This window comes from Phoenix dactylifera, unplaced genomic scaffold, assembly GCF_009389715.1.
Source record: "Phoenix dactylifera cultivar Barhee BC4 unplaced genomic scaffold, palm_55x_up_171113_PBpolish2nd_filt_p 000957F, whole genome shotgun sequence".
NCBI lineage: Eukaryota > Viridiplantae > Streptophyta > Magnoliopsida > Arecales > Arecaceae > Phoenix > Phoenix dactylifera.
Genome location: NW_024068315.1, coordinates 46,344 through 118,192, shown reverse-complemented (window position 1 = coordinate 118,192; position 71,849 = coordinate 46,344). Strand labels below are relative to the sequence as shown.

General features: G+C 39.7%; 3 protein-coding genes and 1 long non-coding RNA gene across 6 annotated transcripts; 2 read left to right on the top strand and 2 right to left on the bottom strand.

Moving 5' to 3' along the window:
- Positions 1-16,571: 16,571 nt before the first annotated feature.
- LOC120107681 (nucleolar protein 56-like) lies at positions 16,572-26,449 on the bottom strand. 3 transcript variants are annotated; one of them, XM_039121052.1, is made up of 6 exons: positions 26,018-26,449; positions 25,818-25,930; positions 17,452-17,547; positions 17,261-17,346; positions 16,923-17,031; positions 16,572-16,833 (listed from the first exon to the last, which is right to left on the bottom strand). In XM_039121052.1, exons 1-4 carry the CDS (start codon positions 26,220-26,222, stop codon positions 17,269-17,271), a joined length of 492 nt encoding a protein of 163 aa, XP_038976980.1. In that variant the 5' UTR covers positions 26,223-26,449; the 3' UTR covers positions 16,572-16,833; positions 16,923-17,031; positions 17,261-17,268. The 3 variants fall into 3 exon arrangements, with proteins under 3 accessions (XP_038976980.1, XP_038976979.1, XP_038976981.1); XM_039121051.1 differs by having other exon boundaries at positions 16,927-17,031; XM_039121053.1 differs by having other exon boundaries at positions 16,927-16,994.
- Positions 26,450-43,030: 16,581 nt separating this feature from the next.
- Positions 43,031-44,128, top strand: LOC103722584 (non-specific lipid-transfer protein-like 1). The gene is made up of 4 exons (XM_008813188.3): positions 43,031-43,350; positions 43,434-43,494; positions 43,595-43,694; positions 43,818-44,128. The coding sequence occupies exons 1-4, from the start codon at positions 43,219-43,221 to the stop codon at positions 43,897-43,899; spliced, it is 375 nt and encodes a 124-aa protein (XP_008811410.1). The 5' UTR covers positions 43,031-43,218; the 3' UTR covers positions 43,900-44,128.
- An 8,099-nt stretch (positions 44,129-52,227) lies between these two features.
- Positions 52,228-57,424, bottom strand: LOC120107682. Its single transcript, XR_005509363.1, has 2 exons — positions 57,108-57,424; positions 52,228-56,992 (listed from the first exon to the last, which is right to left on the bottom strand). It is a non-coding gene; the product is annotated as an uncharacterized LOC120107682 (long non-coding RNA).
- A 105-nt stretch (positions 57,425-57,529) lies between these two features.
- LOC103722583 (alpha-amylase isozyme 3D-like) lies at positions 57,530-60,437 on the top strand. Its single transcript, XM_008813186.4, has 4 exons — positions 57,530-57,641; positions 57,722-57,854; positions 58,914-59,719; positions 59,996-60,437. Exons 1-4 carry the CDS (start codon positions 57,552-57,554, stop codon positions 60,245-60,247), a joined length of 1,281 nt encoding a protein of 426 aa, XP_008811408.2. The 5' UTR covers positions 57,530-57,551; the 3' UTR covers positions 60,248-60,437.
- The last annotated feature ends 11,412 nt before the right edge of the window (positions 60,438-71,849 follow it).

Sequence of the window (71,849 nt, the reverse complement as noted above, 5' to 3'; positions counted from 1 at the left end):
AAGTCTGTGTATGAGTCAAGATGGGATTGACCACTCCAGATTATAGGAGTTAATGTCTCACTGTATTTCAATTCAGTAAAATCTTGGCCAGGGTAAACCAAGTGATCTATCATTTGATTTGATTAATTGAAATACACTATGGATGACCGGATCCAGAGTTCGACAGTCCACTCTGAGGTCATCTTGAGCATCGATGGTCATAGGAATGAATTATGCAATAATCATACGTCTAGGTTCTTGAATGTTGCTTAGCATATTCGACCCATCCGGATGTTGGGTATCATTGCTAGATGGTCACCTCGATTAGTGCTTGGAGTAGTCCATGTACTACCGGTTTAGTGTTCAAACCTATTGGAGTCACAAACATCAGTCAAGCTAAGTAGAAAGGTCTTGACCCAATTTAATTAAGAATTAAATTGTGGGTCATTTGGAATTTGGTTCTGTCTATGTTCAGCTAGCACTGAACATGAGGTATATGCTAAATTGCATGGATGAACAACTAATTAAGTCTGTATTTTGAGTCAATCAAGTTTCAATTAATGTAATTGAACTTGATCAAGACTCAATTGTTGAGATTGGGTTTGATTGGGTCTCAATTAGTGTAATTGGGCTCGATCATGATTTAATTGAAATTTAATTTCATATTTGTTCTGATCTAAGTCGGACTTGGATCGAGCCGAAACTGGACCCACTTGAATCTCCTATGAGTCGGATTCATGTGAAATTTTTTCAGGCCAAAAATCATTCAAATGGGCTGTCAATTTGGTTTAGAACCAAATAGGCTTGCTTTATTACAAAATGGGCTAACCCATTTCCTATTTGGCTAATCCTCATATCCCACTTAAATGGTTGACGGCTAACCTGTTTTAAAATCTTGTGGACCATCCATGGACCGTTAACAACCGCGGACTCTTAAGAGTTTTTCTCATGAACCGCGATGGGAGAAACACCTGGGAGCCAAATAGAGCCTTCTCCACTGATGCTTCAAAGCCACGTCGCGCCACCGTCCGGCCTCCGTCCGCTCTGCCGTTTAGACCGAAAAGTTCGGTTTTGAACCGGCTACATTTCGGTTAATTTTGATTTTTGAAATCTGGCTATTATCAGATGAATTGGATGATTTTCTCCACATTTATTTTTTTTTAAAACAAACGTTACGAATCTTACATTTAACTCGATAATGGCAGCTCATAACTCCTCTTAAATCCTCACTGTATTGGCCTATAGATGGACCCACGTTTTCCTCTTGAAATAGAGAACGAATCAGAGAGGAAAAATTAAAGTGAATCTGTTTGTGAAATCTTTGGAAGAAACTTCACAGACAGAGACTTCGGTGGGAGTTTTCTAAAGGAGAAAAGGAAGAGAGAAGAAGTGGTCATTCTCTCTCAATCTTCTCTCCAGTGGCAAGCATCTAGATCTGGCTTTCTGGTCTCCTCTCTTCTCCTCTGCGATCGGTCCAGAATCAAAGCTCTCGGGTTGGAAACGGGAGAGAAGGAAGAAGAAGAAGGAGAAGAAAAGAAAAGTATTTTCTTCTAGGGTCCTTTTTCTAAAAAGTATTTTTTGCAAAATACAGACATCGTCCAACCTTCCTGCGCGACGTGCACGCGAAGTAGAGGGCCTGCAGATCCAAGTCTCGTGAAGCAACGTTCAAAGATCTAGATCTGGTCTACCTCGACCATCTTCCGCTGCGGGATCGAGGTATGGTTTATATATTATTATGTTTAAGATTTATAATTATTTTACAAATAAAAAAAATTTAAAACTAATTTTCATGCCTGGCATCCAATTTTATTGGACAATTCGAGAAATTTTCCTTCAACTGGTATCAGAGCCAAGTTGGCCGATGGAATTGGCCTATAACATTTAGAATTATACATGATTTAATTTTTTAAATTTAGATTAGATCTAGATTTAATGATAAAATATCAATCTTGTGCTGAATTATAAGGTTGTCCTGCTATAAGGTTAACTCCTTACAGTGAAAAGGTTGTCCTAGCACAAGATTGAGAATAATTTGTATCATAAAATAAATAGTTTATTTTTGTGAAATTATGCATAATTGATGTTTATGAAATTTCAATTTTAAATTTATTATGACCATAAAATTTAAATATAAATTATTTATATTTGGAATAAATTGACATCTTAAATCCATGATCATAATACATTTAATTAAGAATTAAATGTTGAATTTAAAACTTAAAATTTGAATTTCAAATAAAGATTTAAAATTCAAAATTTGAAATTCGAATAAAATTTAAATTTTGAACATGGGATTTGGGGCATGGGTTAGCACAATCAGATTAGTTGACTAGGTTAGACCTAATCATGAAATCAAATTGAACTGGACTAACTTAAGAAACATGATTTAATCTAATCAATAGTTGAACTAGACTAAATCAAGATTTCTAAAATGATCAAACTCAATAGTTGTAGTTTATCATATCCAAACATTTCAATTAGATCTGATTGTGGCTCAGTGGTCGAGCCCGAGTTCCCAAGTGAGGATGATAGTGTTATTTTGATGATTAACAAGCAATAATCAAGAGTATGTTACAAGTTAATTCGATACTTCATTTATAAGTCTGTTACTCTCAGTATATTTGTATAAATGCATTTCATTGTTTATTTGGATGAATCTAATCTTGAGTTGCAGCAAAGTGTGGATTGAGTCGACCCCAAGGATGATTGGGTCGACCCCGGCACATCAAGAAAGCATCTGGCACACTTCTGCAAAAATGGCACGGATGAACAGTAGTTGGGTCGACCCAAGGAAAGCATGAGTCGACCCAAACTTCAAGCCTCTCAAAGACTCAAGAAAACAGTTCTCTGGAAATACTGAGAGGGTCGACCCAAGAGAAAGTTGAGTCGACCCAAGCTTGAGTCGACCCAAACACTGAGAGGGTCGACCCAAAGGCAATGACAGAATACATGACAGAAAAGGTTCTCTGGAAACCCTGAGAGGGTCGACCCAAGTGGAAGTTGAGTCGACCCAAAGAAATGTTGAGTCGACCCAAGTGAAGGAAGGCTGAATTGCAAGTTTCTGTGGTTCTGAGAGGGTCGACCCAAGGAAAGGTTGAGTCGACGCAAGTGAAAGTTGGGTCGACCCAAGGACAGGTTGAGCCGACCCAAACACGGGCAGAAGCATAACAGCTAGTTCTGCAGAAGTACTTTTTGTCCTTCCAACAGTGAGTAACAGCTAGTTTTTGAATTCTAACCATTGGGGCTTGTCCAACGGATGAAGGAAACTATTTAAAGTGGCACTATTCATCGGAGAGAACATCCTTTTGCAAAATATCAAAGAGTACACAAGAAAGACAAAGTGCCCTAATCTTCTTCATCCAAGTGCTTCATTCAAGAGTCAAAAGAAAGTGGTTGAGCAGATTCAAAGAGTCATTAAGAGCTCCATCCACCCTTGAAGAGTGAAGCATCCTTGACAAAGAAGGGAGAAGTCACATCAAGCGATAACTATTCTCTAAACTCTTCTTTGTAGATTATATTGTTATATTTGCTCATCTAGGAGCTTAAATCTTCTTACTTTGGTTATTAAACTCCTTGTAAAGGTTAGTTGGTTAGCCCGCAAAACCAACGGTATAGGTTGATTGGTAAACCCGTAAAACCAATTGTAAAGGTTCGTTGGTGAGCCCGGAAAACCAACATAGGTTCGTTGGTGAGCCCGAAAAACCAACATAGGTTCGTTGGTGAGCTCGTAAAACCAACATAGGTTTTTGGTGAAAGATAAGTTTCCTTATCAAAGATAAGTTAAAACTATCTCATAACTATGAAACATTAAGTAGGAAACTCACAAATGAAACCAAGAATCTAATTGCTGAAAATGTCAAATTAAAAGAATATGCTGAAAAATATAAATCCTTAGTAGATAAGTTTACACTTAGTTCTACCAAATTAAATATGATTCTTGATAATCAAAAAGCTGTATATAATAAGGCTGGATTAGGATATAAAACAAATAGGAAACAAAAATACTTAAAGAACGTTTTTGTAAAAGCTAAAAATAAAAATATTACTTGTCATTGCTGCAATAAATTAGGACATAAAACATATGAATGTAACTATAGAAAGTTCAGTCAAAACAAATTGAGTAATAATCATAAGCTTAAATTCAAGAAAGTTTGGGTTCCAAAAGGAACATCAAGTACTAACCCTAAAGGACCCAACATAGTTTGGGTACCTAAAGCTCTTTCTTGATCTTTATTGCAAGGGTGTCTTGCAGCTAATAAAGTGGAAAAACGATGGTATCTAGATAGCGGCTGTTCAAGACACATGACCGGTGACGTAGATCAATTTGTCACCTTGGAATCTAAGAAGGGTGGAGTAGTAACCTATGGAGACAATGGAAAAGGGTATATCATTGGAAAGGGTAAAATTTTCATTACTCCATCTTCTTTCATTGAAAATGTCTTATTAGTTAAGGGTTTGAAACATAACCTACTTAGCATAAGTCAATTTTGTGATAAAGGGTTTAAAGTCACATTTGAAGCATCAGTATGCATAATCACAAATCCTAAAGATAATAGCATTGTACTTGTAGGACAAAGGCAAAGAAATATTTACATGGTAGATCTTCATGATTTAGGCAAGAAAAATGGAATATGCTTAATTACTAATGAAGAAAAGAAAAATGAAACAAGTTGGCTTTGGCATCGTAGACTAGGACATGCTAGTATGGAATTAATATCAAAACTTGTCAAGAAGGAATTAATAAAAGATGTGCCAAAATTGATTTTTGAAAAGGACAAAATCTGTGGACCATGCTCATTAGGAAAACAAACTAAATCATCCTTCAAATCGAAGAATATAGTATCAACAACTAGGCCTTTTGAACTCATACACATGGATCTATTTGGACCCACTAGAACTGCGAGTCTAGGAGGAAAGAAGTATGGACTAGTTATTGTAGATGATCTTTCAAGATATACATGGGTTTCATTTTTGGCACATAAGAATGAAGCATTTTCAGAATTCTTGAAACTTTATAATAATATCATAAATGAAAAGAAGCTCACCTTAGTAGCAATTCGAAGTGATCATGGTACTGAATTTGAAAATCAACACTTTGAAGAATTTTGTAATAAAAATGGTATCTCACATCAATTTTCAGCACCTAGAACGCCTCAACAAAATGGGATTGTTGAAAGGAAAAACAGGACATTGGCAGAAATGGCACGCACGATGTTGTGCGAGTCAAATCTTCCAAAGTACTTTTGGGCTGAAGCTATAAGCACTGCTTGCCATATTCTAAATCAGGTTTTAATACGATCAATAACTAAGAAAACTCCTTATAAACTTTGAAAGAATAAGAAACCAACTGCTAAATATCTTAGAGTATTTGGATGTAGATGTTTCATTTTAAACAATGGCAAGGAGGATCTAAGTAAATTTGATGCCAAGTCAGATGAAGGTATCTTCTTAGGATACTCCACATCTAGCAGGGCATACAGAGTATTCAATAAAAGAACTCTTGTAGTCGAAGAGTCAGTTAATATCATATTTGATGAGTCTGATAGTGAGTCTGCTAGGAAAGAAAATATTCTTGATGATGATACAGGAATTATTAACTTTGAAAAATTGAATATTGATGACGTGCCAATTCAAGATAAGGGAGATGATTGCGTGCCACCACAATCTCAAAACTTGCCAAAGGAATGGAGGTATGCATATGGACACCCTAAAGACTTAATCATTGGTGATCCCTCTCAAAGGGTAAGAACTCGATCCTCTCTTAGAAATTTAAATGATTATCTTGCTTTTGTTTCACAGTTAGAACCTAAGACTTATGAAGAAGCTGAAAAAGATACCAATTGGATAAATGCCATGCAAGAAGAATTAAATCAATTCAAAAGAAGTAATGTATGGACATTAACTGAAAGACCAAAGCATAACTCTGTAATTGGAACAAAATGGATCTTTAGAAATAAATTAGATGAAAATGGGTTAGTTATAAGAAATAAAGCTAGACTTGTAGCTAAGGGATACAATCAAGAAGAAGGGATAGATTTTGATGAAACATTTGCTCCTGTAGCTAGATTAGAGGCTATTAGATTACTTCTAGCTTCTGCATGTTTCATGGATTTCAAATTGTATCAAATGGATGTAAAAAGTGCATTCTTAAACAGTTTTATAGAGGAAGAAGTATATGTAGAGCAACATCCTGGTTTTGAGAATCATGAATTGCCAAATCATGTGTTTAGACTACATAAGGCATTATATGGATTGAAGCAAGCACCTAGGGCTTGGTATGATCGATTAAGCAAATTTCTACTAAATAATGACTTTAGTAGAGGAAATGTAGATAAAACACTGTTTCTCAAAAGAAAGGATGAAAATCTATTAGTAGTACAAATATATGTAGATGACATAATCTTTGGTGCCACAAATGATACTCTTTGCAAAGAATTTGCTGATTTAATGCACGGAGAATTCGAAATGAGTTTGATGGGAGAACTAAGTTTCTTTATAGGATTACAAATCAAACAAACTAAAGAAGGTATCTTCATTCATCAAACTAAGTATACAAAGAAAATACTAAAGAAGTTTGGGAATGAAAATCATAAGGGAGTAGGCACTCCAATGAATCCTACTAGTAAGCTTGACAAAGATGAGAAAGAAAAGAGTATTAATATTAAGCTTTATAGAGGACTAATTGGATCCTTGCTCTATCTTACTGCTAGTAGACCAGACATCGTGTTTAGTGTAGGAATATGTGGTAGATACCAATCATATCCTAAGGAGTCACATTTAAGTGCTGTTAAAAGAATCCTTAGATATTTAAGAGGAACTACGAACATAGGATTATGGTACTCAAGAGACTCCTGTCTAGATTTGTTTGCATACTCAGATACTGATTTTGCTGGATGCAAATTAGATAGCAAGAGCATTAGTGGAATATGTCAATTCTTAGGAAACAACTTAGTATCCTGGTTTAGCAAAAAGCAGAATTCAGTGGCACTGTCAACAGCTGAAGCTGAATATATAGCTGTTGGCAGTTGTTGTGCTCAAGTACTATGGCTTAAGCAACAACTAGAGGACTATGGAGTTAAGCTAGATAACATTCCTATTAAGTGTGATAATACTAGTACCATCAACCTCACTAAAAATCCGGTTCAGCATTCTAAAGCCAAACACATAGAAATAAGATATCATTTTATTAGGGATCATGTGCAAAATGGAAACATATGTATTGAGCATATATGCACTGAAAAACAATAGCTGACATATTCACAAAACCCTTGAGTGAAGATAGATTCTGCACGCTAAGGAGGGAATTAGGCATATGTGATCCTTTTTATTGAAGAGATATAAAAGGGGGCAAGCAGTCTCATGATACATTCCTCCTATTTCTAAAAACCCATGAAACATGAGTCAAACTTGTCATCTATAGATTTCTTACTCATGTATCATTGTCCTAGAAAGAATTTGTAAGGATTGGAAGCGAGAAAAATTTTTAGAAGCGAAAAGAAAGAGAAAGGAAAAATTTCTGAACTTGGGTCGACCCAACCCAAAATAGGGTCGACCCAACGTTGAGTCGACCCAAGAAAATTCTTGAGTCGACCCAACGTCGGGACCCCACTATTAAAAGGAAGACCCGTGAGCCATCTAGGGCACTGTTTACCCTTTGTCCTCTTCCGAAAACCCTATTCTTCACTCTCCAATCATCTCCAAATAGTAGATTACTTCAAAATCTTGGAGAAATGGGACCCAAAAGAGCCGTAGCCAAGCGATCCGGGAGAGTCTCATGGATCCAACGTGCGGAAAGAAAAGCTACGGAGCCATCTACAGTGTCTCCACAAGGTGAGACACGTGTAGAGCCACCTCCTCCTCCCTCCCCTTCAGTACAGCTTGCAAAGTTTGCGGGGAGACCGGTTACAATGGGGAGAAGGATCCATTCCGAGTTTCTTGATCAAGAAGGGTTACGTTTGGGGGAATGGATCCGAAGGCAAGGTTGGGAGTATCTTTGCTCCCTAGATGTGGTGATATACCCGGGACTAGTTCGGGAGTTCTATGCCTTCCTCAAAACTGGGATGGGAGGGCTCATATCGAAAGTTCGAGGAGTTAGGGTTCGAGTTTCCGAAGAGAGTCTGAGTGAGTTGCTTCATCTCCCCTGCGAAGGAGCAACTCCAGAAAAGCCAGAAAACAAGTTAAGAGCCCTGCAGTTAATTCTTGAGAATGAAGACTTCGACTTCTCGGAGCAGGTTATAGCGAGCTCTCTTTCTGCAGTGATGAGGTTGTTGCACAACATCATTGATAGGATTCTATTTTCGAAGAGCGGGAGATTTGATCTCATTACAGAGCGAGATCTAGTAGTGATGGAGCATATTATTCAGGGTATTCCCCTGAATCTCCCGGCCATGATACTTAGGCAGATGAGGAAGGTGATCTGCAACTCTAGATTATCTCTGCCTTATGGTATGATACTCACCTTGATCTTCCGACAGCACGACATATCTGTCGAGGGGGAGATCTGCAGGTATCTGCTTCATACTGATACATACACTGCACGATCACTTATTCGCATGGGCTATGAGAAAGTGAACGGGCAGTGGGTTCGTACTGGAGCAGGGATTCAGGGTGATGCACTAGATATTGGAGACCCTATCCCTGAGGATGAGGAGCATATGGATCATCCTACTGCACCTTCAGAGGCTGGACCATCGTCATCTGTTCCTGCGGGAGACACAGATGCGTTCTGGAGTAGGATGACTGAGCTTATGTCAGCTCAGGCGAGGACTATCACTGATGGGCTGACGAGCCGATTAGATATCATGTCTGCTGAGATCAGTGATCTGAGAGAGCAGATAGGAGCTCTACGGAGAGAGAGAGAGGTTCATGGACCATCTGTGCCACAGACAGCTGAGTCAGAGATTTCGGCACAGAGTCATCCAGCTTACCGAGCTCCACGCCAGACTCAGTCTCATCAGGCTCGACCTCCCCTCGCCACTTATACTAGGAGGATGAGGACTAGATCACAGCCATTAGATACTCCCTAGGCTGATATTAGTATTTCTGTTTAGAGCCTAGGATATGTATCTAGTTCTCATATGTATCTTGTGTTGATCATGTATTTTGAACCTTGATTAAAGAACATTGTATTTGCTTTTGTTTTTGGCATTATTGTACTAAAATGTTCCTATTTTGATCAATGAAGTTTAAATGTTTGTTATTTATTGTATCTATTCTCATGCACCTATTTGATGATAACAAAAAGGGGGAGAAGTAAAGAAAGAGAAATAAGTTGTGTAAGAAAAGAGAAATAAGTTGTAAAACAAATTGAAAATTATAATGGGAAAGCATATACATTTAAGGGGGAGCAATTTGTAACAATGAAAATGATCAAATCTAAAATTACTATTGAATTTCAGAATTTGGCACATAGAATTTCAGAATTTGGCACATACCTTTCACACCTCGATACATAATCTGAAACTCATGCTTTATCTCAAATTGAAGTTTCATCTTTAATGAAATATAAATGAAAGGGGGAGCAATTCAAAAAGTCAAATTGGAAACATTTGGATAAAATAGGGGGAGACTTCACTCTCATATTTGAAAAGCTGAAATTCAGCAACTTGAGCCCTTTTAAAACTGATTTTAAAATAAGTATCAATAGGCTCATATTCTATAATTTGTAATCATCAAAAAGGAGGAGATTGAGGATGATAGTGTTATTTTGATGATTAACAAGCAATAATCAAGAGTATGTTACAAGTTAATTCGATACTTCATTTATAAGTCTGTTACTCTCAGTATATTTGTATAAATGCATTTCATTGTTTATTTGGATGAATCTAACCTTGAGTTGCAGCAAAGTGTGGATTGAGTCGACCCCAAGGATGATTGGGTCGACCCCGGCACATCAAGAAAGCATCTGGCACACTTCTGCAAAAATGGCACGGATGAACAGTAGTTGGGTCGACCCAAGGAAAGCATGAGTCGACCCAAACTTCAAGCCTCTCAAAGACTCAAAAAAACAGTTCTCTGGAAACACTGAGAGGGTCGACTCAAAGGCAATGACAGAATACATGACAGAAAAGGTTCTCTGGAAACCCTGAGAGGGTCGACCCAAGTGGAAGTTGAGTCGACCCAACTGAACCTTGAGTCGACCCAAAGAAATGTTGAGTCGACCCAAGTGAAGGAAGGCTGAATTGCAAGTTTCTGTGGTTCTGAGAGGGTCGACCCAAGAAAAGGTTGAGTCGACCCAAGTGAAAGTTGGGTCGACCCAAGGACAGGTTGAGTCGACCCAAACACGGGCAGAAGCATAACGGCTAGTTCTACAGAAGTACTCTTTGTCCTTCCAACAGTGAGTAACGGCTAGTTTTTGAATTCTAACCATTGGGGCTTGTCCAATGGATGAAGGAAACTATTTAAAGTGGCACTATTCATCAGAGAGAACATCCTTTTGCAAAATATCAAAGAGTACACAAGAAAGACAAAGTGCCCTAATCTTCTTCATCCAAGTGCTTCATTCAAGAGTCAAAAGAAAGTGGTTGAGCAGATTCAAAAAGTCATTAAGAGCTCCATCCACCCTTGAAGAGTGAAGCATTCTTGACAAAGAAGAGAGAAGTCACATCAAGCGATAACTATTCTCTAAACTCTTCTTTGTAGATTATATTATTATATTTGCTCGTCTAGGAGCTTAAATCTTCTTACTTTGGTTATTAAACTCCTTGTAAAGGTTAGTTGGTTAGCCCGTAAAACCAACGGTATAGGTTGATTGGTGAACCCGTAAAACCAATTGTAAAGGTTCGTTGGTGAGCCCGGAAAACCAACATAGGTTCGTTGGTGAGCTCGTAAAACCAACATAGATTTTTGGTGAACCCGAAAAACCAAAGTGTAAAGGTTTTTGGATTGTGAGCCCGAAAAACAATCCAACTGTAATCCGCGGAATTATAGTGAATTCCCAAGGGGTCGCTTGGGGAGTGGACGTAGGTGCTTAGGAGAGCACCGAACCACTATACTTCTTGTTGTTTGTATTGTGATTTGTTTTGATTCCACTAACTCATCTATTAACATAAGTAAGATAGTCAAAATCACGAGAAACCAATTCACCCCCCCCCCTCCTGGCTTGTCACCTTGGGCAACACCAAGGATAATCTAAATCAACTTAATAAACTAATTGGTGTCTAAGGTAAGTCGGCATTTGATCATGGTTTTTATTTGGGGCTACCTCTTACCTAGCCAATATAGTTGGTGTCTAGGAAAGAGGTTAATGGCATAACCCTCCCATGATCTCTCTTACCTAGCCAATTTGGTCAATCAAGTTTTGATTAAGGTACCTTAAGACTTGGCACTCACCCATGCCATTAAGGGAAATCAGTGTGACTGATTTAGGTGTCTAATAGACCAATAAGAGCTAGTCCTCTGTATGACTTGGTGAAGTCAGTGGAAGAATTTTGAATTATCGGTCAGTGTCACATGTCAATTAAAATCCTCTAAATTATTAGATCCTTAAAATGATAAGTTGTATAGATAACTAGATCATAGCCTCCCATTAAGGTGAATGATAATGGGTCCAATATTACAGTTGAACATGCATGTTGCCCAGATAGACAACCCAAGAGAGGGGGTGAATTGGGTTTTAAAAATAATTTTGCAATTGAAACGTTTGTGAATGACTGATTAATACTTTTGCAAGATGAATAATTAGTTGCTATGTGCTGTGAGTGAAATGAGAGTGAGAGAAAGAGACACAAGCAATCACAAACACAATGTTTATAGTGGTTCGGAGCTTACCCTAGCTCCTACGTCCACTCCCCAAGTCTCACTTGGGAATTCACTATAACCCCTCGGATTACAGCCGGTTGTTTTACAAGCTCACAACCCAACTTGTTGTTTTATGAGCTCACAACGAACTCGGTCGGTTTTCCCAGGCTCACCGACTAGAACCACTCCGATTGTTTTTCCGGGATCACAATCGAACCCTTACACGTTGGTTTTACCCTCGGCTCACCAACCAACCTCTATGCACTCTTGATTCAATCCCCTGATTGAATCAAGCAAAGATAAGATGGAAAGAACAGACACAAACCGAAAAACAGAGCTTCTAAAAAGCAGATATACAGCGATATAAACTAGAGAGAAGTTAAGAGCCCTCAAACACGTTTGAGTTGGAGTAGAGTAGGGCTTTTTGAACTGTGAGTCTCCTCTTGAATGTCTGGTCGACTTGAAGGCAGGAGGAGACTTCTTTTAAATGCTGGAAAGAGGTAGCTGGATAGAGTTAATGGCGCTCTTTCTTCTTTTCTGTTGAAAACCAGTTGGCAGAGATAGGATGCTTGATTTCTTTGAGTGGAATAGTGCTTCTCTACCTTGCTACAGTCCTCTGTGGCTATTTAAGCCATCCCCCACGGAAACTAGCCGTTAGACACCTTTTTCTGCCCGTTCTGCACACTCTGCACATCCTGACAATATGTCCGTTGGGGTCGGAGTCGACTCACGCGATCTGGAGTCGACTCGGCTGTAGAGGGAGTCGACTCATGCTTTTCTGGAGTCGGCTCGGCAACTGTTCCGGATTTGAATTAAAGTGACCTCCGCGACTGGGAGTCGACTCGACTTAACCCGGAGTCGACTCGCCAACTTCTGGAGCTGACTTGCCATTTTCGGAGTCGGCTCATCCCATGAAGTCCATGGAGCTAATTTTTCAACTTGGCCCACTCGAGTCGACTCGACAATCCTGGGAGTCGACTCGATGCTCAGAGCCCGAACTCCCGATCTTCTGTCTTTTGGCTCATCCAGTCTTGGAGTCGACTCGGACTGTTCCGGAGTCGACTCGGCTCTCAGTTTTCGAAACACAGCCTTCTGCCTTTTTGATGTAGCGCTGCCTTGGAGTCGACTCGAGCTGTCTGGGAGTCGACTCGGCTCTCAGAGATAATAATTCGGTCTTCTGTCTTTTTGGGGTCGCGCTGTCTCGGAGTCGACTCGCGCATTGCGGGAGTCGACTCGGATCTCAGAGTCCGAAAACTGCTCTCTGACTTTTGCCTTGTGTACCACTGAGAGTCGACTCTCGCTTTCTTTGGAGTCGACCTGCCAACCATCGGAGTCGACTCGCGTTCTACAGGAGTCGACTCGAATCTCAGGGTCGAAAATCGCTCTCTGACTTTTCTGTCTGTAACTCCTTGGAGTCGACACATACTACTCCAGAGTCGACTCTGTAAGCATTGGAGTCGACTCGCGCACTTCAGGAGTCGACTCGCTGACAGGTTTTGAGTTGAGTCTTTCTGTTCGTCTGTCTGTTCTCAGTCGGAGTCGACTCGTAATGATCCGGAGTCGACTCGAGCCCGTGCCAGAGATTCTGATACGCTTGGAGTCGACTCGTACTATTCTGGAGTCGACTCGAGTCTCAGACTTTGGCTCAAACTGACTTCTTAACTTATCAAAAATATCTTGAACCAAATCTAGAAACACTTAGACAAGATTTTCACTGAAACACTCAATTGAATTCATTAGTAAACGAAAGATATACTTAAATGCTTTGAGCTCATCAAAATCAAATAGGGTTTTAATCAATCACTCCACAATCTCCCCCTTTTTGATGATGACAAAACATTGAGTATATGTAAAGTGAATTGCTCAATAAACAAGGAAATAAGATCTATAAATGAATTCAAGTGTCTGGTTATTTAATTTATCCAAGCTTGAAAGGTGTGAAACAATAAATTTTGGAGTTAAAGCTCCCCCTTTCATTTGGAATTATATAAGCCTTCATATCATGCAATCAATTGTTTGGCTTATATATATTTAATGATTTAGCTTTAAAAATTCAGATTCTCCCCCTCAACATATGCATTCTACTTTGTTTTGATTCTTTGAATTTCCTTTTAATGCATTGAAGTTTTTGAACTTAAGTATTTGGTTCTTAGAGGGAAAATCTGTCAATTTGTTCTTGAGTAGGATTCAACTAATCTCCGAATATTCCTTGAATAGATTCTGGAGATTACTCCATTAGGAGCCCCAACAGAGAGATAATGAGCCTCGAGGTATCAAATCCACTAAGAACAAATTATTGTGTGTTTTAAAAGTTTTTTTTTATTGATTTTCATTTATTTCTTTTACATATCTATTACATATTTCTCCCCCTTTTTGTCATCGTATCAAAAAGGAAGTGAATAGAACATACAAGCAAGCAGAGATCAATTGGCACAGTATTGAAATGAATATGTCTACTCATTGTATTGATGTATATATAAATACATTTGTGAATACAATAAGTAAAGCAAAAGATACATGTCAAAATAAAACAAAAGCAGCTAGGGTCTCCTCGAGGATGTGGCTCCTCCTCTCAATCTGTTCTGTTCCATGAGGAGAGTGACCCCGTCTGTGACATTCCCAAGCTGGGAGATAATGGCCGAAGTGGCCCTGCTGTGTGTGGTGGAGAGCTCGGTCAGGGTCTCCTGCAGTGTGTCCAACTTGGCGATCAGTACATTCGCCAAGCGCTCTGCCCCCTGGGTAGTGGTGCCCATATCCTGTCGGACGTTATCGCGCATCTTCCGAGTAGTGCTCGTGACTTCGCTCATGCTGTGGAACTGGGCTTGGATCAGGAAACTTACATTGTCGATCTCTTCCCGCACATGGGCCGTCATCTCAGCCACGGCGGACAGGGAAGGGACCAACGCTGAAGAAGGTGCAGGAGAAGGAGCAGGCACTGAACCCCGGAGCTCCCTAAGTAGGTCGTCCCGGAGATCTCTAACTATCTCCTGCCGCAACTCCCGGAGCTGCTCAGGAGCGATCCGGACCTCCATGGGCTGAGTAGGTGGAGCTGAGGAGGAGGGTCCGGCTGAGGTGGTGGGAGCAGAAGTGGAGGGAAAGGTAGGATAGTCTGAGTCTGGGTCAGGACTGGGGGAATGTCTGGTGGTATGTGTGGAGGTGGATGATTTCCTAACCCAGGTTCCCTCGACCTTCCGAAACCCCATCCTGTGTAGGGTTCCCGGAAGCATGCGTCTGTCCATCGCAATGCGCGAGAGGGTTCCCCCTCAGGAATGGGAATTCGGCCTCCCTAAACAGAAGAGTGAACATCATGCCATAGGGGAGGGTGAGCCTAGGTCTATCTAGTGGCTCACATAGATATCTATACATCATCTTGGGAAAGTTGATTGGGGTGTCCTGGAGGATGTAGAACATAAGAGCTAGGTCTCTCTCAGATACAAAATCGAAGCGGCCAGTCTTCGGGAAGAGGGACCTAGAGATGATACTCAAGAGGAGCCGCATCTCAACTGAAAGTGAGCTAGCGGACACCTCATCTAAGGGGGACTGAGGTGGATGTCCTAGAATGGCCATAAGGGCCTCAGTCCTATCCTCGGGGTGTGTGAGAGCCACCCCTACTTGTGGAAGATGGAGGACCTGAGCAATGATATCCTCCGAAATGAACAATGGGACATCGGCTACCATGCCCTCGATACCCCCATCGCCCCTATGTACAGTACCGTAGAACTCCCTAACTAGGCCAGGGTATGTGGGGAGATCTAGGGAACAAAAATACTCTAAGCCCTGGGCCCGCAGTCTCTCTCCTATAGTAAAGCCCTCCCGGGAGAGATAGTCGAAATCGACGTATCTCCCGGTGGAGACCGCCTTCCCGGCGCACGGCCTCGAGGGAACCTCCCTCAGCGGGGAACGAGCCGGAGGTTGTGGCCTCGCGGGATCGTTCCGAGCCTTGGAACGCCGCTCGGCACCGGTCGCGGGTTGGGGTCTCTTCCGGACAACGGCTTTACGAGGCATTTTGACTTAGGGAAGAGGAAGGAACCTAAAGAAGCGAGGAAGATGGACGGAAAAAACCTTAAGGTCGGCCGGAGACGCTCTAGGAGTCGGCTCTAGGGCTTGTGAACAGTGGCGGCGGTGAATAGAAGTGTTGAGTAAACGATGAAGTTAGGGTTAAAAAATCGGATCCCGACTGCGAGTCGACTCCACTGAGTCGCGAGTCGACTCGACCTCAAGTCGACTCCAAAATATGCGCGAGTCGACTCTCCTTATGCGCCTATTGACCTCGAGTCGACTCCCGACTGTATGCGAGTCGACTCCCCCTCTGCTACCATCGATCTCGAGTCGACTCCCGTCACTACAAGAAAATACATATTCAGCGACTAAGATTCTAGTCGCCGAATAACCATATTTGGTCGCCGAAACCTTTTCGCGACTAGCATACCCTTCGTCGCCGAACCCTAGTCACTGAAAGGTTTTGGCGACCAATATTGTGTGGTCACCTAAGGTACACCAACAACGACCAACATTTGGTTGCCGAAGAAAATTATCAGCGACAAAATCTGTTGTCGCTCATTTCAACACCGACCAAATAGTTGGTCGTGGAAGGTTTGTCTTCCGCTACCAAAAAAATGGTCACTGAATGTCTATCTTCCCCCACTAATAGTTTGGTCGCAGAATGTATTTGAATGCATTGGCAACAAACATTTTTTAGTGGCAGAAAGTATTAACCTGTATTTAATTAACAATTCAAATTATAAGCTTAATATTTATTTTTGGGCTCGTTCCAAATTCTGTACAACCAACACAGCCTATCCAATATCCATATTGCACAATACATTTTCTCATCCAAATAGAAGTATACATAATGTTGGAGAATCCATAATCATTCATTATAAATATCATCATCTATAAGTCTAAAGTCAAGCATACCTATTAACCATACATCACAATGTTTCATCCATACCATATGTTAAGGTGATAATCATCACCAAACACATTAAAATGTAAATTAAAAATTCCAAAAATATCTGATCTTGCTATTCATCCAAGTGCCTGCCTATACATCTCCTCTGATGTTAATTGCACACCAGATTGGGAAGATTCTTCTCGCAAGCTCAACATCTTTGACTGTCCATGCAAAGGTAACAACAGAATTAAATGTATATAACCTTACAAAAGCAGAAACTGATTTAAATAATTATTGAGATTTTAGATACCTACATGTTTCACGGCGCAAATAGGATCAATTCACTCTTTGTTCTTCTTGGTATGAGTTTTCTTATAGAATTCTGAAAATTCAAGATTTTCAGAACTATTAAACTCCAGCTGCAAAGTGTAATTTAGATTAGCATATAGCCACTACAAAATAAGAAAACTAGAATAACTGTCAGATCTACTTGCATAAAAGGATTCCAAAAATATACTTGCAGCAAACTAGAATAAAAAATCTACTTGCAGCAAATTGTCTATCTTACAATAGCCAAAACTATCCCATAGACTGTTTCACAGGCAGTTCACTAAAAATATAACCAGTACATACTCAAAAACATATTACCGGTATAGTCATTGTTGTAACAAATGACCGAGATCCTGAACAATAATTGTACTCAAACCCAGCTGAGCCTTCTCCAAGTCTGATGGCTATAACCACAAGACAAAATAAACAGAACAACATCATCTTTACATGAAAACCCAGTATAACTTATAGCAGATATAAACTACTCAATCAGGTGACAAAAATCCAACCTTTAAGTCTTTAATGAACCTATCAAAGTGCAACCTGACACCATGAAGGAGCTCGAGAACAAACTCATTGCTCTGGCAAGGAATCTTGGTCACTTCCTGTAATAACCCCAAAATTTTTTTTTTATATATAAAAGGGGATAGAATAGTCCTTTAAAATTGATATAAGGGGTAAAATTGGAAGGAATCAAAAGTTAATGGCATAATAGTAGATGCGTTGAAGTGTTAGGGGCAAAATGGGAAGGAATCAAAAGATAATGGCATAATTGCAGATATATCGAAGTGTTAGGGGCAAAATGGAAATTTAATAATATTAAACAAAGGGTGAATAGTGTTTTGATGTGATTTAATTAGGGGGTTTGTGTGGCTTTTGGATGGAAACCGAGAGAGAGTCACTGGGGAGTCTCAGACGGACAGAGAGGAAGAAAAAGAAGGAGAGGAAAGGAAAGGAAGAAAGGAAGAGGAAAGGAAGAGAGGAAGAGGAAGGAGATCCCGGTTGCAGTTCTAGCTGAAGGGAAAAACGTAGATCTCCTTCCCCTCTACGCAAGGACCTCGATTTCCAAAAAGAAAAAGGTAAATATCAATCCCTATCTAGTCTTTTGATGACATTAGGCTATACAAAGGGTGGATATAGTCTAGAGGGGTCGGATAAGGGTTGTAGAGGCGGTTAAAAGAGGAAGAATCGGATTTTGACAAATTTTTCCGGCACTACGGAAAAACTGTGCCGAAGTCCCAACTTCGGCAAATTATTTAGGGGGTCAAACGGCCTCCGATGATGATGCATGTTATCTCTTTGGAATCCTCTATGAGTGTAGAATGTTAGGTAAAAATTTCATCAAATTTGGAGTCTGAAAAGTGGATCAAACCTGGGATGAAGTAACCGGCTGTCGGTCCGGGTTACTGTTCATCCGGGTGGAAAATAGGGGATTTCATGCTATAATAGGGTATTAAGCCTAGATCAAGCTAAAAGGGACCTTGTACTCATGCAAGGGAGTCCCTAATACACATAAATGGTGAGTTAATTAATTAAAAAGAAAAAGAAGAAAGAAAAGAAAAGATTTAGGGAACAGGGGAGTTGAATCAATTAAAGTTCCCTATATTATAATTGGCACGTAGATTATAGCCCTTGATACAAAACTAAATATATTGTAAATGCATGTATCAGTTGGGCAAGAAGCTAGGGAACAAGAGGAAGAAGTTCCCCACTGCCAGCTGTAGATTTTTGGAGGCGTATCAGGGCTGTGCCAGATTGACAGGTGAGTGGGAGTCATGTACTTTGCACCATGAGCATCCTTAATTCATTTTCATGAATGTCGCCAAGTGTGAATTGATTCCACTTGAGCATATTGATTGATATTGTAGTAGATTCCTCTATAATCTTGATTCTCCATACTTGATTATTCTGTACATGCATTTGAGGGAACATTGAGAGGAATTACGAGGGGTTGATGAGTAATTAAATTGATTCCGAATTGTGAAATGATTTCTTTTGTAAATTGATTTCATTTCCTCTATTTTAAAGACTTGTGAGTCGTAGCTTGATTATACTCCTTTATGAGTAATTAAATTGGATCTGAATTGTGAAATGACTTCTTTTGTAAATTGATTTCATTTCCTCTATTTCAAAGACTTGTAGAGCCCTTCTCATGGTATATTGAGTTGCATTGTACTCCCGTGATTCCTCACTCCCAACCCTGATGTTAGTTATAATTGGATCGTGGCCGAGTGAGTGGTAGTCTTGATTATGCTCCTTTTTAGTAGAGTATTGGGAGGGTGCATTATGGCATTTATGCATGGCTTGGCAGTATTTGCAGGACACCTATAGTCGATGGGGTTGAACATCGGCCTTTGTGCACATAGTAGCCTTCTGGGTGGGCGGAGCCCAGTCCCTTCCTGGGGGGGATACGGCCCTAGGCGTAGGATCAGCCGGTCCTACGACTTATATTCTGCTTGCCGCCGGGCATAGTAAGACCCCGCGAGGTGCAGTATGGCTTTCCGCGGATGTAGAATTCCCGCGAGGTGCCGTTTAGTATGTAGATGTGAGATGGATTTCTGTTCTGGATACTAGCCGGCATTTACATGATTAGTGTGGTGTCTTATCCTGTATATGCATGTGACAGTAGGGAGTTGTTGCTGGTTCGCCTGGGGCGTAAAACCCACCTCCTGACAGCTGTCTAGTGATGATTTCAGCATATTGACACCTGATTTGTATGTTCCAGCATTATGATCTGTTGAGCATATTCATGAGTAGCATATATGTTTACTTGATTATTCCATATATGCTTCAGATGAGTTGATATTGATTGTGGTGATATTGATGACTTACTCCATATTCTCTATGTTGAGTTCATGTTCATCTTGTTATTGATCTTGAGATTTCATCTCGAGCCATGATTATATTCTGTCTCATGTGCATAGTACTCTCTACTCCACTCACTGAGTATTTATATACTCACTCCCCAGTTTGATGTTTTTGATTGCAGGAAAGGTATTGTATAGAGAGGAGCAGGATTAGTGGTTGCCTGCTAGCTGTGCCGCTCCATAGTATAGTATAGTATAATGTAGATAGAGGTTTATTCCCTTTTGGTGTATTATAAACCTTCTGTTGTATTTAGTGTATAGTTACAGTCATAGATCCTGTTGTGGATATGGGTTTGACCATGGATAGAATGGGAACCAGATTTTTATACAGTTGAGTTATATGCCTGTGATGATGTATTGATATATATTGTCCAGGTTCGTTATGTGACAGGTTATGTGATTGCTGCTCTGACAGGTAGCGTTGTTGTATGTAATGAGATAATCCTGACAGGTCACCATAGGAAAGGTGATCATTTTGTGCATGCATCATGCCAAAATTTTCAGAATTTATTGATGATTGATAGGTAGTAAGGTTCTACGTGGTGGCTGGTGGCCTTATGCCTACCCGCACCCTAGGACCGTCGCGGCGGCCCGCCGGGAACGGGGCGGGGGTCGTGACAAAGCTTGGTATCAGAGCAAAGGTTAAGAAGAGTCCTGTCAGAGCAATAGGGTGAGTCAGGATTAAGTATAGGATTATACTATGGAGCATAAGGTTTTTCTGTATGTTAATTTATGAGTCATTTACAATTCAGTAAAATATATTATGACTCAGTGTGTAACGACTGCCCTCTCTTTTTAACTCTTTTAGAGACATATAAAAAATACCTCCAAGGAGAGGATCTGCTCGTCCTGGAAGGAGGATGGAGCCAGATATAGCATTGGATGCGGGTTCCGCACATGTCGAGCCCCAAAGAGAAAAATCTCCTCCTGCTGATAGACGGAGGGTTGATGATCAAGGAGAGATAGGAAGTAGAGATGCATTAATGGAACAGTTACTGGCAGAGAATCAGGCTCTGAGGGAGCAGATTGCTCGGGGAAAACCTCCTGCCCCGTCAGTAGTATCTATCCCACCTCCTGTACCCGTGCCAAGAAGTTTGGCCAGGCGGGCTCTAGATGATGAGGGGATTACTGTACAGGAGTTTCTGAGGCTTAGAACCCCGGAGTTTAAGGGGGAAGAAGGTGAAGATCCTCAGAGATTTCTGGAGGAGACTGAAAAGATGATACGGAGACTGCCCTGTTCTGATGCAAGAGCTATAGAACTTGTAGGGCTTACAATGAAGGAAGATGCCTGGGACTGGTACCAGAGACAAGTGGAGGACAGATTGTACAGTAGGAATCCTCCAACCTGGGAAGAGTTCAGGCAAGCAGTGATGGATGAGTTCTTGTCTCCGGCTGAGAGGGAGAATCGGGCTCTTCAGTTTGAGAGGCTGAAGCAGATGCCCGAAATGAGCGTATCTGAGTACGCTCGTGAGTTCACTAGATTGGGGAAGTATGCTCCTTACATCATCCCCACTGAAGCTGCCAGGATAGAAAGATTCAGGCGGGGTCTGATTTCCCCGCTTTATAATGCAGTACTGGCAGTAGAGGTCCCCACCTTGTCTAGGCTAATTGATAAAGCAAAACAGTGGGAGATCAGAAACAAAGAGGAAAGAGCTGAAAGAGAATAGAGAAAAATGAGTATGGGGAAAGGGCAAAGCAGTAGAAATAGATCTGAGGGAGTAGATCTCTCGGAGGGCCCGACGGAGCAGTCTGTACGCTCAGCTCCACCTGCCCCACGTAAGAGGAAATGGAGGGAAAGAGGTCAATCACAAGATACTTTTCTGCCATCAGTACCTCGTCCTCCAGTCACTATGGCCAGAACTGAATCTAGGTTCCAATCATGGCTAGTATGTAGCATATGTGGGAAGCAGCACCCTGGCAGATGCAGAATGGGTCAGGGAGTGTGCTACAGATGTGGACAGCCGGGTCATTTTGTCAGAGAATGCCCGCAGGGTGCCACCCAGCAGTTTGTGCCTTTGGCATCCTATCCTTCTGTGCAGATGGACAGGCCTAGTAGTAGGGAGCCTGTAGGCAGAGGTAGAGGTCAGACACCAGCGTCACAGCAGAGTGTTGGACCATCTCAGCTGTTAGCTCCAGCAGGCAAAGGGCAAGGAAGGGTGTTCACGGTAAATCCACAGGAGGCACAGGCATCAAATGCAGCTGTGACAGGTATGCTCCTCATTGATAAGATTAAAGCTAGAGTGTTATTTGATTCTGGAGCTACCCATTCATTTGTGTCCCCTTATTTTGCTAAAAAGTTAGCTAAGGATAAGATATTGATGCATATTCCCTTAGTTATTAGCACACCTGTAGGGGATAGTATAGAAGTGAGATATGTGTATCCTACCTGTGTGGTAGAGGTAGAAGGTAAGACACTCCCAGTCGATTTGATTGAGTTGGCAGTGTTAGACTTTGATGTCATACTGGGCATGGATTGGTTATCAGACAATCGTGCCACCATTAACTGCCAAGAAAAGAGTGTTATTTTCAGACCTTTAGATAAGGGGAAATTTACATATCAAGGGGACAGGAGTGAGATCCCAATGAATTTGGTGTCTGCAGTAAAAGCAAAGAGGCTGCTGAGAAAGGGGTGTCAAAGCTATCTAGCTTATGTGATGGACACCCAGGTAGAGTCTGTGGATCTGCAGCAGATTCCAGTTGTTAGGGAGTATCCTGATGTATTTCCAGGAGAATTACCAGGATTCCCACTTGATAGAGAAATTGAGTTCAGTATTGAACTTCTTCCTGGTACAAACCCTATATCGATTGCTCCCTATCGTATGGCACCTACAGAGCTGAGGGAGTTGAAGGTCCAGTTGCAGGATCTGCTAGACAAGGGGTTTGTTAGGCCCAGTACATCACCATGGGGTGCCCCAGTTCTGTTTGTGAAGAAGAAGGATGGGAAGCTGAGAAATAAGAAAATATGTATGGTAAAGGTCCAATGGCACCGGCACAATGTTGAAGAATGCACTTGGGAGTCGGAGCAAAGTATGAAGAGCAAATACCCTCACCTCTTTGAGTAATCAGGTAATTTACTCTTTTAAACTCGAGGACGAATTTTATATAAGGAGGGGAGGATGTAATAACCCCAAAATTTTTTTTTTTTATATAAAAGGGGATAGAATAGTCCTTTAAAATTGATATAAGGGGTAAAATTGGAAGGAATCAAAAGTTAATGGCATAATAGTAGATGCGTTGAAGTGTTAGGGGCAAAATGGGAAGGAATCAAAAGATAATGGCATAATTGCAGATATATCGAAGTGTTAGGGGCAAAATGGAAATTTAATAATATTAAACAAAGGGTGAATAGTGTTTTGATGTGATTTAATTAGGGGGTTTGTGTGGCTTTTGGATGGAAACCGAGAGAGAGTCACTGGGGAGTCTCAGACGGACAGAGAGGAAGAAAAAGAAGGAGAGGAAAGGAAAGGAAGAAAGGAAGAGGAAAGGAAAGGAAGAAAGGAAGAGGAAGGAGATCCCGGTTGCACTTCTAGCTGAAGGGAAAAACGTAGATCTCCTTCCCCTCTACGCAAGGACCTCGATTTCCAAAAAGAAAAAGGTAAATATCAATCCCTATCTAGTCTTTTGATGACATTAGGCTATACAAAGGGTGGATATAGTCTAGAGGGGTCGGATAAGGGTTGTAGAGGCGGTTAAAAGAGGAAGAATCGGATTTTGACAAATTTTTCCGGCACTACGGAAAAACTGTGCCGAAGTCCCAACTTCGGCAAATTATTTAGGAGGTCAAACGGCCTCCGATGATGATGCATGTTATCTCTTTGGAATCCTCTATGAGTGTAGAATGTTAGGTAAAAATTTCATCAAATTTGGAGTCTGAAAAGTGGATCAAACCTGGGATGAAGTAACCGGCTGTCGGTCCGGGTTACTGTTCATCCGGGTGGAAAATAGGGGATTTCATGCTATAATAGGGTATTAAGCCTAGATCAAGCTAAAAGGGACCTTGTACTCATGCAAGGGAGTCCCTAATACACATAAATGGTGAGTTAATTAATTAAAAAGAAAAAGAAGAAAGAAAAGAAAAGATTTAGGGAACAGGGGAGTTGAATCAATTAAAGTTCCCTATATTATAATTGGCACGTAGATTATAGCCCTTGGTACAAAACTAAATATATTGTAAATGCATGTATCAGTTGGGCAAGAAGCTAGGGAACAAGAGGAAGAAGTTCCCCACTGCCAGCTGTAGATTTTTGGAGGCGTATCAGGGCTGTGCCAGATTGACAGGTGAGTGGGAGTCATGTACTTTGCACCATGAGCATCCTTAATTCATTTTCATGAATGTCGCCAAGTGTGAATTGATTCCACTTGAGCATATTGATTGATATTGTAGTAGATTCCTCTATAATCTTGATTCTCCATGCTTGATTATTCTGTACATGCATTTGAGGGAACATTGAGAGGAATTACGAGGGGTTGATGAGTAATTAAATTGATTCCGAATTGTGAAATGATTTCTTTTGTAAATTGATTTCATTTCCTCTATTTTAAAGACTTGTGAGTCGTAGCTTGATTATACTCCTTTATGAGTAATTAAATTGGATCTGAATTGTGAAATGACTTCTTTTGTAAATTGATTTCATTTCCTCTATTTCAAAGACTTGTAGAGCCCTTCTCATGGTATATTGAGTTGCATTGTACTCCCGTGATTCCTCACTCCCAACCCTGATGTTAGTTATAATTGGATCGTGGCCGAGTGAGTGGTAGTCTTGATTATGCTCCTTTTTAGTAGAGTATTGGGAGGGTGCATTATGGCATTTATGCATGGCTTGGCAGTATTTGCAGGACACCTATAGTCGATGGGGTTGAACATCGGCCTTTGTGCACATAGTAGCCTTCTGGGTGGGCGGAGCCCAGTCCCTTCCTAGGGGGGGATACGGCCCTAGGCGTAGGATCGGCCGGTCCTACGACTTATATTCTGCTTGCCGCCGGGCATAGTAAGACCCCGCGAGGTGCAGTATGGCTTTCCGCGGATGTAGAATTCCCGCGAGGTGCCGTTTAGTATGTAGATGTGAGATGGATTTCTGTTCTGGATACTAGCCGGCATTTACATGATTAGTGTGGTGTCTTATCCTGCATATGCATGTGACAGTAGGGAGTTGTTGCTGGTTCGCCTGGGGCGTAAAACCCACCTCCTGACAGCTGTCTAGTGATGATTTCAGCATATTGACACCTGATTTGTATGTTCCAGCATTATGATCTGTTGAGCATATTCATGAGTAGCATATATGTTTACTTGATTATTCCATATATGCTTCAGATGAGTTGATATTGATTGTGGTGATATTGATGACTTACTCCATATTCTCTATGTTGAGTTCATGTTCATCTTGTTATTGATCTTGAGATTTCATCTCGAGCCATGATTATATTCTGTCTCATGTGCATAGTACTCTCTACTCCACTCACTGAGTATTTATATACTCACTCCCCAGTTTGATGTTTTTGATTGCAGGAAAGGTATTGTATAGAGAGGAGCAGGATTAGTGGTTGCCTGCTAGCTGTGCCGCTCCATAGTATAGTATAGTATAATGTAGATAGAGGTTTATTCCCTTTTGGTGTATTATAAACCTTCTGTTGTATTTAGTGTATAGTTACAGTCATAGATCCTGTTGTGGATATGGGTTTGACCATGGATAGAATGGGAACCAGATTTTTATACAGTTGAGTTATATGCCTGTGATGATGTATTGATATATATTGTCCAGGTTCGTTATGTGACAGGTTATGTGATTGCTGCTCTGACAGGTAGCGTTGTTGTATGTAATGAGATAATCCTGACAGGTCACCATAGGAAAGGTGATCATTTTGTGCATGCATCATGCCAAAATTTTCAGAATTTATTGATGATTGATAGGTAGTAGGGTTCTACGTGGTGGCTGGTGGCCTTATGCCTACCCGCACCCTAGGACCGTCGCGGCGGCCCGCCGGGAACGGGGCGGGGGTCGTGACACTTCCTGAGACCCAACCTTGGGCTCTGCAACGCCGAGGCTGAACTTAGCCTTCTTCCCCTCTTTTGGTTTCAGAAGGTTGATTTCCAAGAAGTTCCTCAACGCATCGGTCATGAGCCCTAGAAGCCCGCAACAAAATCGAATAAATTTAACTTCGAACCCCAAATGGGCAGCAGATGGGGGGGAAGGTAGGGTTCGGAGCTCACCTTCGGAGATGGCGCTGCATTGGTTCAGGGCATCGAGGGCGGAGGAGAAAGGGTGGAAGGCGACGAGCTTGACCACCTTGCCAAAGCGCGTGAGGTCGAGGACCGAGTTCCGGATGGCCTCGGTGTTCTGGCCGATCTCGTCGAGGCCGTACGCGTGGAAGAGGGTGTAGCCGGAGGCGGATTCAAAGAGGAGGTAGAGTGCCATCGCCCGACGGAGCGAGGCTTTGACGAGGAGAAGGTTGGAATTCTAGGGTTTCTCCTCCCTCTCCCCTCTAGTTTTCAGCTAGGGTTTTGGAGGCGCGAGGAAGGAGAAGTGGAGGTAGGGTTTTGAGGAGAAAGGGGAAGGGAGCTAGGTTTTTACGGGCCTCAGTTCTCCTCCCAGTTTCCCGCCAGGAATCTTTAACTCGATCAAGAAGGGGGTTGGGGGGAAGGGCGGGGTTTGGGGGGGGGGGGGGGGGGGGGGGGGGGGGCAGGGTTTGGGGGGGGGGGTGGAGCGGCTCGTGAAACCGCTTCGTCGTGCAGGGGGTTTGGGATTTTTGTCGAAAATCGGAAAGGAAAGGCCAGCGGGCGTCCCACACAAGCACGTGGCGTCCACCAACACTAACCCTAGCACCCCACCCCACCCCACCCCTTCTTTTTTTTCTTCTTCTTTTTACCTATTTTTCTTTATGGCAGTTTGTCGTGTTCACATTTTTGCAAAGCAAAAAATGCATAGGCTTTTTCTAGACATAAGCATTCCATGGGCGTTGATTCCGTTAAAATATAGGAATTATGATTAGAAACAATCTTGCTGTGTTTTGTGATTTGGGGGGGGGGGGGATGGTGTTTTGTGATTTGGGTGGGGCGGGACACTTTGTTCCATTTTGAAATTCTCACTTTTTACTTTTTTTAATTTATAATTACTCAAAAATAATATTTTTAATATTTTTAGAATTAGAAATTAAATTTGGTGACGGAAATTTCTGTCAATAATCCGTCACTACCAAAAATAATCTTTTAAAAATTTATAAACACTTGGATTACAATTTTTGTGACGGCTGAATTTGTCACTGTCTGGTTGCAATTTTGGTTACCAGTTTTGTGACAGATACCCCGTCACTACGATGCAGACTAAGTTTTAGGGTCCATCCTACCCGCACATTCTGTGACCGGTCTGTCATTAATCTGTCACTAAGTTCATACTACGATGACCAAATTCCTATCTGTCACTACTCCGTCACAAATAGTGACTGATAACGGGCCGTCACTAGTTTTCCGTCACTATATGCTTGTTTTCTGGTAGTGTGTTAAACGGCACCGTTTGAAAATAAACCGTTCTTTTTTTTGAACTTAGAAATTAGCATCTTACAGGGGCTAGTACAACATCGTTCGGTTTTACGGGAACCTTCTACTACCAAAAGTTTGGTCACTAAAAAACTCAAACTTTCTGCCCAATTTTTTCATTGGAAAAAGGCGCTATTCGTAAAAGTTTTCCTGGACTAAATTTTTTTTTAGTCGCTGGAGGTGAACCTTTAAGGACCAAAGTTTAGTCGCCAAAAGTTTTACCTCCAGCCCGCGCGAAATATTGGACTCGTGCCAACTTGGTATTGCTTTTTCGCGACCAAATATGCATTTAGTCGGTGTAGGACAATTATTCAGTAACTAACAAGAATGTTGGTCGCAGATAGCCTTATTTTCAGCGACCAAACTTTAGTCGCCAAACGTTTTACCTCCACCCCGCCAACTTGGTTTTGATTTTCCGCGACCAAATATGCATTTAGTCGGTGTAGGACAATCATTCAGTAACTAACAAGGATGTTGGTCGCAAATAGCTTATTTGCAGCGACCGCTATTCATTTAGTCGCCGAAAGTGGTCGCTGAAAGTGTATTTTCTTGTAGTGCGTAAATGTGCGAGTCGACTCTCCCTTACGAGCCGACTCTGAAACTTACTCGAGTCGTCTCGAACTCTGGCACGCACCTAAAATCATGCTATGTTCGTGCCGAATGAGGGAAAATCACTAAGTTATAATCTGATTTGATGATTATTGAAAAGAAGCTCTATATTAACCACAATCTTATCATCAAAATCAATGAACTAGTGGAAAATACCACTAGGATGGATCAATCACTCCTAATCCCCTCCTAAGCACACTAAATCTCTCTTCACTTAGGGGTTTTGTAAAAATATCAGCTAATTGATCATCAGTGCAAACAAATTGAAGTGTCACATCACCATTCAGTACATGATCTCTTATGAAGTGATGTCTTATCTCAATATGTTTAGTTCTTGAATGCTGAATTGGATTTTTAGTTAGATTAATGGCACTTGTATTATCACAATTAATGGGAATTTTATCTTGTTTAATGCCATAATCTTCCAATTGTTGTTTGATCCACATGATTTGAGCACAACAACTCCCGGCTGCAACATATTCAGCTTCAGCAGTAGATAATGCAACCGAGTTTTGTTTCTTGCTAAACCATGAAATTAAGTTTTCTCCTAGGAATTGACATGACCCGCTGGTGCTTTTTCTATCAAGTTTACATCCAGCAAAGTCTGAATCTGTGTATCCTATTAAGTTCAGGCTAGATTCTTTAGAATACCATAACCCTATATTCTTTGTTCCTATTAGGTATTTAAAGATTCTCTTGACTGCAATTAGATGAGATTCCTTAGGATTAGACTGATATCTAGCACACATGCAAACACTAAACATGATATCAGGTCTACTTGCAGTAAGATACAATAAAGATCCTATCATACCTCTATATAGTTTCTGATCTACAGATTTACCTGATTCATCTTGGTCTAGTTTGCATGATGAGCTCATGGGGGTGCTGATTGACTTGTTCCCCTCCATATCAAACTTCTTAAGCATTTCCTTGATGTATTTAGCTTGATTGATGAAGATGCCTTCTTCAGATTGTTTGATTTGAAGCCCGAGGAAATAGTTCAGCTCTCCCATCATGCTCATTTCAAACTCACTCTGCATCAAGTCAGCAAATTCTTCGCAGAGACGATTGTTAGTAGCACCGAAAATAATATCATCAACGTAAATCTGCACTAATAACATATCTTTGTTTTCCTTTTTCAAAAATAGTGTTGTATCTACATTTTCCCTAGAGAATTCATGATCTAGTAGAAATTTGCTAAGTCTTTCATACCATGCTCTAGGTGCTTGTTTCAAACCATAAAGTGCTTTGCTCAATTTATATACATGATTAGGGTATTGATGATTTTCAAAACCAGGAGGTTGTTCTACATATACCTCCTCATTAATATATCCATTTAAAAATGCACTTTTTACATCCATTTGAAATAATTTGAAGTCCTTAGAGCATGCAAATGCTAGTAAAAGTCTAATTGCTTCAAGTCTAGCTACAGGAGCAAAGGTTTCATCAAAATCTATCCCTTCTTCTTGATTATAACCCTTTGCTACTAGTCTAGCCTTATTCCTTATTACAATTCCATTTTCATCAAGTTTATTTTTATAAATCCATTTGGTACCGATAATTGAATATTCAGAAGGTCTTTCAACTAGATTCCATACCTTGTTTCTAGTAAATTGGTTTAATTCTTCTTGCATTGCATTTATCCAATTTACATCTTTTTCAGCTTCTTCTATGTGTTTGGGCTCAAAATGTGAGACAAAGGCTAGATGATTATTTAAGTTCCTAAGGGATGCTCTAGTCCTAACTGGTTGAGATGGATCATCTAGAATTAATTTCTTAGGATGCCCGTGAGCAAACCTCCAAGCCTTAGTCAGCCCATGATCCATAATAGCCTCTTGGCTTGATGATGCATTTTCAATTAATTTTTGATTATCATCTTGTAATGTCATCTCATCTATCTTTTCTTCAAGAATTTCAGCATCATCATCAAAATTAACTCTCTTGCTAGAAGAGATATCACTAGAATCATCAAAAACAACATGTATGGATTCTTCTATAACTAGGGTTCTTTTATTAAAGATTTTATAGGCTTTACTACTTGTGGAGTACCCTAAGAATATACCCTCATCAGATTTAGAGTCAAATTTTTCTAGATTATCTTTCCCATTATTATGAACAAAACACCTACATCCAAAGACATGAAAATAATTTACCTTTGGTTTCTGTTTTTCCAAAGTTCATAAGGTGTTTTCTTTATAATAGGTCTCAATAAAACTCTATTTAATATATGACAAGAAGTATTGACGGCTTCTTCCCAAAAGTACTTAGGGAGGTTACTTTCACACAACATAGTTCTAGCCATTTCCTCTAGAGTTCTATTTTTTCTCTCCACAACTCCATTTTGTTGTGGTGTCCTAGGTGCAGAAAAATTGTGTGTTATCCCCTTTTTACTACAAAACTCATCAAATAAATAATTTTCAAATTCGGTACCATGGTCACTTCTAATAGCTATTACTGAAGTATCTCTAGCATTTGTTACTTCTTTATGAAATTTCTTGAAAATTGAAAATGCTTGATCCTTATGGCCTAAGAACATGACCCAAGTATATCTAGAATAATCATCTACGATAACTAGACCATATTTATTTCCACCTAGACTTGTGGTTCTAGTTGGTCCGAATAGGTCCATGTGTAGCAGTTCTAGAGGTCTAGAGGTAGAGACACAATTTATAGATTTAAAGGAGTTCCTTGATTGTTTGCCAAATTAACATGCTTCACATATTTTATTCTTTTCAAACTTTAATTTTGGCAAACCTATCACAGAATCTCTTTTAACTAGTTTAGATATGGTGTCCATGCTTGCATGACCTAGCTTACGGTGCCATAACCAACTAGCATCATTATCCTTAGTTTCATTAACAACTAAACATGGGTTGTGTTTGGCTAGATCCTCAAGGTCTACAACATACACATTTCCACGTCTTATTCCTTTAAAAACTAAACTATTGTCATTTGGGTTTGTTATGATGCATAGTGATGGTTTAAACATAACATTATAACCTCTATCACATAATTGACTAATGCTTAATAAATTATGCTTAAGACCATCAACATATCGAACATTATCAATAAAAGTTGAAGGGGTAATTCGTACTTTACCTATACCAATGATGTGACCTTGATTATTGTCTCCAAAAGTCACAACACCTCCCTTCTTAGCTTCAAGGGTGAAGAATTGATCCTTGTCACCCGTCATGTGTCTTGAGCAGCCACTATCCAAGTACCAACAATTTTTGTCGACCTTGGCTGCAAGACACTCCTACACAAGCAAATCATATAGTTTTAGGTACCCAAGTTTTCTTGGGTCCTTCATGGTTAGTAGGGTTGGTTCCTTTTGGAACCCAAATTCTTTTAATTTTTCTTTTAGTTTTCCCTTTCCTATAATTACACACATTTGCTTTATGTCCTAAAGTTCCACAACAAAAGCAGGTTATTTTCTTAGTTTTACTTTCTCCTGCTTTAACAAAGAAGTTACTAAGAAGTTTTTACTTATGTTTAGGTTTATACCCTAAACCCGCTCTATTGAATACCGCTCGTTGACTATTAAGTATCATATTCAATTTTTCAGAACTATATGTAAATTTTTCAACCAAGGATTTGTATTTTTCAAGTTCTTTAGTTAGTGTTTGTTTTTCTGCTTTTAGATCATTTAGTTTTTTTGTGAGACTCTCATTTATATGTTTATTATTTTTGGATTCTAATGTTTCTTTGTTCAGCCTTTCATTTTCTTTAGTTAAGGTATTATTCTTTTGTATCAAGATTTGGTTGCTTGTTTTAAGTTCTGCATTTTTTTTGATAAGAACATCTTTATCCTTAACTAATGAATCATACTTACGGAGATGAGTTTGGTTAGTTACTTTTAGTTCTTTGTTTTTAACGTTTATTGTTTTGTATTCATCCATTAATTCATTAAAAGCATCATATAATTCATCGAAAGTAAAATCTAAATGTGGTGCGGATGTTACCTCATTTTTATTGGCCATGAAGCAGAAATTGGCCTTTTCTTCTTGTTCCTCATCCGATGATGATGATGATGCGTCGGAGTCCGATAGGGTGGTGACAAGGGCTTTCTTCTTCTTGTACTTGCTCCCCTTCTTCAGTAAAGGACACTCAGCTCTGATGTATCCCGGCTTCTTGCACTCATAACATCCAATCCCCTCATTTTTCCTTTCCTTACCTTTATCCTTGCGATAGAAATTTGAAGGGCCTCTCCTTTGATGAGAGGATTTCTTTTGGTTGATGAATCTTCTGAACTTACGTACGAGAAGAGCCTCATCATCCTCTCCCTCATGATCTTCTTCTTCACTGCTACTACTGCAAGAGAAGTCTTTGTTAGATGATGTAGATTTAAGAGCTATTACCTTTTTCTTATGGGTGGATTCTTCTTCGCTGTGTTGCTTCATTGTTAGCTCGTGCGTCATTAGGGATCCAAGAAGCTCCTCAAGAGGAAGCTTGTTCAAATCCTTTGCTTCTTGGATTGCCATCACTTTGGCTTCCCATGACCTTGGTAGGCAGCGAAGAATCTTCCTGACAAGATCATTGTTAGTATAGTTTTTGCCAAGGCTTTTTAGGCCATTGACAATGTCAGTAAATCTAGTGACCATGCATGTGATTGTTTCATTAGAATCCATCTTAAATAGTTCATACTTATGAACCAATATATTTATTTTGGATTCTTTGACTTGATTCGTGCCCTCATGGGTCACTTCAAGTCTATCCCAAATCTCTTTTGCAGAATTGCAAGTAGAGACCCTATTGAATTCATTCCTATCTAATGCACAGTAAAGCACATTCATTGCTTTGGCATTGAGTTGTGCCTTCCTAAAGTCATGGTCATCCCAATCCTTTTCAAGTTTAGGTACAGTGACACCCTCTACATAGATGGAAGGGATGTATGGTCCATTCAATATAATGGTCCACATCTCATAGTCTTGGGCTTGGATAAATATTCTCATCCTAGCCTTCCAATATGAGTAGTCGGATCCATTAAAGAATGGGGGTCTTTGGGTGGACTGACCCTCAATGTGGGAAGATCCAAATGGGGTTGTCATTTCAATCTTTTACTCTTAGGGTAGAAGAGTTTAGGCTCTGATACCACTTGTTGCCCAGATAGACAACCCAAGAGGGGGGGTGAATTGGGTTTTAAAAATAATTTTGCAATTGAAACGTTTGTGAATGACTGATTAATACTTTTGCAAGATGAATAATTAGTTGTTATGTGCTGTGAGTGAAATGAGAGTGAGAGAAAGAGACACAAGCAATCACAAACACAATGTTTATAGTGGTTCGGAGCTTACCCTAGCTCCTACGTCCACTCCCCAAGTCTCACTTGGGAATTCACTATAACCCCTCGGATTACAGCCGGTTGTTTTACAAGCTCACAACCCAACTTGTTGTTTTACGAGCTCACAACGAACTCGGTCGGTTTTCCCAGGCTCACCGACTAGAACCACCCCGATTGTTTTTCCGGGATCACAATCGAACCCTTACACGTTGGTTTTACCCTCGGCTCACCAACCAACCTCTACGCACTCTTGATTCAATCCCCTGATTGAATCAAGCAAAGATAAGATGGAAAGAACAGACACAAACCGAAAAACAGAGCTTCTAAAAAGCAGATATACAGCGATATAAACTAGAGAGAAGTTAAGAGCCCTCAAACACGTTTGAGTTGGAGTAGAGTAGGGCTTTTTGAACTGTGAGTCTCCTCTTGAATGTCTGGTCGACTTGAAGGCAGGAGGAGACTTCTTTTAAATGCTGGGAAGAGGTAGCTGGATGGAGTTAATGGCGCTCTTCCTTCTTTTCTGTTGAAAACCAGTTGGCAGAGATAGGATGCTTGATTTCTTTGAGTGGAATAGTGCTTCTCTACCTTGCTACAGTTTTCTGTGGCTATTTAAGCCATCCCCCACGGAAACTAGCCGTTAGACACCTTTTTCTGCTCGTTCTGCACACTCTGCACATCCTGACAATATGTCCGTTGGGGTCGGAGTCGACTCGCGCGATCTGGAGTCGACTCGGCTGTAGAGGGAGTCGACTCATGCTTTTCTGGAGTCGGCTCGGCAACTATTCCGGATTTGAATTAAAGTGACCTCCGCGACTGGGAGTCGACTCAACTTAACCCGGAGTCGACTCGCCAACTTCTGGAGCTGACTTGCCATTTTCGGAGTCGGCTCATCCCATGAAGTCCATGGAGCTAATTTTTCAACTTGGCCCACTCGAGTCGACTCGACAATTCTGGGAGTCGACTCGGCGCTCAGAGCCCGAACTCCCGATCTTCTGTCTTTTGGCTCGTCCAGTCTTGGAGTCGACTCGGACTGTTTTGGAGTCGACTCGGCTCTCAGTTTCCGAAACACAGCCTTCTGCCTTTTTGATGTAGCGCTGCCTTGGAGTCGACTCGAGCTGTCTGGGAGTCGTCTCGGCTCTCAGAGACAATAATTCGGTCTTCTGTTTTTTTGGGGTCGCGCTGTCTCGGAGTCGACTCGCGCATTGCGGGAGTCGACTCGGATCTCAGAGTCCGAAAACTGCTCTCTGACTTTTGCCTTGTGTACCACTGAGAGTCGACTCTCGCTTTCTTTGGAGTCGACCTGCCAACCATCGGAGTCGACTCGCGTTCTACAGGAGTCGACTCGAATCTCAGGGTCGAAAATCGCTCTCTGACTTTTCTGTCTGTAACTCCTTGGAGTCGACTCATACTACTCTAGAGTCGACTCTGTAAGCATTGGAGTCGACTCGCGCACTTCAGGAGTCGACTCGCTGACAGGTTTTGAGTTGAGTCTTTCTGTTCGTCTGTCTGTTCTCAGTCGGAGTCGACTCGTAATGATCCGGAGTCGACTCGAGCCTGTGCCAGGGATTCTGATACGCTTGGAGTCGACTCGTACTTTTCTGGAGTCGACTCGAGTCTCAGACTTTGGCTCAAACTGACTTCTTAACTTATCAAAAATATCTTGAACCAAATCTAGAAACACTTAGACAAGATTTTCACTGAAACACTCAATTGAATTCATTAGTAAACAAAAGATATACTCAAATGCTTTGAGCTCATCAAAATCAAATAGGGTTTTAATCAATCACTCCACAATGCAGGATGCTTTCGTCTGGTGTTCCTCTGAATACTGAAATTATCCTTCATTATATGATAGCTTTTTGAGCTATCTAATTGTGATTAGGTTGGCCGAGCCTTCCTCAGACCTGATCATACATTAGGTAGTGTCATCGAGTTAGTTCATTAATGGTTGGAGCTAACCAGGATTTTCAGTGAAGGCCTCCGCCTACTGATTACCACCTAGGGCAAAATTGATTACTAGAAATTGTTTAGAGAAACAATTGGTAATGTACCTACTCTTAGATGCACATGGGTTGGCCGAGCCTTCCTCGGGCCCATATGCAGTCTATGCGGATTCTAGTACCCACTAGAGAATTAAAGTAATTCCTCGAATTAAAGGTAGAGGCTGTTAATTCGATTAAAATAGTGGGAGAAAACTTTAAACTAAAGTCCAAGTTTTTAGGATTAAATAAATCATATACTGACTAGTTGGGTTTTCCTTTATTTTTCAGATTTGGCTAACTCATTGTCCCTCCGAACACTATTATACAATGATAAGCTTAATGGACCTAACTTCAATAGCTGGTATCGAAAGTTGAAAATAGTATTAGAGCATGAGTAGATCATGTATGTGATATTGGATCCAGCACCTGAGGAACTTGCAGCCAATGCACCACGTGCAAGCAGAGACGCTTATCAGAAGTGGCTCAACGATCGCACTACAGTGCGCTGCATCATGAGGGCCTCGATGAATGACGAGTTTAGTCATAAATTCGAGGAAGCGTAGCCAGTGAAAATCCTTCAAATGTTGAAGGAGTCTTTCGGTACAGCTGATGATGTCGAACGACATAAGACCTCCTGCGCTATATTCAATGCCCGCATGAGGGAAGGGGCATCGGTCACCAATCATGTATTGTACATGGTCGAACAAATCGATCGCCTGAGTAAACTTGGCTTTCCTTTGCATGAGCAATTGAGCAAGGATGTCATTTTGAACTCACTTCCTAAGTCCTACCTGACCTTCCTTAGTCATTATAGAATGACTAAACCTGAAATATCATATTATGGTTTGCTAGGTTTACTGCAAACCTATGAGAAGGATTACCAACTCAAAAAGGAGTCGGTGAATATGGTAAGTGGAACTTCTGTAGGACTTTCTTTCTTTAAGAAAGGAAAGAAGAAAATGGTGCAGAAAGCTCGTGCTTAGGTCTCTAAGCCCAGCCAGACTAAGAAGCATAAAGCCAATAAGAACAAGCTAGAGTGCTTCTTCTGTAAGAATGGGTCATTGGAAGCGAAACTGTCCGGCTTACATAGCGTCCCTTGATCCACACAGGCCTAAGAAGAAAAAGCAGCAAACAGTTGCTGCACAAGGTAATTATATGATAACACCTTATAATTTTTCTGTTTATGATTCTACTGCTTGGGTATTGGATACCGGAAGTCCAATTAATATTTGCAATTCATTGCAGGGATTTCAAGTTAGTAGAAGATTCAAGAATGGCGAAAAATTCCTGAACATTGGAGATAGAAGATCAGTTCCAGTCTTAGCTTTAGGAGTCATTGAGCTTGTTTTTGAATCTAGAGTAGTCATATTAGATGATTGTCATTATTGTCCAGCATTTTTTATGAATATCATCTCTGTAGGCCTTTTGGCCAAAAATGGTTATTGTTTATCAATAAAAGAAAATTTTTGTGATATCATTCTAAATGGTATTAAAAATTTTCGTGGACAATTGAAACATGACATTTATACTCTATCACTGCCTGTGAATGTAATGTACACTTCTAATAAATGCCCTAAGTTAGATAATGTCAATGAAGCCTATTTGTGGTATTACCAGCTAGGTCACATAAATAAAAATAGGATAAACAGGTTAGCCCAACAGGGCATTTTAGAAATCAATGATTGTGAATCATTGCCAACTTATGAATCCTGTCTTCTGGGTAAGATGACCAAGTCACCTTTTTCTGGAAAGGGCGAATGAGCTAGCGATGTTCTTGGCCTCATATATACTGATGTATGTGGACCTATGAACGTCAGTTCCAAAGGTAGTTATGCCTACTTCATAACCTTCACAGATGACCTATCCAGGTATGGGTATGTCTGTCTGATGAAGCATAAGTTAGAATCATTTGAAATGTTCAAACGATTTCGTAATGAAGTAGAAAAATAGACTGAAAAGAGTATTAAGATCCTTCAGTCTGACCGAGGAGGAGAATACCTTTTCGGTGATTTTTTGACTTATCTAGAGGAGAATGGGATTTTCTCATAATGGACCCCTCCAGAAATACCTCAGCACAATGGTGTATCCGAAAGAAAGAATCGAACTCTGTTAGACATGGTTCGATCCATGATGGGGTTTAATAGTCTGCCTCTATCTTTTTGGGGTTATGCTTTAGAGTCTGCGTGTATAATACTAAATAAAATTTCAAGTAAGTCTGTTGAGAAGACTCCATATGAGATATGAACTGGGCGTAAGCCGACACTTTCATACCTTAGGGTTTAGAGATGTCCGGCTTATGTTAAACGTTCTCAAACTGACAAACTTGGTCCTAGGTCCGATAAGTGCTATTTTGTAGGGTACTCTAAGGAAACTAGGGGTTATTACTTCTACCTTTCTAATGAACAAAAGATGTTCGTAGGACTTAAGGCAACCTTTTTGGAAAAGAAATTCCTTAGTGAAGGAATTGTTGCCTCTAAGGTTGAACTTAGTGAAGTTTAGAAGGTGGAAGATTTAACACAATCTATTAAACCCACAGAACTGGATTCGATTAGATCAAACCCGGAGCCTAATGTAGAAGCACCATTAAGGCGATCAGATAGAGTATCGCGTTAAGTGGACATATACTACGGTTTCTTGGTCCAAGACGCAGATCCCATTGAGCTCGATGAGAACAATGAGGATCCGATCACCTATATAGATGCTATGCAGAGGTCCGACTCTGAGTTATGGCTTAACGCCATGAGATCCGAAATGAAATCCATGGAAATCAATAGTGTATGGATACTAGTTGATCCACCCGAAGGGATAAAACGCATAGGGTGAAAATGGATCTTCAAAAAAAAAAGAGGTGCAGACGGAAAGGTGGAGACCTATAAAGCCCGTTTGGTTGCCAAGGGATATCATCAACGTTATGGTATCGACTATGACGAGACTTTTTCTCCTGTGGCAATGCTAAAATCTATTCGGATCATGCTTGCTATAGCAGCATATATGGATTATGAAATCTGGTAAATGGATGTGAAAACAGTTTTTCTAAATGGAGAGCTGGAAGAAGAGGTGTATATGATACAACCTGAGGATTTTACATCCACAGACGAGTCCAAAGTATGCAAGCTACAAAAGTCCATTTATGGACTTAAGCAAGCTTCTCGAAGTTGGAATATACGTTTCGATAAAACTATCAAAACGTATGGCTTCGTTAAGAACAAAGAAGAACCTTGTGTCTACAAGTGAGCTAACGGTTCCGTGATCACATTCCTTATTTTGTATGTGGATGACATTCTCTTAATTGGGAATGACATTCCTGTATTACAGAATGTGAAATTCTGGCTGTCATCATAGTTCTCCATGAAGGATTTGGGAGAAGCATCCTATATCCTAGGGATGAAGATCTATAGAGATAGATTTAAGAGGTTGCTTGGATTGTCCCAATCCACGTACATCGACACTATGTTGAAGCAGTTCAACATGGAGAATTTCAAGAAGGGCTATCTTTCGATAGGCCAAGAAATTTCTCTCTCTAAGAAAGATTGTCCGACAACTTTCGAGGAGAGAAAGCGTATGAGTAGAATCCTATATGCTTCTACAGTAGGTTCTATCAGTACGCCATAACATGTACGAGACCGGATGTTGCTTACTCACTAGCAGTAGCGAGTAGGTATCAGTCTGATCCGGATGAGAACTATTGGAAGGTGGTGAAAACCATCCTTAAGTATTTGAGAAATACTAAGGACCAATGGTTAATCTATGAAGAATCTGACTTAAAACTTGTGGAGTTTACAGACTCTAGTTTCTAGTTAGACCATGATGATAGTAAGAGTATGTCAGGATTTATGTTTACCCTGAATGGAGGAGTAGTCTGCTGGAAAAGTTTCAAGCAGCATTCAGTAGCCGATTCCGTATGCGAAGCAGAATATGTTGCTGTATCATATGCCGCAAAGGAAGCTGTTTGGATCAAGAAGTTTGTAAATCAACTTGGTGTTGCTCCCTCAATCAACGGTCTAGTTCTTTTGTATTGTGACAATATTGGAGCCATTGCACAAGCAAAGGAGCCAAAGTCTCACCACAGGACCAAGCACATTCTGCGTCGCTACCACCTTGTATGAGAGATCGTGGAACGAGGTGACATCAATCTTCAGAAGATCAATAGAAAGGAGAACCTAGCTGACCCATTCACTAAAGCCCTTTCTGTAAAGAAGTTCAATTATCACAAATCAAAGATGGATATAAGATACTGTACAAATTAGCTTTAGTCCAAGTGGGAGTTGTTGGAAATTGTATCCCAAAGCCAATTTTTTAATTGTAAGAAATTGAATTATGTATATATTTTATTAAAATAAATAAAAATTTATTCTAGCATTTTTCTATTCATCACAAGTGATACATCTTCAAATTGAACTCCTGTGTATTGTGATGAAGTCCTTAGGACTAATTTAGTGGATAAAGGAGGTTTTATCATTTAGTCCTTAAACCAGTTCGCGACCAAATGATGAGCTGTCAATTGGACGATAGCTATGTCAAGTATAGGTCGTTGTATGCCATTTAGTTAGTTGTCCTCTTAAACCAAGGAGTGTGGAGACACTGTATGGCATAGAGATGAGATGTAGGAGTACACCGTCACTGAACAGGACTCAATTGCATATTCGACCTATTCGGACGTCGGGTATCATTTCTAGATGGTCACCTCGATTAGTGCATGGAGTAGTCCATATACTACCGGCTTAGTGTTCGAACCTATTGGAGTCATGCACATCAGTCAAGCTAAGTAGGAAGGTCTTGACCCAATTTAATTAAGAATTAAATTGTGGGTCATTTGGAATTTGGTTATGTCTATATTTCGGATCAATCAAGTTTCAATTAATGTAATTGAACTTGACCAGGACTCAATTGTTGAGATTGGGTTTGATTGGGTCTCAATTAGTGTAATTGGGCCCGATCACGATTTAATTGGGATTTAGGTTTAGAACCAAATAGGCTTGCTTTATTACAAAATGGGCTAACCCATTTTCTGTTTGGCTAATCCCCATATCCCACTTAAATGGTTGACGGCTGACCTGTTTTAAAATCCTGTAGACCATCCATGGACCGTTAACAACCGTGGACCCTTAAGAGTTTTTCTCATGAACCGCGATGGGAGAAACACCTGGGAGCAAAATAGAGCCTTCTCCACCGATGCTTCAAAGCCATGCCGCGCCACCGTCCGGCCTCCGGCCGCTCTGCCGTCTGGACCGAAAAGTTCGGTTTTGAACTGGCTACATTCCGGTTAATTTTGATTTTTGAAATCCGGCTGTTATCGGATGAATTGGATGATTTTCTCAACGTTTGTTTTTTAAAACAAACGTTACGAATCTTACATTTAACTCGATAACGACAGCTCATAACTCCTCTTAAATCCTCACTGCATTGGCCTATAGATAGACCAATGTTTTTCTCTTGAAATGGAGAACGAATCAGAGAGGAAAAATTAGAGTGGATCTGTCTGTGAAATCTTTGGAAGAAACTTCATAGACAGAGGCTTCGGTGGGAGTTTTCTAAAGGAGAAAAGGAAGAGAGAAGAAGTGGTCCTTCTCTCTCAATCTTCTCTCCAGTGGCAAGCATCCAGATCCGGCTTTCTAGTCTCCTCTCTTCTCCTCTGCGATCGGTCCAGAATTGAAGTTCTCGGGTTGGAAACGGGAGAGAAGGAAGAAGAAGAAGGAGAAGAAAAGAAAAGTATATTCTTCTAGGGTCCTTTTTGCAAAAAGTGTTTTTTGCAAAATACAGACATCGTCTAACCTTCCTGCGAAGCTCGACGTGCGCGCGAAGTAGAGGACCTGCAGATCCAGGCCTCGCGAAGCGACGTTCAAAGATCTAGATCCGGTCTACCTCGACCATCTTCCGTTGCGGGATCGAGGTATGGTTTACATATTACTATATTTAAAATTTATAATTGTTATAAATAAACAAAAATTTAAAACTAATTTTCATGCCCGGCGTCTGATTTTATCGGACAACTCGAGAAATTTTTCCTTCAGTAGGTTACTACCATTTGAAGATCATCCATCCTCTCTCTTAGTGGCATGACAATAGCTACGCAACGAGGTCCTATCAGGCATGCTAAAGAGCTTGTTTGCTTCTTTTCTCTTCAACCATCATTAGATGAACAAGCTAGAAATACTTGTTCACTAGCAGAGAGTGGCCCCAAGCTTGATGGCTAGATTGTATTTTGCACAGGTGTGCCACTAGCATCTGGATAGCCGAAAGAGATATGTGATAATGATAATAGCTTGGGTCCAGATGCCTTGATCTTCAAGAACTTTTGTTAGTATCATACTGCATGAAAGGAGGATGAGAAGTAGGCTGTAGCCTAGGCTACGTGACACTCTACTGCTATTGGTAAACTAGAACTCTACTGAAAAACTAAATGTAAGGAATTTCAAAGTTAAAAGGCAAGATATTTATAAGATTTTAAAAGGAGTTTAAAAGGATAAAGACAGTAATAAATTAAGGATAAAGATAAAGTCTAGTTCCTTAAGTAGTAAAAATCCATTCTTCGAATTACAATATGATATTTATAAGTTTTTTCTATTAACTACTACGATAAGGATCACTACTTAACTTTTGATACTTGTTTTTTTTGGTTTACACCATATGGGCTACTATTGTTATTCATGGTAGTTACCTCTACTACTCCTATATTCTGAGTAGTAATATAGGTAGTGGTAACGTAAGTGCAACTACTCCATTCCTTCCATATTTTAGGTAGTGGCAAGATAGGTGTAATTATTTATTGGTGTGTAACATATGGCTTACTATGCATGACAATTATCTCTCTTTCACTACTCCAATATTATAGATAGCACTAGTATTCATTCACATGCCAAGTAGTGGCAACTACTAGTTAATTACTCCTTGATTTCCGCTTCATGAAATACCTCATCCTAGGCCGATAGCTCTCACCCTCTTCAATTTATACCACATTTATTTGGACTGCGCCCTCCTGGTTTGTACTTTTTTTGGGTGTGTCAACCCTTAGATCACAATATCGGTCTGGATTATTGTAAACACTTATATAAAAGAAGGAATTCTAATGCTTCTAGATTTAAGATATTTTTGAAATAAATCTAATTAGATTTTTTTATATTAAGGTCCAAAACATTCTAAATGCCTCAAAAGTATGAGAATATTATATCCACTCATCCTATGTTCTGAATCAACTAATGAAAGAAAATACAATTTAGTGGGAAAAAAACAAATTATTGGTTAATTATTTTATTTTTAAATTTGTTATGATTTAAATTAGTCTAATTCTAAAATCTAGCAACTATATGTGTTTTGCATGTGTGTTATAACTAGACTATCATCTTACAAGTTAGAAAAATCTTTATAAATTTGTAAATTAAAACTTTTATATATTATAACTTTTGGACATATATTTTAACTATTGACTTGCTAAAAATGATTTTGGACTTTTATCATATATGGAATCATGGGAATCACAGCATTAGAAAAATAATTTAATCTCTAAAATATAATATTAATTACAATTATTACGAGAATTATGATGCTGGGAAATATAACTACTTTTACATGGTGTTCGGATTAGAATTGCACACTTCCTAAGGAAAAACAATGTTTGATATACCATTGCCGAATCGTATCTGAGATGGACTAGTTTACGAAATAGAAAATAATAAATTTATTTTTAAAATAATGCTATTCTGTAAATCTCATTATTCTGACCATTTAAGCTCACACGTGCCAAACTACCAAAAGTTGCAAGAGCTATCTTTCCGATCCATGAAAGTATGAAACAGTGCTCCATGCGTGTGAATTCAATCTCTACCCATACCTTGGCAGTTGGATAGGCGATATCATTCAATCCCATCTCCCCTCACTCACCTGCTCCCAACTTCCCGCATTAAATTACTAACAAACAACAAAGGAAGCATCCCATTAGACCCATAGCTCTTGCAGACCGTCGCTCGCCATCCGGAAAGAAAGAAGGAACGAAACAAGGAGCAGAGATGGACGGATCGTCGAGCTCTTTGAAATCGGCGGCCCTCTTGGAGCAGATGAAGCTCCATCTAGCCTCCGACGCCGGCAAGGATCTCACCAAGAAGATCGGCCTCGTCTACCAGCTAAACATCGCCCCCAAGGTCTCCCTTTCCCTCCCTCGCCCCTCCCCTCAAACCCTAACCCTAACCATAATTCTGAATTCCTTTCTCGCTTCGCTCCGCAGAAGATTGGGATGGACGAGGAGATCTATGTCGTCGACCTCAAGGAAGGAAAAGTCACCAAAGGTCTCGCCTTTATCCCTCTTTCGTTCTATCTAGGAGCGATTCTTCCTTACTCTCAGCAAATTGTTATTCTTTTTTTGATGCTGGAATTATATCCTTTTAGGTCCGTATAAAGGGAAGCCCGACACGACGTTCTCGTTCACCGATAATGATTTCCTCTCGATCGCAACCGGGAAGATGAACCCACAGATGGCGTTTATTAGGTGATGGGAATTAGAGTTTCTTTGGGGATTTGGTCATGTTTTCTGAGTGTGTTATTTTGGTTAGAAAGAAAGTTCTGTTGCTGAATTACTACTCCTTTTTGTTTTGCCATTTGTTTGCTGCAGGGGTGCAATGAAGATCAAAGGCAGTATAAGTGCCGCACAGAAATTTACACCGGATATTTTCCCAAAGCCTTCAAAGCTTTAAATAGGAAGCATATGTGCCCTTTTCTGATTATTGTCTGATAAACCATGCCTCTTCTCTATATATATAGTTATGTTATGATAAAATAGTATTACTTGAACACAATTGAAGGTTCTTTTCATGTATAAGGATAAGTGTTATAAATGTAACAATTTGGATTGACCATTTAGTGATATTTTTGATTCTTTTGTGATGCACCCATGTTATAATTAATATGAGGGGTTCTACTGAATTTTCTTTGATGATTTAGTTCTTTGGTAGCTGAGCGTTATGCGGTTTAAACATTTATCCTGTTCATTCTATGTAGTCAATTGGGAAAGCTGCGAGATCAATCAAGTCTACTATTCTTAATCTTTAGTGTGTTTTACTTTGTTTGTTCATGTCCTTTGAACTTTTTTTTACTATTACAAGACTTCTCAGATGCAATTTTGCCTTACAACTTTGTTTAATAATTATCAGTAATTCTAGCTTGTAAGGTATTTGGTAACTCAATCTTTCAACTCAGAGCATTTAGTATTTCTGATTTATCTTTTGTCTCACAAACTATTTTCATTTGAATGAAGGATGCAAATTTACTCTAGTGTAATGCTAATAACATGGGTTGCATTACTTTACTTTATTCTTACCTTTTCTCTCCCTTTCAAAGCTATTTGTTTTTTCTGTTAGAAAGATTTGATTAAAATGGAAGTGAATTATCATTATGGGGATATAAAGGTCAAAGATGGAAGTGACTAAAAAAAGGTAAGGATGCACTGACAAAAAACACAATGAAGTATACAAACCAAGCCATAATATGACTGAATAGCCTCTGGAGTTATATCTATACCTTACTTCAATTCTGTTGGCCCATAAATAATAACTTTAATTGTTGACTGTTCTGTCGATTATAATGGTCATCATTTCCTCTGCAGCCTCAAAGGTTTTTAGATCCTTAAGGGGGCAGCAGTAGAAGCTAGGGGAGAATTAAGAAAAGGGTTCTTTCTTTAATACATAAATATGCTTTTTAGGGTCAGTTTAATAACTATGAAGTGCAGAAGACTTTTGTTGAAAAAAAAAGTGCAGAAGACATCTTCTATTGCCAATTGAAGATAGATGCCCTTTTTCTTTGTTTAATATGTTTATTGTTAGGATTTTTTGCATATCACATGCATATCACATGCCTTTTTTGCCCTTTGTGTTAGTATGCTCTAAACTAGGGGACATGAAATAATATTCAGTTGTACCTGTTGATCTCCCAATAGATAATCCAATGCCATGGTGCCCCGTGTTTCAGTATGCTCCAAGCTAGGGGATAAGGAGCACTAAAGTAGAATTCACTTATACCTGTTGATCTATCTTTAGACACTCCACCTTCCAAAGAGTTTGAGTCCAAATTGAATAAGACAAATGGTGTAACTTGAAATTGTATGAAGGTTGCGTCTAAGAAGCTAGTAGCTTTTAGAGGTTTTTTTTGCTAGTAACGATCATAATTGAAAATATTTTTGGAGTTTGACACCATAGTTCGTCGAACTAGTACTGAGGCTTGTACTGTTGGCAACTAGTTTGTTTTGGTATTGGTATGTACCGTATCGAGCCTAGTTATACTGAACCGGGGGGGGGGGAGAGGGAGGCAAGGGAGAAGAAGTGGGAGGAAGAGAAAAAAAGGAGGTAGGAAGGGAGAGGGAAGGAGAGAGGGGGGATTAAGGAGAGGGGGGAGAGGGAGAAGGAGAGGGAGGAAGAGAGAGAGGGAGGGAGGAAGGGAGGGAGCGGGAGATGAAGAGAGAAAGAGAGAGATGGGGCTTATGGAGAGGGAGGGAGGGAGGGACGGCGAGAGAGATAGAGAGGGGCACACCTTATTGGCAGCGACAGCCGGAAGCTCCAATCATAACCTAACCATCGATTAGGGTTGGAGATGTCGTTGAGGGTCTCCTATTATTGTCAACGTCGATCGGGGGTGATGACGTCTTCATCATTGTTCGAGGGTAACAACATTGGTCGGCATTGAAGAGGGCAGAAAGAGAGCAAGAGCAATCAAACCAAAAGCTTGGTGGGGGATTTTTATAAGCCAAACCATCCCGAATAGTCGAACCGTTCCGATTTCATGTTGGTTTAGTTCAGAATAGGCCGAACCGCCTTGTGCGGGTCGGTTAGGTAAACACTGGTTGACACCTTTGTGAAGAAGCCAGGCAAATTAGGGATTGTTATACTTAAAATTTACCAATCCTGTAGTGAGGTCAAGAACTCAACAGAAATATAAAAAGGACAATGATTGTATAAAGGAATGTTGTATTAATCTATGATACAATATGATAAAGATTGAAATTTCTGTTATTGATCAGATAAAATAAGGGTATCCCTGAATTTTTATTCATTTTGATTATTTACTAACTATAACACTAATATGTGTATGGTTGAAAAGTCCGGACAAATTAGTTAATAGTATTTATGTTCTTCAGTATGGAAATAAAATTAGAATGTTGATTTCAAAGTTGTGGCATCTGTTTATGTGTAGCATATAATTTGAGAACGTTTTACCATTGTACAAGTATTAATGAAATTGACTTTTTATCATGCAATATTAATAATTGGATAGAACAATTGATTGGTGCTTGGCATTTATTGAATCCATAGGGGTGTTTCATTTTATCAAAATCAGGTAAGAGCAACCAATTTTTGTAATTTGTAATTATCTATGGAGACTTGTGGCATGGACTCAATGAGGGTTTTGAATGCTATAGTAGATCCCCTAAAATTCAAATGCTTTCTTGCTTGTTCTTGGGCAAACACTATTTTGTGGTATTTTTGCTCCATACCTAATCTAGAAATAGGACAACTTAAATAAAGTTGTACTAATTGGTCTATCATAATTAATCTAAGAATTCGAAGGAATTTGGACAAAATGAGTGGTTAGGGTGAACTTTCTTTAAAGTTGGTTGGTTTGTTTGGAAAAAATGGACCTGCTGAACATGTAACAATTAAGAACGACATTATTAATGTCTTTGGATCTAGATGCAGAACTATGTTAGGGACATGCTGAACTTCATGGTGATTAGAGTTTTGTTCGTTAACAGGATGGTTTTGTTTGTCTGGATGGTAATGAAAATGAATATTTTGGTGCTGATGAAGAAAATGGTTCTGATATTGATTATAACAGTCGCAGTTCTTTTTGATCATGGCTATGGTTATATGCATGTAGATGTAGTGGTCAGATGAGAATATTTCTGATCAATATGCATATCTAACTAATTGGGGCCTCAAAAATAACGGACCTGTACTTATGATCTGCTATATTTCTAGATGATACCATTCACTATACAAATGAAGAATAGGTAGCTGTGATGCCATCCTCTGCCTTCAATCATTTATTTGTTGATGATTCTTTGTACTTCTTACTTATCATGAATTTTAATAGATGGTGTGATGCATGATCACAAACCACTCCATTTATAAGTATAGTATTCATCAGTTATAAGTAATATTTTAACATATATATATATATATATATATATTACATTTTTATATATTTGCATATAATGAATTGTGTTCACATTTATATTTCTATATTCATTGTATATATTTTTAATAAAAATATTTTTTCCATTTTTTTCCTTTGCATTCTTCAACCTCATATACTATGATAATTTGAGGTACCCAACTACTGATATAGGGTACAATATATGTTGAAATCTTTTAATTCTTTACTGTGATTACAAAGGTGTGTTTTAATGGCTAGAAACTTCCTTCTTGCATTCTCTTTTCCTTCTTGACAAAGGCAAGATGGAAGTTTTTATATTTGATTTTTTTCAATAAACTATTCAAAAACATCATTGAATTCTTTATAATATTTGTTTATTATACCTTATTTCCTGGCTTGTTACATCCTGTCTTTTTTTTCATTTTTTTTTAAATTTGAAACTAACTCAAGCCATTCTTTATCCATAATAATATGATGACAGTTAAGCACACTTAAATACTTGCTACTTGCCAAAAAGGAACATTCAAACTTTTTTTTTTGTTTATAGTCGGGCTACTCTCTTCTTTACTTGACATGTCACTTATTTGTCATACTAAGTTGATTACTGTTCATCATCTTCATAAGTGGTACATTGTGCTGTTCATGCATGGTGGTGCATGGCTGACATATACTTCAGGTCACAAACATTAAAATTTGAGATTTGAGTATTTGTCATACCCATTCCACATTTTGGCTTATGTCCAATTCTGTGTCATTTGTATGAGTTATTATGTCTAGGCTTCTCTAATCTTGCCCGGTTGCGTTGATATCATAGTTATAGGAATCTTATACGTTAGTTTCTGATGCCAATCTGGAAACTCATGTAGTGGTTGTTTTAAGCTTTTGTCTAAAATTTTAAGCTCTAATGTTAATATTGCACATGGAGTTAGAAGCCCTATCCCATTATCATTTTCTAGGATCATTTATTACCATACTCTTGTACTTGGAATTGCCACCAAGTACGCAGCTACTGACTCTGAATTAACATTAGCTATCCTTCTTCACTTCTGTTCCAGATTTTCACCAGTCCAGACATTATTGTTTCACTCATGGAATGCCGTACCGGCCCGGAACGGATAAAAAACCGGTATTTTCCGGTTTTTTATCCGAACCGGCCGGTACGGGTGCGTACCGGCCGGTTCGGGCCCGTACCGGCCGGTTCGGGCCCGTACCGGCCGGTTCGGGCCCGTACCGGCCGGTTCGGGCCCGTACCGGCCGGTACGGGCCTCGTACCGGTGCGAACCGGCCGGTTCGCACCGGTACGATTTTTTTTTTTTTTTAAAGAACCACAGCGCCGCGCGCTGTAGTTTTTGAAACCACCGGTACCGGCCGGTACGGACCGGACCGGACCGGTACCGTACCAGTCCGGCCGGCCACCGGTACGCCGACCGGTACCGGTACGGCGGACCTTGGTTTCACTTATATTATTTTTCAAGTTTCTAATTTTTTACTTTTTTAGATTGAATTATTAGTTTGATTATATTCCTTAGGTTGCCTGTGGTACACAAAATTTATATGCTACAAAATATCATGTACTTAGATCCATTTTGTGCAGTTATTGTTTAACCCAAGATTTATCAATCACTTTTTATTGAGTCCAGAATGGCATCCACAAGCAACATTGTAAATAAACCTTTTGATGACACCTTGGCTACCTACCTATCAACTCATCCTTGTTCTTATTGCTGCATACATTTATCGTACTGTCCATTCCCTTTGTCTAATAAAGTGCTTAACATGCCTGATGCATTGCACCTCCACACGAAGTGATGCGATAGCCTATATTCTGTACATTATATCACAGCATTATCTGTGCTTTTACTCATATTATGGATAGATTGTATGTTACATAGTGTACATGAACTTGATATATGGACCTCCTTTGAAGGGTGTCATAGTGTATTGATACTAATATAAAGAAAATATATAACCTGATCATCACTTTTTTCAATTTTAAATACCAAATGTTTGAAAGTCTATTGCTTATCCAAAAATAATACACCTAAAACCATCTATACACTTTTTATCAAATAGTACTCCAAATCAATGTTTAAAACCTAGAATGTTTGTTGAACTGTAAAAGAGACATAGTCATGGATAAGTAGTTCAAACATCAGGTCAACCTAAATGAATCCATGATCTAATGATGATCTAATAAATATATTACTTATTTATATAAAAATTCTAGATAAATTATAGTATATGCACAAAATTATGGAAAAGTAGAAATCGATATTTTTATGAAGACTATTACCATGTTATGAATTAACTGTATTTAAAGAATGCACTAGAAGAATAAAGAAAACTGAAACTACAAGATGGTATGGATTGGTTCCATAGAGTTGATGTCCATAGAGACATTTAAGAGAATGTGAGAAGACGAGAGGGAGTGAATAAGCCACAATAGGTAGAAAGAGTGTGGTTAGATATGGATGGGGGCAGGGGAGGGAGATAGGGGGTTCTAGGGAGAGCAGATGAGTGGAGAGAGACATGAAGGATTTGGGGAGGGAGAGATAGGGGTTATAGATAAAGAGGTTATGGAGAGTGAGGGGCAAAGGAGGAAGAGGGGATTTTTCCTTCTGATGGCATTGAGATCTAGCTGCTATTTGGGCAATAGCAATAGCAATGGTGAGGGAGGGACAGCCAAGAGGGACACCAGGGTGGACAAGGTAAGATTAGGGGAAAAGAATGGAGGAGGGTGGGATGGGACTTTAAGGAAGTGTGTTTGTGTGAAAGAGAGAGGAATGCTGATGCTTTCAGGGCTCCAGCTGCTGCCAGCTTCTAGTGTCCGTTGATAGCATGAACCAGAAGAGGAAGACTTAGAGACTTTAAGAGAAAGAGAGAGAAAGAGAGACTCAACTTGCCTTCTAGTATCAGGCATTAGTCATTTGCCATCATCCATTGCTCGACGGTCTCTGGTGCTGTTGAGGAAGTGGAGGGAGAGAAATTTAGGCTCCGTTTGGGGGAGCTTTGGAGGGCCAAAAAGCACTTTCTGGCCCGAAAAAGGATGTTTGGTAAAAATTTCGGAAAAACTGTTTTAGCTTTCTTAGAAAGCTAAAAACAACTTTTTGGGAGAAGTTCCATTATGGAGCTTTCCGAAAAAGCTATTTTGAGCTTTGTTGGAAAGCTGTTTTTTTGACCAAAATACCCATAATAAAATATATCAGTTAGATACTTTGTCCCTTTATAAACCTAAAAATCTACTGGAGTCCTAACAAAAGACCCTAGCTGTGGATCAGACTCTTTTCTGTGCAAGAAAAGGTATTCTTGTTTCCTATTATTGTATTATACTATAAATATAATATTATATTACATTATATTATAATACATTAATATGTTATGTTAAATAATTTAATATTACATTATATTAGGAAAAATTAATGTACGCTAATAATTATAATATTTTGTACCTTTATTATTGTATTATACTATAAATATAATATTATATTACGTTATATCATAATATATTGATATGTTATGTTAAATAATTTAATATTATATTAAATTATTATGCTATAGTATACAATATTATATTACTATATTATAATAATATTATATTACATTACAATAATATTATATTATATCATATATTTGTGTATTAATATATGTTATATTTTATTATGCTCTGTTGTAAAATAATATGCAATGTCCTTTATCATAATTTTGTCATACAAAAATACTTTCTCAATTTGTTTACCAAACACATGCTAAAGTGCCACAGCACTTTAGAAATGTAGTTACCAAACAACAAACAACTTTTTATAAAAGCTCTACTTCAGAAAGCTCTACTTCTAACGGCTCTACTTTTAAAAGCTCTACTGCCAACATCTCTCCCAAACAGGGCCTTAGTCTATCCATTTGGGACGATATCATTTCTCAGTCCCTTGATTTGAACTAAACTTTAATGTGTTTGAAAGCTGGCTGGTTCAAGAGGGTAGGAACGGACGACCAAAAAAGGATTAGGTTCAAGAGGAGGTTTTAACTGAAGGTTGTGATCTCATCAATGGGAAGTTGTTGTTGGGGGAATCATAATACTTCTCATGGAGGGTGGGTGTTTGATAATACATTAAAGAAAAGGCCTTATGCTGAAGAATTATGATATAACTAATTGAGACAGGATCAATACATGAGTGTGATATCACCAAAAGAGTGGCTTGAATACGTGCTCAGCCTCTGCTTAAAAATAAAAAAAAGATCCAGGTTTTGGATTAGTGCTGGTGGAAGTTGAACTTCCCCCCAGCTCAACCATATTTTAACATTGTAGCTAAATCTGGCTTTACATATACACAAGATGTGCATCAATACATGGTGGAATCTTGTTATTTTTGAAACCTTCATTATATTAATTGATTGACTATATTTGTTATGCTTTCTTAAAGAAACCTACACATATTGTGAACTTTTTTGTTGGGAAGAAATGCTAGAAATATTTCCTCATGGCTGATACAATACTGCAACTACTTACAGGAAGCATCTTGCAAGTAATTAAGTAGTACCACAATATAATGGGTATTGTGGTCATAGAATATTGTATCCAGGCAGACAAAACCAAGACAAGTGGATTATTGCTCCAGACATATATTCCTATTGATTAATATTTCCAAGGAGTTTTGGCCACTCTGCGCAACCGCCATTCAGTGATTCTGCTTGGTCAATCACGATTTTTTTAGCTGCACCAGTAGAGCATGTTGGTGACATTTGCTTGGTTTACAGCATGTTTATGTTTCTGTTAGTGGTATTGTCTGCCATTGATTATTAATTTTTTTCCATGTCCGCCTTTGCACTAATAATATGAATGTGTCAGTAACCTTAATCTTTATTTTGTTAACTTATGTATATAAGTTTTAATTTAACTATTCAAATTGTTTTCCAACTTGTGGTCTAGTTTTTGCATTTATTTCAATTTCTGAATCTGTAAATTGAAGCAGATTGTTCCTGAATATCAAACTTGGGACAATCCTCATAACAAGCCTTTTTTTTTTTTTGCAACTTAATCTCATGTTGGTCAAGGTGAACTGTTGGAAAATTGTGTTCTTGTTCTTCACTTCCTCTTGCAACTTCTAGCCCTTTTCACCCCTTGCTGCTATAAAGCCTTATCCAGGAAAAGAAGTGTAACTACCAAACTCCATTTGTAATCCTTATCATCATACCCACCGACTTAGGAAGTTTTCTGCCAGTACGTGGATAAGTAGGGCAAGACTGCTGTATGCCACTATTGCATGCCTGGTGTAGTCCGAAAAACCTTCATCAGACCAAGATGATCAGTCAAGACTGATGCCAACCTGAGAGAGTTCTCAACATTTAAGGTGTTGGTCTATATCAGTTTTATTATTTTTATTTTTTGTTGTTGTTTTCTTTTATTTTTGTCCACCAACAAAGATTATTGTCATCCTAAGATATGATGCTCTGTGATTGACTGGATGCTTGATTCAGATGTGAGGCAAGATTTGCATCTGATCAATCTCTCTCTCTCTCTCTCTCTCTCTCTCTCTCTCTCTCTCTTTCAACCCCTCCTATATCTATTTTTCTTTTTTTAAAGAACCAAGATCAGCAAAACTGGTTCTACGTCAGTTGTTCAGTGGTACGGTATTGTACCATACTGACTCGTGGTGTATGACAAAGAGGAGTTGGAGAGGGAGAAGGAAAGAGAAAAAGAGAGAGAGGAAGGGAGACGAAGGGAGAGAGAGATGCGTAAAGGGAGAGAAAGGGCTTTTGAGCCCCTTCTAATCTAGCTCTGTAAAAAAAAACAAAGTCCTTAATTTCGAAATGAAACAGGGACACTTGATTTAAAAGATTTTTTTTAAAAAAAGGTTGGAGCCTATATTTCAAAACTTCGCCCTCATAACATAGCACTCGAGGAGAGAGGGCTTAAAGGCCCGCCCCCGCCCCCGCCCCCGCCCCTCCCTCTCCCTTGCCTATCCTCCCTTTGTCTCTCTTCCTCTCTTTCCTTCTCCCTCTTTTCTTCTCTAGTGTCTCGAATTGAGAAGCGGAATCATGCCGGTATGCCCTCGAAATGGAACAGTATGCTCCAAAATGGACGGTTCGGGGTGGTACATAGAATTGTCTTGAAATTTTTGGTTGAGGATGAATCTAGGTCTCTTCACAAGATTTTACCAACTTTACCTGTTCACACCTGACTCATGCTTGCTTATTATTAATAAGGGGTTATGCATAAAAGTTTTGTGATTTCCAGATTTTCCAACTACTAAATTTCTTAGATATCATGCATTATCTCATACTAAGCTTTAAATCTATTTTACCATAGTTGTGTCGTAGTGTTAGCTGCTGGGTTTCATTTCCTTCTTGTCCTTAATTCCATGCTGGTGTGGACGTTTTTCATTTGGTGGCCCTGCCCAAAACTGTGTCCAGATGGGGTTATGTGGTTTGGAATGAATTGTGGTGCTTGTTTCCTAGTGAACTCAGTCTATGCTTTGTGGTTTGGAATAAAGTATGGATGTAGATTCGGATGACTTTCTTTGGCTCTTCTAATTTTGTTTTTGTTTGTGATTTGTACTGAAACCATGATACTGTGCTTGATCAGATTATGGCCGTGGCCGGATTGTGATTGCTGGTTTGGGCTGGATTTTGGTGGCATAAATTCAGATTATGATTTGTGCTCTCTCTTTAGTTCACTAAGTTCTGACTTTGATCAATAGAGTGTCAGAATAATTGGTGGTGGATTGAAATGGACTATGATTTTTATGTCTCATGGTGCATGCTTGGTGGTTCGGCTGGCTTATGAACAGAAGAGGGATTGCCTCATTCCAATGGCCATGGATCTATTTCTTACTTTGGTTGTTTGTTGACAATCATCATGATAGTTGTCTCATGGAATGGTAGGGGTTCAGGAGCTGCGGAAAAGAGAAGGGCCATTAGAGACTTGTTTACTTCCTCAAGTTGTGATATCTTGTTGATTTAGGAGTCCAAGTCTCATCTCCTTCTTCTAAATTTCTTGGCTCTTTGGGAGATCCAAGGATCAATAGAGGACACATTTGTGTTCCTGTGTTTTGAAGATGTTCTCCCTTACTGTTATTCTGTCTTGCCCAGATTTGAGTTTGAATCTCATTATTATCGCTGTGTATGGCCCCAATGAAAAATCACAAAAAGATCGTTTCTTCCAAGAGCTTTTGGACTTAAAAGAGTTTCTAACCCTGGCCCTTGGTTAATTGGTGATGATTTAATGTCTGAAGGACAACTTTTTTTTATGGACTTCATCTCCTTTCTAAATTTTGTGGACCTTGTTTTGAAAGGAAGGAGTTTTACCTGGAGCGATGGAAGTGAGCTTGCTTCTTTGCCCCGATTGGATTGTTTTCTTATCTCTCCGGAATCGGAGGATATTTTTCCAGCCTCTACTCAAAAAGCTTTGCTGAGTTGCCACTTCTGACCATGTGTTGATCTCTCTTGATTGTAATGTTAATTTCAAGGGATCGAAAATCTTTAGATTTGATACGTGGTGGCTAAAAGAACCTGATCTAGATGTTGTAAAAGCCAATTGGCCACCCATTAGAGATTGTCGTAATTCTGCAGAGGGATGGGTTGCTAACCTAAGAAGGCTCAGAGGAGCACTCGAGTCATGGTCTGCTTCCAAGAGAATTTCGAGTAGAGAATTAAAAGAGAAGTTGTTGCATGACATGGACCTTCTTGACAAAAAAGAGAAAAGAGTTGATCTCTCTCCAGATGAATTGACCATCGGCATGTCTTAAAGCAATCTTTGGAGGAGTTGTACCAGGAGGAGGATTTGTACCGGAAGCATAGGTCTAAGGGTACTTGGCTCAAGGAAGGAGATAGAAACACAGCTTTCTTCCATAAAGTGGCTTCTGAAAGGAAGAGGAGAAACCAGTTGGTGCCCCTTATCGATGATGGTATTGAGCTTGTTGACTAGAAGTTATCGCCCTTAATCTTCATGCTTTCTTTAAGAGCCTCTTTGGCACCTCTTATATCCTGTAGTTCTCTATTGATTGAAATAGACTTTATGGCAATGCTTCGGTGAACCTAGAACATTTGGAAGCTAAATTTATTTTTGGAAGAAATTAGAGTTGTGTTGTATTCTCCTTCAATGGCCTTAAGGCTTTGGGTCTTGATGGGTTCACATTTTCTTTCTTCCAAAGGTATTGGGACCTCTTAAAAGAGGACCTACTGGTGCTGTTGGAAGATTCTCACAGCCAATGGCCTTAAGGCTTTGGGTCTTGATGAGTTCACATTTTCTTTCTTCCAAAGGTATTGAGACCTCTTAAAGGAGGACCTACTGGTGCTGTTGGACGATTCTCACAGCCAATGGCCTTAAGGCTTTGGGTCTTGATGTGTTCACATTTTCTTTCTTCCAAAGGTATTGGGACCTCTTAAAGGAGGACCTACTGGTGCTGTTGGAAGATTCTCACAGAGGCACCCTTGAGCTTGATAGGTTGAATTTTGCTTTTATTTCTCTTATCCCAAAAAAGGATGGTCTACTAACAGCTGGTGATTTGAGACCCATCAATCTTCTTAGTAGCCTCAACAAAATTATTTCGAAGATCGTCGCGAGGCAGCTTGCCATCTTTGACCCCCTGCTCATTGATGAGTCGCAATCAACATTCGTAAGAGGCCAAATCATTGTGGAGAATTTTCTTAGTGCTCATGAGATGCTTGCATTTTGCAGGAGGGTGGTTTAGAGAGGAGTGTTGGGCAATTTGGATTTCAAAAAAGCTTTTCATAAGATTAATTGGGATTTCCTTTTTACAGTGCTTAAGGCTAGGGGTTTTGCTAGTAAATGGGTTTCTTGGATCCAAGGCCTTCTAACTTCTGCATCAGTGGTTATTCTTGTGAATGAAGTCCAAGGAATTGGATCAAATGCAAGCAAGGTTTGAGGCAAGGCGAGCCACTCTCACCTTCTCTTTTTATTTTAATGTTTTAGCCAGATTGCTCATGTAGGATGGAGCACTTGGCTTAATTGAAGGCATTGGCAGTATCAATGAATTTAGAGGGATCAAAAGCTTGAATTTCGTAGATGACACCCTGCTTTTCTGTGCTGGAAAGAAGGAAAGTATGCTTGCTGCCAAAGCGATTTTTGTAGCTTTTGAAGGTGCTTCGGGTTTGAGAATTAACTTTCACAAGAGCTCTATTCTGTGCTTAAATATGGGGGAGGAGCAAGCAGCAAGGCTTGCTTGATGGATAAACTGCATGAAAGGCTCTCTTCCTTTTGTCTACTTGGGACTTCCTTTGTGTGATAAAAAGCTTCCAAAGCATTGTTGGCTGCCCCTGATCAAAAAATATAATTTGATGATGGCCTCTTGGAAAGGAAGGCTCCTCTCCTGGGGAGGTAATAGTGGAGGAGATCAGATCAAAAGAAATTAAGGTATAAGAGCTGGACATTAATTGACTACTGCCTTATGTTGGGAAATCTGAAAGAAAAGAAATGTAAGAACTTTTCTCAAGAGAAAGATCATTTGTACCGGCCAAAGTTGGGAACATTTATACCACAAGAAGATGATTGACTTGCACCAAAATCTGTGGACAGCTTTATCTTCACTGCCCATGAGACCGCCTTGATGTTTGTTGTTCTTCAGTCCTAGATCTTCTACCTTGTTTTGATGTTCATCACCCTTCCACTCTTTTGTACATAGTACTCTTTTCCGAATAAAATTAGGGGAAAGTGTCTTACTTCCTCCGATTCACATAAAAAAAAAGAGAAATCCACCATTTCTACAAATACTGCAAATATGAAAAAAAAAACTACACTGACCTTCGAAAGGGTGAGAACACAGTAGTTGCAAAATATCCGATTTTATTTGTATCTCGTAGCAAAAGCTGTGTGGCCGGTCCTGTTATATCCTTGCCACAAACGGGACCTACTCTATCTTCATTGAAGTATTCATCGTGTTGATCCAATTGTCACGCCGTCGCAAAGCTAAATGTTCTGTCCGGATAAGTTTGCCATCTCTTTCTCGCGTGCCCAGTGGCCAAGAACGTTTCTAAATGCGCCAAAAACTTCAAACTCCTTTCACACTCAATCCGCCTTGCCCGATACGCTGCATAGATTAAAACAGACAAAAGAAGAGGAAGCAAAACAGAAGACGCTGCGTAAATTAGAAGTCATTCCTGGGGGCCACGTAGGTCAGTCCTCCGTGACGCCTGGTGACTCTGTCTCCTTTTAATCCAATGGAAGAAGAGAGGAAAAGGGGAAGAGATGGGAAGGCCTTTGGATCCATTGTTCTTAGCACTGGTGCTGGTGCTGTCTCTTGCACCCAACTGGGCTGCTGCTCAAATCCTCTTTCAGGTAAAGACTCGCACATATGCATGGTTTTCATATAATCATAGAGTGAAGTCGTGCATCTTCTGATGAAGGAAGGCATGCAGGGTTTTAACTGGGAGTCATGGAAGAAAGAAGGGGGATGGTATAACTTTCTGAAGGGCCAAGTGTCTGACATTGCCAATGCTGGGGTTACGCATGTCTGGCTCCCTCCACCCTCGCATTCGGCATCCGAACAAGGTTTGTGGTGCTCAAGTCCATCATTACTTTGTTACTCTGGTCTTCTACATGGAAGCAATTCATAAATTAACAATGATATAGAGCCAGCACAAAGGAGATGAATCTTGCTTATGAAACTGGTTTATCATATAAGTAATCTTTATTGGGGAAGTGAAGTCATGTGCCGAACAAAAATATCTGTTTTATGAATGAGGATTTAGTACAAATTTTATGCGAGGTTACGTTGTTATTGTATTTTTTTTTTTTTCCATAAATTATGTTAAAATCACCACTTATCCCAAAAGTTTAAACTAATAGGATGAAATAGATTTATTTATATATTTTATATTTTCTTACACTCTCCCTCGCGTGTGGGCCGAACTTTTCTTTAATGGGAGAACCCAACATATGAAATTTTCAATAATGGGATTAAAAAGTGCGGAGACAGAATTCAAACTCGGAACCTCTGCTCTGATACCATGTTAGAATCGCCACTTGTTCAAACTCAGGACCTCTGCACTCTTTAACCCCATTATTAAAAATTTCACATGTTGGACTCACCCATTAAAGGAAAGTCCGGCCCACATGTGAAGAATAGTGTAAGAAAATATAAAATATATAAATAAATCTACCTAATTCTATTAGCTTAAGCTTTTGGGACAAGTTCTCTAAATGATTTGTTTTTTTAGTTTTGTGCTTGTTGGTTCAAAGTGGTTAGAGTATTGATCATATGGGTGCTGTTTGATAAACACTCTTTGAACATGGTTATGATTGCATCCGAGTCGTGTGGTCTAATGTTTCCAGTCCACCTGAAAAAGAATGTTATATGTTGAAGTACGCCGAAGAATCAGCATGGGAGTATTGTTTGTTACTAAGCTAAGGTTGGAAATTGCCTTATTAGACATCTGATAACATAAAATATTTTGACTGCTTGCTTACTATTAGCATACACTAATACACAGTGCAATTTCAAAGTTATGTACAGAGAATGATTAACCTTCTTAGACGATCGATTACAGACTTTATAGCTTGATACCAAGGTATTGCTAATACAATGTACTTGTAAATTTTTCTACTCAGGTTATTTGCCAGGAAGGTTGTATGATCTGAATGTATCGAAATATGGGAACCGAGGCGAGCTGAAGTCACTGATCAGTGAATTCCATGAAAAAGGAATCAAATGCATTGCTGACATTGTCATCAATCACAGATGCGCAGATAAAAAAGATGGGAGAGGCGTATACTGTATCTTTGAAGGCGGGACGCCTGATGACCGCCTCGACTGGGGCCCGACCATGATCTGCAGTGACGACACCAAATACTCCGATGGCACCGGCCACCCTGACACTGGCCTTGGCTTCGATGCGGCTCCGGACATCGACCACCTCAACCCAAGGGTCCAACGTGAGCTCTCGGATTGGATGAATTGGCTCAAGAGTGACATCGGTTTCGATGGATGGCGACTTGATTTTGCCAGAGGATACTCATCAGACATTGCCAAGATTTATGTAGATCAAACCACACCGAGTTTTGTGGTTGCAGAGATTTGGAGCTCTTTAGCTTATGGAAACGATGGCAAGCCAGCTTATGACCAAAATGCTCACCGCCAAGAGCTAGTTAATTGGGTTCAAACAGTAGGCAGTCCAGCGACAGCTTTTGATTTCACCACCAAGGGAATACTGCAAGCAGCAGTGCAGGGGGAGCTGTGGAGGATGCGTGATTCCAAGGGAGAGGCATCTGGGATGATTGGATGGTGGCCAGAGAAGACGGTCACATTCGTCGACAACCATGATACTGGTTCAACGCAGAGGCAATGGCCTTTTCCTTCTGATAAGGTCATGCAAGGCTATGTTTACATTCTCACACACCCAGGGATTCCCAGCATCGTAAGTTCTAATTTTAACCACTTTTTTCAGTGCATGCTATATCACATTTTGATCACTTCAATCTAATTAATGATCTAGTCTATCTACCTCTTTTCTTGGCACTAATTCTATACTAAACATGAAATCTTGAAGAAGTAACAAGACAAGTACTGGTGAGCAATTTTTTTCAGTCAATCAAATAAAGAAAATTTTGAGCAAACTTGATCTCCGATGTTCTTATAAAAGAATACAGTGATGCAACTCTTTAACTAAACTATTTTTTATCATGTTCTGCAGTTCTATGATCACTTGTTTGATTGGGGTTTGAAGAAGCCGATCGGTGAGTTGGCAGCAATCAGGTCCAGGAATGGGATTCATCCAGGTAGCTCATTGCGCATCATGGTTTCCGACAGTGATCTCTATGTGGCGGCAATTGATGAGAAGATTATTGCAAAGATTGGACCAAGATATGATGTCGGGAACATTGTTCCTTCGAACTACCACATTGTTGCCTCTGGTAATGACTACTGTGTATGGGAGAAGAAGTGATTACGATGGTTTTAGGGAGTATAATAGTATGATTGTCAAGAACTGCTTCTGAATTAGAAAAGCTATACTCCCTAATAGGAAGCCATATTTTATAGTAGTTCGGTCGGCTGACCTTATTCAGCCTTTACATTTGCCTTAGTAGCATGTTTTTGCACTTCAATAAAGGATGGGCTACTATTAAATATCTATATTTCTCACTGAACATCTTAAGTTAATTGCAAAGATTTCAGTAAATATTCAAGATGTATCCAGTACATAGTCGATGTGAAACTAAACACATCTGCATGGGTCTTCTCATTCTGCCTCGCATTTAAGCCCTAATATCATCATCGGGCTAAGAACCTAAGTCTATTCAAATCCAATCACAAACACCACGATCAGCCTATGTCGTCAATCCAAATAGGCCTTTGTTATCTTGTTCCTTAGTCCACATGAGCTATAGACCAAGTCCACTATAATATCATTTGCACCAACTTACGAACTCACCTAAAAAAATTAGCCAGAAAATATTATTTAGATTTTTTGATCCTACCCAATGCAAAACCAGTTAGATTAAACTGGTATATACTGGTTTGTTGAAGAAGGCTTTCCTTTACCTATTTTAGAAGAGTTGTAAAGGAACAAGAAAAAGCAAAAATGAAGCCATGATAAAATATTCTAGCTACTTCGAGGACACTAGAACCTCCAATGAGAACACCAAAGTGCTGAGAAAAGATAAGCATGCCTTGTCATTATTATCTTTCCCTTTACATAGGCCACAATACAACAGAAATTTCCAATAAAATAGAAAAAATCTTAATAGCTAGTTGACTAATTCAACTCAACTACAAATCAGGAAATAGTTAGCATGAATATCTAGAAATAAGGAAGATTTAAACAGAAAACAACATAAATTATTCAGAATCCTAATGGCTAGGAAGTCTTGAATGTAACAGCTCCTCCCTCCATAAATTTCGCCCTCGTCCTGAAGGGTCATGTTTGGAAATTGTTCTTTGAGGAAGTCTCGATCTTCCCAGGTTACATCAGCAGAACATAAGCTTTTCCAATGAATCAAACTTCATGCTTCCTTTTTGTAACTCGACAATCAAGAACAACCTGCAGTATTGGAATAATCTTTTCTTCCTCCATTCTCACCAAAGGTAGTTGAGGTTGGACAAAAACTTTTTCTCCAGTTTTGTTCTTGAGAAGAGAGGCATGTAACTCTGTGTGGATACGTCCAACATCTCCTACTCGTACATGATAGGCATGTCCATACCTCTATATGGTAAATCTTGAATCTTACTCATACAGACAAATAGGTCATGTAATCAATGAATACACATGCGCTTGGGAGCTCTAAACTAGAAGTCCATTAGGGCCAAGATGGAGATATTAAACCAAAAATACAAGAAAAGGTTGAACATGATGTATTGTTATACCTTATGCTCATTTAGTTACACCTGATCAATCAAGTCTCAATTCCTCAAGAGATCCATGCTCAACCCCTCTCTAACTTCACATGTATATGCAATTATATCCAACCTTATTAGAATGATATAATTGGCTAGCCAATAAATACAAGTAAGTAGTAGAATTCCAAATTTGTATTCCTTTCACCCTAATGCTACTTGGCTCTGATTTGATTTCTTTCTTCGTAATGCCCCTTTAGGCCAAAACACTCATGACGAAAAGAAAATATACTGGAGTAGCTAACACCAACTCATCAGTTTATTGTTTAGTCAAAAGTTACATGATGTAGCGTTGAGATTAAACTTATGATCTCTAGGACTAACACATAGGTAGTGTTAAGCACATGCAATATGAACTGCATGTTACAGTGGAGATTTTCTATTTTATAGAGTGGATTTCTTTACATAGAACACCATATGGGTCATAGTTAGTTGCATTTCAAGTGTCTAAATTGAATCGTTCATTTACTCACTCCCAATAGTACCAAATGAAGTTTTCTCACCGTATTTTATTTTAGCTTCATGGATGGTAGGGTGACATCCATGTCAGCTCTTAACTACATAAAGAGCCTCATCTTGGTCTTCAAAGATTTGAGCTAAATATGCTCTCTTCACTATAGCTCAACAATATCTCATCCTACTCACATTAAGGTGCTAAAGGTGATTGGTCGTGTCAGTGAGCCAATCTTAGCCAATCGACATCCATATCTTATTATGCCAGTTGTAAGTCATAGAGCTTGCCATAAACATAATTAAATGAAATAGCAGCATCAAATAACTATGATTGAATAATCTCATCAATCATACAAATGGCAAATGAGTTATCCAACAATGTATTTTGTTACATATTGGTCAACTACACAAATACAATCACATTCAGTCCTAATGTTTTAGCTTGTGTCACATACAAGCCCCTAGCAATAAGTATGGTGAGTGGATCTGCAACCAATTGGCTTGTAGAAACATGCTTAAGGACTACTTATTTCTATGCCATAAGTTAAAATGGTATCTCACTTGTATGTATTTGGTTCTACCATAATATTTTTGGTCCTTTGCAACCAGTGCGGCCATACTATCACATAGATCATCACAGGATCTGTTGCATATGTGACAATTTGTAGATGCTACAAGAACCATGTCAATCAAACAGCTTTCTATTTTGTTGAAGAGCATGCTATGTACTTAGCCTCCATAGTAGTGCCATTACTAAGCAAAAATGCATATCCTGATATCTATTTATGCTCATCTAGGTCACTTCCCCAGTCATCATCACTATAGCCTGCTAGGTGCCAATCCTTACTCTGATAACATAGCATATAATTCGTTGCTCCTCTGAGATACCTAAATTTCCTCTTGGTTGTCTTCCAATAGTCCTCTGCTAAAGAGTAATGTGATTATAAAACAAAATGTTAAGAAACTTATGCAAATAGAAAAGAAAAACTCATAACTCGAACACATTAAAATATGAAGATTCACATCACCATTACAAACTTCATAGGCACTTAATGGCTCGACTTAATTAGTTCCCATCCTTGCTAATTAATTTTCTCCTCACATCCTTTCCTCCTTTACTTACAGTAGTCAGCAATCAATTGCCATCACCCAAAGGCGAAAACCCCAATTCCTCACTGGAATTATTTGATAGCACTTCTTTCGATCATGATACATCTCTGCCCAAGTTTGTATTCATTCACCTATTGTTGTCTACCACCATATCTTGTAAGAATTCTGCTCATCCCTTATTTTTCATATATTAAATTATGAAGAATAATATCATTCTAATTAAATTTTATAATTTTACTTATTTTAAATGAGCATGATAAAATCTTTGGTCTTCCCTATATAGAAATTTTGATTTTGTTTCAGTGTAGACTGTGTAGTCCTGTAGATTAAGTCTGTAAAATTTTATTCTATAGTGTTTCAGGGATCGTAGAATGGTATAATTGATACTTCACTACACCAGTCACCACTCCATTTTTCGGTCCAGGTTCCGCTGGGGGGCAAGTGGTGGGATGATACACGAGGCCTGCCTGCCACCCTTGTGACCCCAATATACCACATTAATTAATACCCGACTATCACGGGGGATTGAGAAATAGACCGGTGTTGAGAAGCAGCACTCAATTGACAAAACTAGTGCAATAAGCAATAATGACACATAATAATGCATCCCTTTTTGGTGATGCTGCTTGACCTACCCCATAATGTACCCAATATGAGCAACAAACTTTCTCCGTATACCATAAACAGGACTAGAAGGTTTATTTAGAGCTTTATTGTCCATTTTACTTAAGGGTGGCAAAATATGACCCGACCCGCCAATCCGACCCGTGTTCGACCCACCATAAATAGATTTGGTTTGGCTTAAATAGGTTCGGATCATAAACAGGTTGACCCGTGTGGAGTGATTGATTAAAACCCCGTTTGATTTTGATGAGCTCAAAGCATTTGAGTATATCGTGTGATTACTAATGAATTCAATTGAGTGTTTCAGTGAAAATCCTGCTCAAGTGTTTCTAGACATGGTTTACAGTATTTTGGATAAGTTAAGAAGTCTGCTGAACCAATGTCTGAGACTCGAGTCGACTCCCGAGTTTCACGAGTCGACTCCAAGCGTATCAAGGTCACTGGCACGAGCTCGAGTCGACTCCTAATCAGTATGAGTCGACTCCGACTGAAAACAGACAGAAGGATAGAAGAGCAGTCTTTCAGATCTGAGATTCGAGTCGACTCCAGTGGAACGCGAGTCGACTCCCAGCGGTGCACAAAGAAAAAGTCAGAGAGTGTTTTATGGACTCTGAGATTCGAGTCGACTCCAGTGGAACGCGAGTCGACTCCCAGCGGTGCACAAAGAAAAAGTCAGAGAGTGTTTTATGGACTCTGAGATTCGAGTCGACTCCCGCATTACGCGAGTCGACTCCAAGATTGTGCGACCATCAACAGAGAAAACCATGTTACTGCCACTGAGATTCGAGTCGACTCCCAGACAGCTCGAGTCGACACCAAGACAAGCTTCACGTCAAAAGGCAGAAGACCAACTTTCGGAAACTGAGAGCCGAGTCGACTCCAAGGAAGTTCGAGTCGACTCCAAGACTGGATGAGCCAAAAGACAGAGAATCGGGAGTTCGGGCTCTGAGATTCGAGTCGACTCCCAGGACAGTCGAGTCGACTCGAGAGGGCAAAATTCAAATTTGTATCCACGGTCTACAGAGGAAAAGCCGACTCCAAAATTGCCAGGTCAGCGCCAGAAGTTGGCGAGTCGACTCCGGGCCAAGACGAGTCGACTCCCAGTCGTGACGGCAACTTTAATTCAAACTTGGAACAGTTGCCGAGTCGACTCCTGAAAAGCTTGAGTCGACTCCCGCTACAGCCGAGTCGACTCCTGATCGCGCGAGTCGACTCCAACCCACCAACGGTCACATTGTCAGGCTGCGCAGAGTGTGCAGAACGGCCAGAAAAAGTGGAGTAACGGCTAGTTTCCGTGGGGGTTGGCTTAAATAGCCACAGAAGACTGTAGCAAAACAGAGAACATACATTCCACTCCAAGCATTCAAGTCTTCAAGCTTTGCAAGTGCTCTTCAACGAGAAAAAGGGGAGATCAGCATTTACTGCGCCACCAACTTCTCCCCAGCATTCAAAGCTTCCTCCTCCTACATTCAAGTCGATCACTCATCCAAGAGGAGACCAGAGTCAAGAAGCCATTCCTCTACTTAAGCTTAAAAGCGTTTGAGGGCTTCTAAACTCATCCTTGAATATATTGTTTCATACCTGCTTTTGAGAAGCTTATTTTCTGTTTTCTTTCTACTACGTGTATTTACTTGGTTCAATCGGGGGATTGAATCAAGGGGATAAAGGTTAGTTGGTGAGCCAGTTTTAAAACCAACGTGTGAAAGGGTTTGATTGTGAGCCCGGGAAAACAATCGGGGTTGGTTCTAGTCGGTGAGCCTGGGAAAACCGACCGAGTTCGTTGTTAGCTCGTAAAACAACAAGTTTGGTTGTGAGCTTGCAAAACAACCGGCTGTAATCCAAGGGGGTTATAGTGTATTCCCAAGAGAAACTTGGGGAGTGGACGTAGGAGCAAGGGATAGCTCCGAACCACTATAAAACTTGTGTTTGTGATTGATTGTCTCTTCCTCTTCTCATTTCATATTGCTCACAGCACATAGTAATTAATTAAATAACTTGGCATAGTTTTTAAATTATCCAAATTGTTTTAAAACCCAATTCACCCCCCCCCTCTTGGGTTGTCTATCTGGGCAACAAGTGGTATCAGAGCCAAAAACTCTTCCACTCAAGAGTTAAAAGATCAAAATGACAACCCCATTTGGATCTTCTCACATTGAGGGTCAGTCCACCCAAAGACCCCCTTTCTTCAATGGATCCGACTACTCATACTGGAAGGCTAGGATGAAAATATTCATCCAAGCCCAAGACTATGAGATGTGGACCATTGTTGTAAATGGCCCATACATCCCATCCATATATATAGATGGTGTCAAGGTACCCAAACTAGAAACGGATTGGGATGAACATGACATGAGGAAGGCACAATTAAACTCTAAAGCAATGAATGTCTTCTATTGTGCCTTAGACCGTAATGAATTCAATAGGATTTCAACTTGTAATTCAGCAAAAGAAATTTGGGACAGACTTGAAGTGACCCATGAGGGCACGAATCAAGTCAAGGAATCCAAAATAAACATCTTGGTTCATAAATATGAACTATTTAAAATGGATTCAAATGAAACTATCACATCCATGTTCACTAGGTTTACTGATATTGTCAATGGCCTAAAAAGCCTTGGCAAGAACTATACTAACAGTGAGCTTGTCAGGAAAATCCTTCGATGTCTACCGAGGTTGTGGGAAGCTAAAGTGACAGCGATCCAAGAAGCTAAAGACTTGAACAAGCTTCCACTTGAGGAGCTCCTTGGATCCCTGATGACTCACGAACTCACCATGAAACAACACGAGGAAGAGTCTTCCCATAAGAAAAAGGTAATAGCTTTAAAATCTACTTCTTCTAACAAGGACTTATCTTGCAGCAGCAGCAGTGAAGAAGAAGAAGATGAGGAAGATGGTGGTGAGGCTCTTCTTGTGCGCAAATTCAAGAAATTCATCAACCACAAGAAGTCCTATCATCAAAGGAGAGGGCCCTCAAATTTCTACCGGAAGGACAAAGGTAAGGAAAGAGAAAACGAGGGGATTGGATGTTACGAGTGCAAGAAGCCGGGTCACATAAGAGCTGAATGCCCCTTACTGAAGAAGGGGAGTAAGTACAAGAAGAAGAAAGCTCTTGTCACTACACTATCCGACTCCGACTCATCATCCTCCTCTTCTGACGAGGAACAAGAAGAAAAGGCCAATTTCTGCTTCATGGCCAACGAAGACGAGGTAACTTCCGATACGCATCCTGATTTTTCTTTTGATGAACTTTATGATGCGTTCAATGAATTAATGATTGAGTATAAGAATATAAATGTTAAAAACAGAGAACTAAAAGTAACTAATCAAACTTATATTCATAAGCATGATTCATTAATTAAGGATAAAGATAATCTTACCAAAGAAAATCTAGAACTTAAGACAAGCAATCAACTTTTAATTAAGAAGACTAACACCTTAACTAAAGATAATGAAAAACTAACTAAGGAACTTTCAAACCATAAACAAGTCTTAAACAAGGATCTAACAAAAGAACTAAATGATTTAAAAACAGAAAATCAAACATTAACTAAAGAACTTAACAAATACAAACCCTTAGTTGAAAAATTTACATATAGTTCAGAAAAGTTAAACATGATACTAAATAGTCAACGTGCAGTATTTAATAAAGCAGGCTTAGGGTACAAACCAAGGAATAAGCAAAAACTTCTTAGTAATTTCTTTGTTAAAGCTGGGGAAACAAAAACTAAGAAAATCACCTGTTTCTGTTGTGGAAATATAGGACATAAAGCAAATACATGTGACTATAGGAAAAGGAAAACTAAAAGAAAAATTAAAAGGGTATGGGTTCCAAAAGGAACCAACTTGACTAACCATGAAGGACCCAAGAAAACTTGGGTACCTAAGATGACATGATTTGCTTGTGTAGGAGTGTCTTGCAGCCAAGGTCAACAAAAATTGCTGGTATTTGGATAGTGGCTGCTCAAGGCACATGACGGGTGATAAAGACCAATTTTTCACCCTTGAAGCTAAGAAGGGAGGTGTTGTGACGTTTGGAGACAACAACCAAGGTCACATCATTGGCATTGGTAAAGTTCAAATCACCCCTTCTACTTTTATAGATAATGTTAGATATGTTGATGGTCTTAAACATAACTTGTTAAGCATTAGTCAATTATGTGATAAAGGATATGATGTTATGTTTAAACCATCACTATGTATTATAACAAATCCTAATGATAATAGTTTGGTCTTTAAAGGGATTAGACGTGGAAATGTATATGTTGTAGACCTAGAAGATCTTGCAAAACATAACCAATGTCTAGTTGTAAATGAAACCAAAGAAAATGATGCTAGTTGGTTATGGCACCGTAAGTTAGGTCATGCAAGCATGGACACAATAACTAAACTAGTTAAAAGAGACTCCGTGATAGGTTTGCCAAAATTAAAATTTGAAAAGAACAAAATCTGTGAAGCATGTCAATTTGGCAAACAATCTAGGAATTCTTTTAAATCCATAAAATGTGTCTCTACCTCTAGGCCTCTAGAATTATTACATATGGACTTATTTGGTCCTACTAGAACAACAAGCCTAGGTGGAAATAAATATGGTCTAGTTATAGTAGATGATTACTCTAGGTACACATGGGTCATGTTTCTAGCGCATAAGGATCAAGCATTTTCTATGTTTAAGAAGTTCCACAAGGAAGTAACAAATGCTAGAGAATCCTCAGTTATAGCTATTAGAAGTGACCATGGTACCGAATTCGAAAATCAATTATTTGATGAATTTTGTAGCAAAAAGGGGATAACCCATAATTTCTCAGCACCTAGGACACCACAGCAAAATGGAGTTGTTGAAAGGAAAAATAGAACACTAGAGGAAATGGCTAGAACGATGTTATGTGAAAGTAACCTCCCTAAGTATTTTTGGGGAGAAGCCATTAATACTTCTTGCCATATATTAAATAGAGTTCTATTAAGACCCATCATAAAGAAAACACCATATGAACTGTGGAAAAACAGAAAACCAAAGGTTAACTATTTTCATGTTTTTGGATGTAGGTGTTTTGTACATAATAATGGGAAAGATAATCTAGGGAAATTTGACCCTAAATCTGATGAAGGAATATTCCTAGGTTATTCTACAACTAGTAAAGCCTATAGAATCTTTAATAAAAGAACTCTAGTTATAGAAGAATCCATACATGTTGTTTTTGATGACTCTAGTGACATCTCATCTAGTAAGAAGGTTAATTTTGATGATGATATTGAAATACTTGAAGAAAAGATAGATGAGATGGGATTACGAGATGATAATCAAAAGTTGATTGAAGGAGAATCATCAAACCAAGAGCCTATAGTGGATCATGGGCTAACTAAAGCTTGGAGGTATGCTCACGGGCATCCTAAGGAACTAATTCTAGATGATCCATCACAACCGGTTAGGACTAGAGCATCCCTTAGGAATATGAATAATCATCTAGCCTTTGTTTCACACTTTGAGCCCAAACATATAGAAGAAGCCGAAAATGATGTAAATTGGATAAATGCAATGCAAGAAGAACTAAACCAATTTACCAGAAACAAAGTGTGGGATCTAGTAGAGAGACCTTCTGAATATCCAATTATTGGTACAAAATGGATATATAAAAATAAGCTAGATGAAAATGGAATTGTTATACGGAATAAGGCTAGACTAGTAGCAAAGGGTTATAATCAAGAAGAAGGTATAGACTTTGATGAAACCTTTGCTCCCGTAGCTAGACTTGAGGCTATTAGACTATTATTAGCATATGCATGCTCTAAAGATTTCAAACTATTTCAAATGGATGTAAAGAGTGCATTTTTAAATGGGTATATTAATGAGGAGGTGTATGTAGAACAACCTCCTGGTTTCGAAAATCATCAATACCCTAATCATGTGTATAAACTAAACAAAGCACTTTATGGGTTAAAACAAGCACCTAGAGCATGGTATGAGAGACTTAGTAAATTCCTATTAGAACATGAATTCTCTAGGGGAAATGTAGACACAACATTATTTCTGAAAAGACAAAATAAGGATATGTTGTTAGTACAGATTTATGTTGATGATATCATTTTCGGTGCCACTAACAATCGCCTCTGCGAAGAATTTGCTGATTTGATGCAGAGTGAGTTTGAAATGAGCATGATGGGAGAACTGAACTACTTCCTCGGGCTTCAAATCAAACAATCTGAAGAAGGCATCTTCATCAATCAAGCAAAATATATCAAGGAGATGCTCAAGAAGTTTGATATGGAGGGAAACAAATCAATCAGCACCCCCATGAGCTCATCATGTAAGTTAGACCAAGATGAATCAGGTAAATCCGTCGATCAAAAACTTTATAGAGGTATGATAGGTTCTTTACTGTATCTTACTGCAAGTAGACCTGATATTATGTTTAGTGTGTGCATGTGTGCTAGATATCAGGCTAATCCTAAAGAATCACACCTAGCTGCAGTTAAAAGAATCTTTAAATACTTAATAGGAACTAAGAACATAGGACTGTGGTACTCTAAAGAATCTAGCCTAAACTTAATAGGGTACACAGATTCAGACTTCGCTGGATGTAAACTTGATAGAAAAAGTACCAGCGGGTCTTGTCAATTTCTAGGAGAAAACCTAATCTCATGGTTTAGCAAGAAACAAAACTCGGTTGCATTATCCACTGCAGAAGCTGAATATGTTGCAGCCGGGAGTTGTTGTGCTCAAATCTTATGGATTAAACAACAATTAGAAGATTATGGCATTAAACAAGATGAAATCCCCATTAATTGTGATAACACAAGTGCCATAAATCTAACTAAAAATCCAATTCAACACTCAAGAACTAAACACATTGAGATAAGACATCACTTCATAAGAGATCATGTATTGAATGGTGATGTGTCACTCCACTTTGTGTGTACTGATAATCAATTAGCAGATATTTTCACAAAACCCCTAAGTGAAGAGAGATTTAGTGTGCTTAGAAGGGGATTAGGAGTGATTGATCCATCCTAGTGGGAGTTACCACTAGATTAATTGATTTTAATGATGAGAATGAGGTTAAAAGAGAGTTTCTATTCAATGATCATCATATCAGTCCTTAATTAGGTGATTTTCCCTCATTTGGCGCGATTATAGCAAGAGTTTTAAGTGCGTGCCAAGGTTAGAGACGACTCGAGTAAGTTTCAGAGCCGGCTCCTAAGGGGGAGTCGACTCGCGCATTTGCGGGAGTCGACTCGCAAAGCTGGCAGCAAAAGGGGAGTCGACTCGCGCATATTCTGGAGTCGACTCGAGGTCGAGTCGACTCGCGACTCAGGGGAGTCGACTCGCAGTCGGGATCCGACTTTTTAACCCTAGGTTTGTCGTTTCGCAAACACTTTTCCTCAAGCCGCCACTGTTCACAAAGCCCTAGAGCCGACTCCTAGGTCATCCCCGATCGTCTCCAAGCCTTTTTCCCGTCGATTCTTCGCCGGACATTGAGTTTCCATCCGTTCCTAGGTCATTTCCGGTCCGTCCCGAGCTTCCTCTGTCCGTCCTTCATCGTCCTCAAGGTATTTTTATTCCCGTTTAGGTCAAGATGCCTCGTAAGGCCGTCGTTAGGAAGAGGTCCCGTCCCGCGGCCGTTCCCGAGCGGCGCTCCAAGGCGCGGCATGATCCCGCGAGGCAACCACCTCCGGATCGTTCCCCGCCTAGGGAGGTTCATGTTAGGCCATTGGCCGGGAAGGCCGTCTCCACCGGGAGGTATGTCGATTTTGACTTCCTCTCCCGGGAAGGGTTCACCATAGGCGATAGGCTTAGAGCCCAGGGTCTAGAGTACTTCCTCACCTTGGACCTTCCCACCTATCCTGGCCTAGTTCAAGAGTTCTATAGTACCGTCCATCGGGGAGATGGAGGTATTGAGGGCACGGTATTAGGTGTCCCATTACGTGTCACGGAGGATCTCGTTGCCCATATCCTCCACCTTCCACTGGTA

Bases quoted from the DNA above. Each gene is read 5' to 3' on its own strand.
- LOC120107681 (XM_039121052.1), bottom strand. From the start codon at position 26,222: ATGGCACTCTACCTCCTCTTTGAATCCGCCTCCGGCTACACCCTCTTC. The intron at 17,548-25,817 runs GAAGTGTCACGA...GGGTTATTACAG, and splicing joins AGCCCAAGGTTGGGTCTCAG to GAAGTGACCAAGATTCCTTG. The intron at 17,347-17,451 runs GTTGGATTTTTG...TTGTGGTTATAG, and splicing joins GGTTCATTAAAGACTTAAAG to CCATCAGACTTGGAGAAGGC.
- LOC103722584 (XM_008813188.3), top strand. From the start codon at position 43,219: ATGGACGGATCGTCGAGCTCTTTGAAATCGGCGGCCCTCTTGGAGCAG. The intron at 43,351-43,433 runs GTCTCCCTTTCC...TTCGCTCCGCAG, and splicing joins AGCTAAACATCGCCCCCAAG to AAGATTGGGATGGACGAGGA. The intron at 43,695-43,817 runs GTGATGGGAATT...TGTTTGCTGCAG, and splicing joins CCACAGATGGCGTTTATTAG to GGGTGCAATGAAGATCAAAG.
- LOC103722583 (XM_008813186.4), top strand. From the start codon at position 57,552: ATGGGAAGGCCTTTGGATCCATTGTTCTTAGCACTGGTGCTGGTGCTG. The intron at 57,855-58,913 runs GTTTGTGGTGCT...TTTTCTACTCAG, and splicing joins GCATTCGGCATCCGAACAAG to GTTATTTGCCAGGAAGGTTG. The intron at 59,720-59,995 runs GTAAGTTCTAAT...CATGTTCTGCAG, and splicing joins ACCCAGGGATTCCCAGCATC to TTCTATGATCACTTGTTTGA.